This window comes from Lynx rufus, unplaced genomic scaffold (assembly GCF_022079265.1).
Source record: "Lynx rufus isolate CCGP_SWC_20201006 ecotype Redwood Valley unplaced genomic scaffold, mLynRuf1.p SCAF_5, whole genome shotgun sequence".
NCBI lineage: Eukaryota > Metazoa > Chordata > Mammalia > Carnivora > Felidae > Lynx > Lynx rufus.
In genome coordinates, this window is record NW_025814867.1 from 52531437 (window position 1) to 52592384 (window position 60948).

The 60948-nt window shown below is 37.4% G+C and overlaps 3 protein-coding genes across 4 annotated transcripts in view; 2 read left to right on the top strand and 1 right to left on the bottom strand.

Moving 5' to 3' along the window:
- MLF1 (myeloid leukemia factor 1) overlaps window positions 1-7388 on the top strand; it is a 15451-nt gene extending 8063 nt beyond the window's left edge. Inside the window, exons 3-6 of one of the 2 annotated variants that reach the window (XM_047100027.1) lie at window positions 1258-1386; window positions 3089-3248; window positions 4798-4936; window positions 7139-7388. In XM_047100027.1, coding sequence (XP_046955983.1) covers window positions 1258-1386; window positions 3089-3248; window positions 4798-4936; window positions 7139-7244 — 534 coding nt within the window. In that variant the 3' untranslated portion in view covers window positions 7245-7388. The remainder of the gene's footprint in view (window positions 1-1257; window positions 1387-3088; window positions 3249-4797; window positions 4937-7138) is intronic. The other variant, XM_047100028.1, reaches the window with a different exon arrangement.
- A 7535-nt stretch (window positions 7389-14923) lies between these two features.
- Window positions 14924-60562, top strand: GFM1 (G elongation factor mitochondrial 1). Its single transcript, XM_047099355.1, has 18 exons — window positions 14924-15121; window positions 16347-16499; window positions 18055-18187; window positions 18625-18829; window positions 21243-21359; window positions 24612-24762; window positions 28529-28686; window positions 29267-29351; window positions 32444-32581; window positions 34630-34731; window positions 36357-36413; window positions 39328-39465; window positions 40346-40428; window positions 51317-51479; window positions 53123-53267; window positions 58207-58367; window positions 59321-59374; window positions 59530-60562. The coding sequence occupies exons 1-18, from the start codon at window positions 15032-15034 to the stop codon at window positions 59659-59661; spliced, it is 2265 nt and encodes a 754-aa protein (XP_046955311.1). The 5' UTR covers window positions 14924-15031; the 3' UTR covers window positions 59662-60562.
- On the bottom strand, window positions 40460-46429 carry LXN (latexin). Its single transcript, XM_047099356.1, has 6 exons — window positions 46172-46429; window positions 44782-44844; window positions 43538-43715; window positions 43108-43244; window positions 41045-41107; window positions 40460-40783 (listed from the first exon to the last, which is right to left on the bottom strand). Exons 1-6 carry the CDS (start codon window positions 46298-46300, stop codon window positions 40685-40687), a joined length of 669 nt encoding a protein of 222 aa, XP_046955312.1. The 5' UTR covers window positions 46301-46429; the 3' UTR covers window positions 40460-40684.
- Window positions 60563-60948: the final 386 nt, after the last annotated feature.

The following is a 60948-nucleotide window of genomic DNA, read 5'->3' on the forward strand; positions in this document are numbered from 1 at the left end:
GCTTTCAATTTTTTTTTTAATTTTTTAATGTTTATTTATTTTTGAAAGACAGAGAGACAGAGCATGAGTGGGGGATGGACAGAGAGAGAGGGAGACACAGAATCTGAAGCAGGCCCCAGGCTCCGAGCTGTCAGCACAGAGCCCGACATGGGGCTCGAACTCACGAACCATGAGATCATGACCTAAGCCGAAGTTGGACGCTGAACCAACTGAGCCACCCAGGCACTCCTCAACTTTTTTTTAATCATGGTCCACAGTGGTTGAAAAATATATCTTACAGTATGACCCAGTACACAATACTTGTGTACTATAAAAATATACCTGAAATAACAGTTTTGCGAGAAAATGATCATACTATTTACAGAGTGTGCCAATATTTTCTGTTTTAGTTCATATTTTAAAAATCCTGGTCACAACCTACCAAATTGATTTTACAAACTATGAGTTTGAAAAATAGCATTAATTAACTTTCAAAATTAAACAACCTCAAAAACATTTGTTCTGCTGAAGGTCACTATTGTAAATGGACATTTTATATGAATTTAGATTTTTAAATTATTTGTAACTTGTCTACTTGAAAGGATTTGTAGCACCTAGGAAATTTTTAGTGTTTTGTATTGTTTTTTTAAAAAACTGAAAACAGACATTTTAGGAGTGATGTTAATCACTGGATTAGATCCATGCAATCCAAATAGTTACAAGCTAGTACTAATACTCTTACTTTTCTACTTGTACTATTAACATAAAAAAAAAATAATAACTTCATATTGATGAAGAAGACTCATATTATTTTAGTCATCCAGTTTAGAATCTAAGGATCATTTCAGAATGTCCAAATCTAGGGCATTATTAATGACATTAGTAATCTAGCAATCTGGTACCCACAGGAGGTGTAAAACTTCTTGGTATATGGCTAGTTGGTTCACTGTTGGCAAAATTACACACGAGGGTCAACCACTAACTATAATAGTATCATAGGCCTCAGGGCACAGCATTTATATTTAAATCTAAGCTACAAGTCTGTGATCTCAAACTCTTTGGGATCTATGAGTGAATCACTTGTTATTATTCCTCACAAGAAAAGTGAAAATTGGTACCTACAATGGAAGGAGATTAGGACCTTCCTGGAGGTGCTATTTGGATACACCATAGCCTTAGTAGAATGTCTAGCTAGTATTGTTACTTACCTGAATCCTCTGACATAAGTCTTCATATTTGACTAAACTCTCTGGATTTACATTTTATACTTACCTCTAGGGTCACCTTTCAGTGGATCCAAATGGACATTCATTTAGTTCTTCCTCAATTATGACTTATTCCAAAGTAGGAGATGAACCACCAAAGGTTTTCCAGGCCTCAACTCAAACCCGTAGGGCTCCAGGAGGAGTAAGTATTTTCTGAGCATTCTTGGAGCTTTATAAAATTTGGAATGATACATCACCTATATCATATTTTAATTATTAAAGCTTGATACAGTTCTTTGGGAGTAGGGATGAGGGGGAGAAGACACCATATCACTGTGAAAAACAGTAATGCTAGCTGCCTTTCCTTAGTTTAAGGCAATTTTTGTCTCCCCAACCCCACCTCAGGTGCCTTTTTCATGTAAATTTCTATTATTGATGTTTGTTATTACCTTTACATCTTGACCAGGTAAGTAGACCTGAAAAAAGTCTTTGTTTTGTGAAATAAGTGTCAATTTTTAATTTATATCTGAAGTAAATGAATTTTTTAACTCATAAAATACAAGTGTACAGAAAATATATAGAAAATAATATAATAAATACCCATATTCCTTCCATTCAGTTTAGTTAAATCATAAAGTTTTTCTCTATTTGCTTTACGTTGTCTCTTGCTTTGTTTTCTTTTTAAGCAAAAATGTTACAGATGCAGTTTAAGTTTCCATGCACTCATCCCTCCCTGGTTCCTTTTCCCTTTTACTTTCTCCCCCAAAAAGAACCATTTTCCTATATCTGGAACTTTTTCTGATGTATATTTTTACAACTTTATTACTTACATATGCTTCAAAAACAATATAATGAATTATTTTATGGGTCTCTAAACTTTATATAAATGGGTTCATGCTGCGTGTGTCCTCTGCAACTTGACTTTGCTCAGTAATATGCTTCTGAGATTTATTCGAGTTGATACGTGCAGCTGTTTCTTTATTTTGACTTCTATATATTATCTAAAATATGAATATACCACAGTTTTGAATCTATTTTTCTGTTGATAGATATTTCTAATTTCTCACTTACTTATCTTATACATGTCTCCTTGTGCAAAAGGTCTAGGAATGTTATTGTTGGTTTGTAGGAGGTGAGTGCCTTCATCTTTACCTAGAAATTACTAAGTTACTATCACACAGCGATTGAAACAGTTGGCTCCCAGAAAGTCTGATAATGAGTTCCCATTCCTACACTTCCTTGTTAGTACTTACAGTAAAAAAAAAAATTAGGTTTGCCTATTTAATAGGTGTGAGTAGTTCATTTTTTAGTTCTTACATATGAAGACATACCTTTTAATGATGCTTTTGCCATAGGGCAGACATTTTCATTTTAACTTGCTATAAGTGACATGCATCTTAAATGTAAGCAATTTATTTATAGACATCCTACAGCAAACCATGCTACTATTAATAGTCTTTGGCTATCACTAATATTCTAATGACCCATAGAGTTGATATGTAGGAACCATGAGATTTCAAGCCCATCAACATGACTACTGAATAATTAGTTGCCTTTATTTGTAGGAATGCTAGCATGTACTCCTAACTATTACTTTGTTAAGGACAGTGTTGAAGGCACTAAGTTTTATATAATTAAGTTATGTGTTTTAATATTTGATCACAATTTAGAAAAAAAGGTTAGATTATATTGGTTCTATTTGCCCTAGACATTTTAATTTTGAGCAGTCCAGGAAATATCAGAGAACTATTATCACAGTTTCACTGCAACTTAGCAGGGGAACTGAGTACCCAGTATTTTTGCAGCTGTAGATTTATGGTCTTACCTCTATAGGTAAAGAGGTCCTGAGAAATTTAGAATTATAAATATTCTATATATATTTAAATAATAACTCACTTTTATAGATAAAGGAAACTAGGAGAGCATTGAGAGATTCTGACAGTGGACTAGAAAAAATGGCTGTTGGTCATCATCTTCACGACAGAGCTCATGTCATTAAAAAGTCAAAGAACAACAAAACTGGAGACGAAGAGGTCAATCAAGAGTTCATCAATATGAATGAAAGTAAGTTGTCACAGAAAGTAGCATTCTTCCTCTTAAAACAGCAGCTGTACTGGTAGAACTTGAATGTTTTCTGTAGAAACATTTCATAAGATGTCCTTTTGAGGTAGGTTATGAATAGTACGTGTATGGACTACCTTATCAAAGTAATAAAATTGTGTATTCATTGTTTCATAGTAGATCTGTTTTTTACAGTGGTTTTGGTAATGTTACTTATTTTTTGTTTTATACTTGGAAATGGAATCTTTTGAATTGTCATTTGGTAAGACTGTCAGTAGGCAAAATGAGTTTTTTAATATTTCTGGGGTATATTTAAAAAATGAAGAAAGAAGAAAATTAAAATTATCTATAATCACAACCTCAAATAACCATTATTACTGTTTTACTATATTTCTTCTTAATAGTTTTATGTATATATAAACACATAAACTTTTTTTAATTAGTATTTTATTGTCTAGTTTATATTATGCTTATTTTAATTCACCATTATAATTGTGAAAGCAATTACCTATGATGTTGTCTTTCAAAAATATTCTAAATGGTTACCTAAAAGTTTTATCCTGAATAGGCCATATTTTATTTAAACCATTCTTTACTGGCAGACACTTGAAGTTTTGTATAGATAAGATTTTAATTCCTTGTACTGTTAGATAGTATATCATGTATATATCAAATAAGTCTTTACATTTTCTAGATTTTATATTCATTCTTCAATGCATTGAAGTCCTTTCAGTGTCCTAACTCTTGTCATTGTAGTTTTTGGGTTATATTCATCTCTCATTTTCAAAAAGTGTTTTGTCTTAATAAAGGGTTTAAATTACCATTTTAGTAAAAGAAATTCTCTTAAGATTGGGTTGATAAAATTATTCTTCGGCGATGAGATGGAAGTTACATCTTAACCTTTCTTTAATTTTAACCTTTGTAGTTTTGTCATAGTTAAACATATGAAGAGTACTTCACAATAATTAACATGTTGAGGAAAAATTTAGTGAAAGAACACATACATTATAAAGGCCATCTGGAAGAACAGTATTACCATTTAACAGCTGTTATTATCAAAGTCAGATTACCTACTTCATAACAACATAAATTGACAGTCAAGATGTGCAACCTATCAGGAAACTGACAACAGAAGCTTGTGTGTTAGGCAAGTTATGTAGGAAAATGGTGAGGTTAATAGGAAGTGCTTGTTATTGAAGGAGTTTCCAAGTACAGAGGAAAAGCATGTTCACCAGGAGATGACCCCCCAAAAAAGACTGTGAATCAGTATGATTTGGTCAAAGGGTCCATTGGGTGGAATAATATGATATCCAGGCAGATGCATGAAAGACCAGATCGTCAATAACCAAATTGTCAATAGGAATAAAAGAGGGACAAACAAAAAAGGAAGTATTACCCTGAGTCAAAGACCTTTATATTTGGAGCACTTCCCTGCATCTATCTTGAGGTTAGATGATAGAAGCACAAAGCCAGAATCAAGTATGTGGAAACAAAGCATTTACTGACAGTTGATATCTTAATACTTGCCCCTTTATTTTGATATTTAATTCAGGTGATGCTCACGCTTTTGATGATGAATGGCAGAATGAGATTTTGAAGTACAGACCAGCGGGACAGTGGCGCCATGTGGAAAACCCTAAGATGCGAAGTGTTGGTCATGAGAATTCAGGCTCCCGAGAACTTAAAAGAAGGTAAAAGTTATTTCTAAAATAAATTGTGCTTTTTAAAGAAGAATTAGAAGAAAAGTTATGAAATTTTACCTCTGTATCAGGAAGTTTTGATTAACATCTGTTGTTTATATCAACAGTATATTTTGTGAAGAATATAATAATTTTACATTATATCTGAGTATGCCACACAAATTTGAATTTGTATCTAAAAACCAATAATATTTTAAGATTGTATCACTAGTAACTCACTAGCAAATTATGCCTCAGAAGATAGGGGCTAAAATCCTTCTAAGGAAGTGTGATATATTATAGTTATTTTTGTAAAACAGTTTTTAGTCTAGATAGAGTAGGAGTCATATATTTCATGCCAGGTGAACATATTGGTGTCTAGAGATATGATAAGGGGAGAGGGGCTCTATTGGAAAGGCTTAACAAACTTCCCTAACAAGTCAATGGCAAATGCATTTTTAGACACTTGTATAATAAACAATATCTGCACCTATATTAGGTATTAGATATTAGATATTTTGGAAGAATTTTTCAAAAACTTTAGCCTTCTTTGGGATTACCTTTTGGAATAGCTGTGAAATATAAATATGCTGAAGCCATACCTTAAAGATTAGAGATTTTTGTACATTTAATGTGTATGGTAGAGTTAGAATTTAATTTGGTTCTCTGGGGAAAAAATGGAAAACAATACCTAATTCCTATTAAAATTACACTTGAGAGAGAGAGAGAGGCTTCACCAGGCCTTAAAACAGAAATCTATTCTAGGCCATAAGAGAGTGGAGGATTGCTGCAGAAGGTGGAGGGCTTCACAGAACCAGCGATGGACAAGTGGGTACCAAGTAAATCAGAAGCCTTGTGCAGAGTGTCATGTGCCAGCATCTTTTATTTTATTTTTTTTTCAACGTTTATTTATTTTTGGGACAGAGAGAGACAGAGCATGAACGGGGGAGGGGCAGAGAGAGAGGGAGACACAGAATGGGAAACAGGCTCCAGGCTCTGAGCCATCAGCCCAGAGCCTGACGCGGGGCTCGAACTCACGGACAGCGAGATCGTGACCTGGCTGAAGTCGGACGCTTAACCGACTGCGCCACCCAGGCGCCCCAGCATCTTTTATTTTAAATTACTTATTTAGGAACTTAGAGCCCTAATATTTTCTATAGAAAATTTGCTCCCATGTTACTTTTAGACAATATTTGTCTCACTTTGAAAAGTTTGTTGATAAAAACTTCACAGTGCTAATTATGATTATGAAATCCAGGTCCCTGTTAGAGAAAACATGTTCTTTTTTTTTTTTTTAATTTTTTTTTAATGTTTATTTATTTTTGACACAGAGAGAGACAGAGCATGAACGGGGAAGGGTCAGAGAGAGGGAGACACAGAATCTGAAGCAGACTCCAGGCTCCGAGCTATCAGCACAGAGCCCGACGCGGGGCTCAAACTCACAGACTGTGCGATCATGACCTGAGCCGAAGTCGGATGCTTAACCGACTGAGCCACCCAGGCACCCCGAAAACATGTTCTTTATAGATGATCTTACATCTGTGGCCCCATCAGTGGCATTTTTTGTAAACTAGTATTGTCTAATAGAACTTTCTGAAATGATTTCCTGCGATGACAAAAATGTTATGTATCTATATCATCCAATATGGTAGCCTCTAGCCACATGTGGCTATTAAACCACACTTGAAATATGGCTGAGGCAACTGAGGAACTGAATTTTAAACTTTATTTTATTTTAATTAATTTAAATTTAAATAACGTGGCTAGTGGCTAGCATGTCGGATAACATCTCAGGAAAGTAGCTGTTGCTTTCTTAAATGTTAATGAAATAGTCTCCCATGTGTTTTGCTTTTTAAAAAATTTTTTTTTAATATTTATTTATTTTTGACAGAGAGAATGAGAGACAGAGCATGGGTGGGGGAGGGGCAGAGAGAGAGGGAGACCCAGAATTCGAAGCAGGCTCCAGGGTCTGAGCTGTCAGCACAGAGCCTGACGCAGGGCTCGAACTCACAGACTGAGATCATTACCTGAGCTGAAGTCGGACGCTCAACCAACTGAGCCACCCAGGCACCCCTCCCATGTGTTTTTGAAAGCTATTATTGAATTTTTAGATAAAACTCTCTATAAATTACAGTGGTTTTATCATATTTGTATTGAATTGTAAACCATTGGCCATTTAAAAAATGGTATTAATGTTCATATTATATTTTTCAGGGAGAAACCTCATCAAAGTCCAGCCATTGAACATGGAAGAAGATCAAATGTTTTTGTGGACAAACTCAACATCAAAGGATCACCTGTGAAAATCAACAAAAAATAAATAGGCTTGCAGTTGATTTGTTTAGTTTTGATTGTTTTAACAGAGAAAGTAATGGTGCTGGGTAATACACATAAGACCAATCCCTTGTTAAATCAGTACTGTACTTAACAACTTTCTTCTGATATCTGAATGATCTTGGAAGTGCTAGCTTTATATTGTCCCTACTTTAGGAATAAAACTTTGATTTTCAACAATTTAAGTAAGTTGCTAAACTTTTATTAAACTCTTTATTTTAAAACATACTGATTTTTAAAGCTGATTTTGCTTTCTCAGTTATCTTCCTATTGGCTATGTGTTCTTTTATATGTTCAAGATTGAATTTAGAACTAGTTTTGTCATATGTATTAATTATAAGAAAGTAAAATGGTAAAAAAAATAGTCTTGGTTTTCACTAACAATACTACAGTGATGTTAATAAAGATAAAATTATTTAAATCAAATTTTATGTGTTATGTAGCCAGCTAGCTTAAAGATTTAAAAAAAAAATAAAGCAAAGCACCCTACTACTGTTTTATGAGAAATTAGTTATTATTTTGATAAATTACATGAAAAATAATCAATTCTGAATTTCAAGAGATTTAAAATTGCTAATATATATGAGTTTTAGGCTTATAATTTCTTTTATAGTATATTCTTTTTTGTTCTAGATTACATTTTTAACATTCATCAGACTTTATATTGACCTTTCTCTTTAACTTATTAAGGTAGCATATTTCTGCTCTTCTTTCCTACAAACAGCTTAATCTGTCTCCACAGTTAACATTCTAAAGTTGGAGTGTCCTTGGAGAAACTCTACTCAGCCTTCTGTGACATTTAGAAAAATGCATTTGGTATTCTGTAAACTTGAATGATTGATTGTCTCAAAATTTCTTAGACAGGAGATTGTGTGTTTGAGCAAGGTACTTAGTAAATCAGTTGTTTTCTTTTATACCATTTAAAAATTCAGCTTTAGCTCTTTTATTCTAGAATTCAAACATTAATCTGTTTTTATAGAAGTTAGATTTGAAGTTTATGAGAATATAAAATCTTAACTCTTAAGTTCTGTTTCAAGGGGGGAAAAAAGAACAGAAAATCCACTATCACTTCATAATCTTAACATCTTGTTTTTTTTAACTTTGGAAGTAGACCTATGTGATTGTGCTTATGCTCTCCTGATTGTCTGTATTATATCAGTCAGGGTGTTTCATACTTTTAATTAGTTACCAAAATAAGATGCATACATGTCAATTCATTTTTATAACAAAAAGTGAGTGTGTATTAAAGATGTTAACATTCTCTTGTTATGCGTAATTTAGTGTACTAATAATATAACATATTGGGAAGTTGTCATAAGGCATAAATTTGAAATAACACTTTTGCATAAATTCAGTTGATAGAGCAAAATCCCAATAGAATCAACACTGTAATTATTCTCCTTCTGCCTAAATCTTACATTGGTGATAACTTTAATCATTATATTCAAGTATGAAAACACATTTTAATAAATACATTAAAACAGTATAACTTTTATACATCATATAGCAATTAGAGCATCCATAGCTATTTTTTTCCTCCCAATTTGTTTACCATAGAGAGTAAATAAAAATTAAATTATATATTTCTTCTTATGCCACAGCGCTTCATAAGGGGCCACTTGTAAAAATATGTGACATATGGAGATTAAATGTCAATTCTTTATGTTCACATGATGCTGAAATCGCTTCTTTTCAGAATTATTTTTACCATATACTGCTGAGGCCAACCAGTATAGGAAGGAAGGCTCTCTGTAGCTTGTAGTTCATATTATTTTTTCTTTGGGGATGACAATTGATCTTTCTGGAACCCTGGATCTTGTGGGAATGGAAAGATAGTAACTATTCGGTGAATGTGGCCTTGACAATAAGGCCAAGTTGCTTACTTAGGCTCCTTGCCACATTAGAGTTTTTCCTGGTACCTGGCAGTCTCAGTAATAGGTTTTCATTACTCTGCCTTCATGACTCCATTATCCTTTATTGCAGGGCAGGGCAGGAGCACACTGGAATCAGATGGTGCCCTAAATGTGGCAATATGATGGTATTTGGAGATCTTCCTTTGGGGAGGTGACTAAGTCATGAGGGTACAGACTCATGAATAGGATTATTGCTTTTAAAACAGAGACTACAGAGGAGAGCTCCCTTTCCCTTTCTATTAATTTCTGTTTCTATAAGCCAATATATTGTTTATGGTATTCTTTTAATGTTTATTTGTTTTTGAGAGAGAGAGAGACCGAGTGCCATCAGGAGAGGGGCAGAGAGAGGGAGACACAGAATTGGAGGCAGGCTCCGGGCTCTGTCTGTGCTGTCAGCACAGATCCTGACATGGGGCTCGAACTTGTGAACTGCGAGAGATCATGACCTGAGCTGAAGTCAGACACTCAACGAACCGAGCCACCTGGGCACCCCGACTGTTTATGATATTTTTATCGTAGCAGCCTGAATGGACCAAGACAGTGGTCTTAGGCTGATTGGGCTAGGGCAAATTGGAAATTCTACTGAAGTGTGACCAAGACCCTGACTGCAGTGTATTAGGACTTTCAATTTGGTAATAATGTTCATATCTGAGACCTCTTGAGAACCCTCTGTCCCTGATTACGTGGATCTTGCAGTAAATTCGCGTTCTGATGATCTCTTAGTCCCCAGTGTTATGCTTATTGTCTCTTGGGGTTTGGGGATTCTGATCAGACTTTGGTGTCCTCTCGTGAATTTGACTTTAAACACCATCTCCTATCTTCTACTTGCCCACCATCTTATATTATTTGTCTGTGAAAACTTTCCTCAGTCTTGTCAGTTGCATGAGAAGTTTGCTTTGGGAGAGACCTTCTATCTACCCATGTTGCCTTCTAACCATGTTTCTCAGGTCAGTAGTCATGTGGTTTAACATTAGGGTTAAAGCCTGAGACAAACATAGCAGTGTTTTACATTTGATAGAACACCAGGCAGTTTTTCATGGGTTTGTCACCTAATAGACTTGTACTACCTCCTGGCATAATTTAGGAGAGAATTGTAATGGCCATTCTGGGGAACTTGGAAATAAACAAGACTTGCACTTGAGAGGCACCTTGAAGAACAATATCAAAGAAACAACAAAGAAACAAAACCTCAGGAGAGCCTTTGTGTTATTTGTCTAAAGGAGACCACTTTGTTTATGTAGGAGACTGGCCATCTTTTATTTCCATACTTCAGAGCTTTGTATGGCTTATATTTAAACTTTATCCTGTATTGAAGAGGGAAAGTAATTAGCTTTTACAGGAATACTTTCATATTTATATTACTAATTAAACAAGGAAACTATTAGACTGAGGCTTTAATGCTTTAGTAGTACATGTAAGCAAACCAAAACAAACCTATAATGCTTCAAAGTTAAGAAATTGAAACCTAAAGACATCTAATCATAGCCAACTAGGCTTTCCCATATAAGGCAACCAGTTAAACTACAGCCAAACAAATAATTGCTTTATAAATAATAAATATAAATAAATAATAATAAATAATATAAATATGAATAAATAATATATAAATAATATAAATAATTTGCCTCTTCTCTATAAGTCTCCCTTAGCTCTAATTAGTGGAGACCTTCTAACCACTTCCTGTTTGGCCACTGCCTAATACCAATAGATTATTGTTCAACCTTGATGAGGGAGCATAAGGCAAGCGGACAGTCCGCAAACACCCCACCCCCATCCCCAGGTGGGATATGTGTGATACTGCTTTGCTAGAGGGAAAACAACCTTAGCTTGACAATAGCTAGGCCTCCAGTATCCTGTGAGTTTTCTTTAGCAGATGAAAATCTCACTGGAAACTTCCCCTGGACTTTACCTCCCCCCAACTCCATAGTATAAAACCAGTCTCTCTTCATGGTCCCAGGGCAGCTCTTTCTGCCCAAGGGACCTGTCCCCATGCTTTAAATAAAATCATCTTTTTGCACCAAAGATGTCTTCAAGAATTCTTTCTTGGTTGTCAGCTCTGGACCCCACGAATCCATCTGTCACCCCCAAAAAACCTCATCAAACCTCACATTTTTTTAAAGATTTTTAATTTTTTAAAGTAATCTCTACACCCAATGTAGGGCTCAAACCTACAACCCCAAGCTCAAGAGTTGCTTGCTCTACCGCTGAGTCAGCCAGGTGCCCCTCAAACTCAAAATTTTTAATATGCCATCTGGCTCACCATTTTTTCTGCTTCTCTCCCTATTTTTTCCTCCCACTTTTTAAAGATGAATTAAAAAAAAAAGTCATTCTGTCATATGTGCAATCTAGGAATATCTACTCCAAATAAACAATCTAAAATGTCTAAGAGAAAAAAGCTAATAAACTATTTGTGCTGCTTTTGCGTAAAAATATGGACAGTGTAAGTAATAGCTTTTGTCAAATATATTTTGTTAGTATGATTAAAGATAAAAGAGGAGCTTTTAAATATGATTTAATGAGGGGTGCCTTGGTAGCTCAGTTGGTTAAGCCTCCGACGTCAGCTCATGTCATGATCTCACGGTCCGTGAGTTTGATCCCCACGTTGGGCTCTGTGCTGACAGCTTGGAGCCTGGAGCCTGCTTCAGATTCCACCTCTCTCTGACCCTCCCCCATTCATGTTCTATCTCTGTCTCAAAACTAACTAAACATTGAGAAAGATTTAAATATGATTTAATGATTATGAATATAAAGTTTATAAAATGTTTTTTTAAAAAGCTTTATGAAATATTTCTGATAAGTGGATGGATCTGGGTGAATGAATGCCTACTTAAAATCAACTATATGTCTTCTTCCAGTTTTTATTATATAAAATTAATGCTAATAAAATCTCCTAGTTTATATGAAACTAAGGTTGAACTTCTCATTTAAAGTTTACAAATTTCTGGGGCACCTGGGTGGCTCAGTTGGTTAAGGTTCCAACTTCAGCTCAGGTCGTGATCTCACGGTTCCTGAGTTCAAGCCCCAGGTCAGGCTCTTTGCTGACAGCTCAGAGCCTAGAGCCTGTTCCAGATTCTAAGTCTCCCTCTTTCGCTGCCCCCCACCCTGCCCCCCCACTCATACTCTGTGTGTGTCTCTCAAAAAAAAAAAACCAAAACAACTTTACAAATTTCCTGTGTTGGTCTTATGGGTCAAGTATAAGTTACCATTGACTCCATTAAGATTACAAAATATAAAATGATGTTTAAACAAAATTGTAACACAGATGTCTTCTAAGGGGAGGGGGGTTTAATCTTATAAGATTATGATAATACTATCAATTATAAGGACTGAATGTGTTAAAAATGTAATTTTTCAGATCCCCAGTTAACTTTTCCAGACCTAAGAAAAAATTAAATTAATTCTTGGATGAAACTTGGACAATTTCTAAGTAAAAATGGATACAAGGTTTTGGTCACTAGAGATAGTTTCAATTTTATTATACATTATAAAATAACTATGAATTAACAGTGTGGAAATGCTTTGGATGATACTATATATGTGTATTTTGCAACTTTAAAACTTAATCTATAATATGTACTCATAAAAATTTAGCTAGACAGCTCTTGGTTTTCTGCCTTTCAGTTTTCTCTTTGGAGTAGAGAAAAGTTGATTACTTTGGTTAAAAATGCTTAATTAAGTATATTTGGTATAATAATTACAGAAAAATGAATATATATGTATACACACAAGATAATGAGTATGAATTTTTACTTAAAGAAACTATTAAAGTTTAATTTTATTATAATTTTCATAATTATGTATTTAATTTATATATTAAACAAATACATATAAAGGTTTATAAAGACTAAATTTTTGAAAGTCCATAAAAAATGTTTTAAACTTATGTTCAACGTTAATGGATTTATTCCTCAAATCAGCTTACAAATCCTTTATTGCAAATTAATACATGGATGATTTACAAAAAGTAAATTTGAAATTCATCATTGAGATTTTGGTTTTTCTTTTCTTGGCTCTTGTAATTTGATTTCTGTTTATTTGTTCTCATTCACACATTCATTTAACAAATACTTGTGGAGCACCTAACACATGCTAAGGGATACAGCAATTAACAAAACCAAATCACTCTGCTTATGGAACTTATTCCCATTGGGAGAGTCAGACAATAAACAGGTATAGGAAGGAAGGAAAATGAAACAGCATCGGAAGATAGTAAGGGAGGAGCCCTCTGTTTTAGAAGAGTTCCTTACGGAACACCTCATTGATACGGAACACCTCATTGATAAGGCTATTTGTTTTGTTTTGTTTTTTAATTTTTTTTCAACGTTTTTTATTTATTTTTGGGACAGAGAGAGACAGAGCATGAACGGGGGAGGGGCAGAGAGAGAGGGAGACACAGAATCGGAAACAGGCTCCAGGCTCTGAGCCATCAGCCCAGAGCCTGACGCGGGGCTCGAACTCACGGACCGCGAGATCGTGACCTGGCTGAAGTCGGACGCTTAACCGACTGCGCCACCCAGGAGTCCCTGATAAGGCTATTTGAACAGAGAGAAGAAAATAAAAGAAAAAGCTACTACACTATTTAGGGAAGAGCAAAGTCTGGTCACATGAGGACCAGCAAGGAGGCCAATGTGGCTGGAGCAAAACCAGCAAGGGAAATACCGCCATGTTAGCCTGGCTGCTCAAGCAGGGCCCTTGGCAGCACTTTCTCTGAGGGGAAGGGGAAACCATTGCAGATTTTTGTTTTTAATTATGAAAAATTTTGAACCTACAAGTAGAGATAACAGGAACAATGAACTCACTGGAGTATTTTCATCAGAGAAATGACATGGTCTGGCTTAAAAGGAGCCCTCTAGTCAGTGTTGAGAATAGATCGAACTGCCTCGGGGCAGAAGCAGTGAGATCCTTTAGGAAATCTGTTATACAGCAATTCGGTTGAGAGAGGGCAGTGTTGAGAGGTGGGGAGACAAGGTCAGGTTCTAGACCTAGTTTTGAAGGTGGTGCCTATAGAATAAACTGACAGATTACACCAGAGCTGTCAGTGGTGTCGAAGTGACTAACATTTTTGGTCAGGGCAACTCGAATGGAGTTTCCATTCACGAGATAAAGACTGCAGAAGATTTTGGGAGGAAGAGCAGAAGCTCTGTTTTAGACATACAGAGTGCGAGATACTCCTAAGACATCCAAGTGGAATCGTCAAAGATGCGGTCTTCCATAAGTACTGAACATGTAACATTTAACATCAAACAATGAACTTCTTGAAATGAGAAAAAAAAAACAACAACCTGTAATTGATAGTTAATTTTTCCACGTTCTTTTCAGGTCATGTCTTACAGGTCATTTTTTTTTTTTTTTGTATTTGTAATGACATAGATAATAATTTTGCATTTTTTTCCACTTAAAATTGTTACAAACATTTCTCCACATTGCTATCTTGGTGGGGCTGTTCAAGCAGGACCTTCTAGGCACTTTGATGGAGGGGAATCTATTTCAGATTTTTTTGAAGTTATGAAAAATTTCAAACCTACACAAGAGACATGACAGCAACAATGAATACGCAAAACAACCATGTTTAAAAGGTTTCATCCTTCCGGGAGCATGCAAATGTTTGGTTAGCTGGTCAAAGCGACGACACTTTCTCTTCCAAGTCTACAGAGGGCGCCCAGGTGTTGGAAGGCGCTGTTCGGCTCTGAAGTCCGGAAGCCTCTCTTTCCCTTCCTCTCGCCTCCCTAGCGTCCTTCGCCCCGGATGCGCTCTGCCGGCGCTGATTGCCGGCGTGACTTTGAACGCTTCCAGTTGTGGAGCTGGTTGCTGAGCAGACCCAGAGCCACCGGACCTTTACACCAGTTCTGCGCTCGCCTCAATGAGGTTGCTGGGAGCAGCCGTCGCCGCGGCTCTGGGGCGTGGGCCGCTCCCGCGGGTCCCCGCCACCCTGGGATGGCAGGGGAAGCAGGTACTAGAGCCCGGCGAGGCGAGACCGAACCAGGGACTGCGGACGGGACTTTGCTGTTCTCCAGGGCTAGGGAACAGTGATTTCTTCCCTGGGACCTCCTGACAGCTCCGGAAAGGAGCTGTCGTGCCTCAGTGCCGAAAAGCCTTTCGGTACCTGCACATGTTCTCGTTCGTGAGCTGCGTCTCAGTACCTTGGGAGAGTGGACAAGGCCACCGATTATGGTTAAGCCTCTTTTTGGTATACCTTAAAGAGAAGTGACTGGAGTGAAGGTCACACCAGCTGAAAAATTAGTGTGCTCAGGGTTCGAACTCCGGGCTTCTGACTGATCATCTAGTGCTCTTTTCACTGCACAGTGTCCTTGGGCTGGGTTATTTGATTTGGCGTTCAAACTTCCCGGTACTTTTCTTTGCATTTCTGTCTTTTGCGGAGGTTGCAGAATGGAGTAGGATTGGGTAGGACCTGAGCCTTTACTACTATGCAAACATCGTTTGCTTTCCTTGCTGATATTCATGGAATTTTGTCTAAGTGTCCACCAGAAACCATTTAGTATTTGCCCACCTTTTTCTAAGGTCTCCTGTTTTCCTTTCCTCAGAAGTGCTGCAGTACATTTTGGATATGCAGTCCTATAGATAGAGGCTTATATTGTGTCCTGATTCCATAAAATGCAGGATTCTCTCTTACCCTCACCAGAATAAAGTTTTTAAAGAGTGATTGTTTTTGTACAGAAGGAATTGGAAATTTTTTCGTAGGCTACCTTGGAGACTGCAAACATCCTTGCTAGCTGTGGACTACACTACAGTAAGGGAGAAGGAGGAAAAAATGAAAGTAAAATTTAAACTAAAAACTATTTATTAAAGTACTTGTTGGAAATTGTCTTTCTGGTTTTATCAGCCCCAGCGTATAATTTCAAACCTGTAACATTTGGAAAAGTATCTGTCCCCTTTTATTTAATTAATTAGCTTCTTTGATACCTGTATATCTTTTCAGATTTATTTATTGTTAAGAATGTGTGTATTCTTTCTGTCTTCTCTTGTAGTTTCTCCTTTGGTTACAAGAGTCATAGGTTGAGGCATTCATTCCTTCTCTTGCCTTTCCAAGCTATCTCAAATGATGTTTGGTGTCCATTGAGATACATTGGTAGAAAGATACCAACCAACCAAATTCTAATTGCCCATTGTTATCTCTTACAGAAAGTGCGTTGATACAAGCTCTCTTATTTTTTCAGGTTAATTGGAAAGTCTGCCGATGGTGTTCATCAGGGGTGATTCCTAATGAAAAGATACGAAATATTGGAATCTCAGCTCACATTGATTCGGGGAAAACTACATTAACAGAACGAGTGCTTTACTACACTGGCAGAATTGCAAAGATGCATGAGGTATGTGGTTCATGGTTGATTCCAAGTTAGCGAGAGCTTGGTTTTAATTGTTTGGTCGTTACGATTTAATAAACATTACAAAACCTGAAAGATTAAATGAATGGTAACAGTGGACCTTTAGTCAGAGACCTGCCACAAACGGGATAGTTCATACTGGCTTGCAGTGTGGTTGTGCGGAATCCTCCTAGAGACCATCACTGTGTAGATTCTCGGTAAATTGTCTTTTAGGAATGTTAAGTCTACACCTGCAACTAATGTAACATCGTTAATTATACTTCAGTTAAAAAGTCATGTGATGTATTAAGCCGCTGTTAAAGTAGTATTTACATAATTTTTAATGTTATGGAGAGATGTTTATAAAGTGGAAAAACACTTTAAAACTGTATGTAGTATGATGTTTATAGTTACAAAATACACGTGTCAAAAAAAATTTTTTTTGGATTTTGTGGAGCAGTGGTGAGTGCTTTGGGCTCAGATTTAGGGAGTCCAGCGGTGGCAAACTGGACCCGGGGCTCAGCATGGAGCAGGTGAAGGTGCAGGTTGCTGTGGCTGTGGCCCAGGAGCCGCTGTGGAGGATGCAGGACAAGTGCTTCTGGAAGTGCATCTGGAAGCCAGGGGCTCCCTGGACAGTTGGGAGCAGAAGTGCATTGCCACCACATGGACTCCTGGAATACTGTGTCCGAGCCCTGCAACTCACAGCTGCAGCGGGAAGACTCTGCACCAGCCCCCACCCCCCTCGTTTCCATAAATGCCCTTTGTGAGGCAGGGGCCCCCTTGTGCTTTCTGCCTGCCTGCTGTGAGGATGAGGCCTGTGCCCCCACACTTGGGATACAGCTCCCCTCCCACCTGCCAACGAGTGGGGCTTGGGGCTTGGTGGGGGGAGGGTGGCCCTTGGGACTTCTCAAAGTGCTGTCAGCCCAACAGCACTTCCCCTGGTGTGCCCAGGCTCACCTGCTGCCTTGGGCATAGAATCCACATTTGGATCTGGAGGCGTGGTCAGGCCCCACCTCAGCTGTGACCTGATGGTGGGCAGACAGATATATTACTGAGAGAGAGGGGAAAAGAAAAGAAAAGAAAATGATTTTTTGTAACTTTAAAGTCTCTTGAAGAAATGACCGTAACATTGAATAACTTTCCATTTCTTCAGAGGAATCTCATCTTGTTAAATCACAAGTACGTGGAAAGCTCAATCCTTCCCACCTAGGACTCAAAATCCACATGTAGTAGAGCAGGGAAAAATCTGTTCTCTGAACTTCTGCTCATGGACTACCACAAGCCTGGTGGTCAGGAACAGTGTGAAGGAAACAAGGTTGGTTCTAAGACTGAGGTGATTGCTCTACGTTAGTAGTGCTGAGAATAACAATGAAAAGAGAGGCAGTAAATAGAGGGCAAAACCTGGAATCCCTCTTCTATTTCACAAGACATGGTTTGGTGATAGCCTTCTCGGAAAATTGCATCAGTTAACTGTGTGTGTTCTAGTTCCTTCTCAGTAAAGATTTCTCTCCTCCTTGGGATGCAGGGACAGGAAAATCTGAGTTGCTGTGTTTGTGTTTAGGTGAAAGGTAAAGATGGAGTTGGTGCTGTCATGGATTCCATGGAACTAGAGAGACAAAGAGGAATCACTATTCAGTCAGCAGCCACCTATACCATGTGGAAAGATGTCAATATCAACATTATAGATACTCCTGGTGAGTTGAATTCTTGGTTTTATTGCAGCTTGTTTTGACAAAAGCACATTTAGTTCTTTATTATGACCCAGCTCATTTTTGAGTGTCAAATAAGACTCAAAAGTGTGACTGTGAATTCCTGTTAGAGAAATCTGACTTGGGACCTAGAGCACTTCATCCTTATGTGGTTCCCTTGAAAAATAGTACAAATAAACTGTGAACAGGAAGGTTCTTGCTTGTTACAAGCTGTAGCTGATTTAAAGGTGCCCCGTGCCCTAGTAGTTTTTTGAAGAGTTGGGTCCCTGGACCTTATGGTTAGTAAATGGTATGGTGGTTGAAAAAATCCACATTTTAATTAGAAGGCTTATGTCCTGAGCAGAGATATAAAAACGTATAGTTGTGCATGTTATAAAAATTCATACTGCTCTTTAAGACCTCACACACTTTGTCTCATTTAGGACACGTGGACTTCACAATAGAAGTTGAAAGGGCCCTGAGAGTGTTGGATGGTGCAGTCCTTGTTCTCTGTGCTGTTGGAGGGGTGCAGTGCCAGACCATGACTGTTAATCGTCAGATGAAGCGCTATAATGTTCCATTTCTAACTTTCATTAACAAATTGGACCGAACGGGCTCCAACCCAGCCAGGGCCCTGCAGCAAATGAGGTACTGAGCCTTAGAACAGGAGGGGCTGGGATGATCTGGATAAGAAAGTTTACGTCCAGAAGGACAATTAATTCAGTGTCATTAAGCTTTATTCCTAATTTTTTTTCTCTAAAAAATATATTTATGTGAGTCACTTAGTAAAAGAAACACTGAAGTCAGGGGTGCCCGGGTGGCTCAGTCAGTTAAGCATCTGACTTCAGCTCAGGTCATGATCTTCAGCTCAGGTCATGGTTCAGGAGTTCAAGCCCTGTGTTGGGCTCTGTGCTGGCTCAAAGCCTGGAGCCTGCTTCAGATTCTGTGTCTTCCTCTCTGACCCTCCCCCACTTATACTCTGTCTCTGTCTTTCTCAAAAATAAATAAAACATTTTTTAAAAACTTAAAGATTGATGTCAATAGTTTGTTTTGTGGTTGTAATCTCATCAGCTGCCTTCTCTGTAAAATGGGGAAAGTATGACTTAAACTGTAGGGAGGTTTAAGGTGAGTTCAGAAAACAATCTGGCAATTCACTGTTTTGCTGTGATTAGAGAAGTAATCTAGAGTAGATTTTGAAAGTACTTTATATATTGAGACACCCTAGAGAATCATCACCTATTTTAACCTTTACATGAGGAATTTTAATTAACATCCATAAATAGTATGGTATATAGTCCCTTGGGTTCATATGGTAACATATTTGCTAAGACAAGAGTAACACTTCCTTTCTGTAGCAGATGTAACTTAGTAGTAGTTGTAGCATTGTACCTTTTGCCCAATTCTGTATATTTCACATAGCCTTTGAAAAGAGTTGAAGTTTCACTTTGCACTTTTTGTAGACGTGTAAATGTAGCTGCCAAGTTCCTAGCTACAATTCATATGGCAGAGCTGATGAAAATAGACAGTCAAGTTTGTAGTAGTAGAGAGACAAAGAATGATGTGTCTGGTGACAAGATCGGTATTGAGGAACTTCCAAGTGACAGCATTGCTGTGTGTGCCTGATGGAAGTGATTGTATTTGGGAATATGAACATGAAATTCTTCTTTATTGGGTATTTGTAATATTTTCCTGGCAAAACAAAGTGTTTTCAGTTTTGTCCTTATTACTTCTATTTTACTTGTGCTTGGCAAGAGATGGACTGTTTCCACCAAGTCTTTGTCTGAATTCCAGGAAAATTCTCTTTTAGCATTTGACTACTGCAGTTCTTTTTCTGCTCTACTCCCTTTTATCTGCATTCTGTATCTCTCATTAAACAGATGTTAGAAATTCTAACATCTGTTCTTCTGGTTCCAGTGTCCATGTATTAACTTTTCTACCGTACATTCTCCTACATCTTTTTCTCTTCTCCTTTTGGATTGGGTTATGAGAGAATTCTTGAGGTCAGTCTTCCAGATCATAAATCTGATAGTCATGTGTGTCCCTTCTGTTATTTAGCCTGTTGTTTTTCTTTTTCTGCAATTGTGTAATTAATTTCCATAATCCTTCTCTTTTATCGCAACATCTTTATTAATAGGGATGATTACTTCTCAGGTCTTTACATTTTCTTTTCTTTTAGTAACTCTCTCCTTGGAATTTAGTACTGGTTTTTGAGCTCACACCTCTCTTTTAAGTTATTGGTAACCTTCAAATATTTGGTGATTCTTAGTTACCTATCCATAGCTATACATGGGAGCCTAGAGTGTAGACTTAATGGTAGCTAGAGCGTATTTCTTCTTGAGTGAGAATTCCTGCTACTGAATCCCTTCAGTGATCGTGTCTGATAAAGGGTACAACCTAGGGGTGCCTGGGTGGCTCAGTCGGTTAAGCGTTAAGCGTCCGACTTCAGCTCAGGTCACGATCTCGCGGTCTGTGAGTTCAAGCCCCGCGTCGGGCTCTGGGCTGATGGCTCAGAGCCTGGAGCCTGCTTCCGATTCTGTGTCTCCCTCTCTCTCTGCTCCTCCCCCGTTCATGCTGTGTCTCTCTCTGTCTCAAAAATAAATAAACGTTAAAAAAAAAATTTTTTTTTAAATAAAAAAAAAGGGTACAACCTAACGGTGAGTGTCTGATTTTTAACACACACGCTCAGAGGTCTGTAAGAATTTCCTCTTCAGCTAGCTATAGTCTGCTTGCTGAAGTCAGCTGGTCTAAGAATGAGAGTTGGGCAAGGTGATCCCACTTCCCACTGTGCTTTAATTTTCTGACCAACCACCATTGACTTGTTCTTCCCCCTTCTGTTTTTAATCCAGAGTATTCTGGGGGTCTGATGGGAAAACACTTATTTTAGAGTTCTTTTGTTGCCTAAATAGGGTTTTGGCTTTCTGAGCTTGATGAGTTTGGCTGTTCCCAACTGTTTTATATCTTCCCTCCCAGTTCCACAACATCTGCCATTGATGTATTTTTGTTGTTTCAAAGGGATTTAGGGAGAAAAAAATGAAGTAAACTATGTATTTTTATTTTTCAGGTCTAAACTGAGTCATAATGCAGCATTTGTGCAGATACCCATTGGTTTGGAGGGTGATTTTAAAGGTGTAATAGATCTTATTGAGGAACGAGCCATTTACTTTGATGGAGACTTTGGGTAAGTTAGAAATATGTTACTAAAGTCTTACATTTTAAAAAGCATCAAAGAAAAGGAAAAGGATGAGTTCTTTAAACATAGAGAAAACATCTTTTTAAAATGTGGCTGGAGGACTATTCTTCAAAATGACTTTTTTTTAATGCCTTTAATCCTAGTTGCTTCCCATTTTGCTTAGTATTTATTCCAAGGGAGAGTATGTTACTTTTTGGGTAATTTGATCATGTTGTGACATGCATGGTATGATAAAAGGAGGCATTCAGCTCCAGCTAGTAATAGATCTCTTTTTCTACTCGTTCATTTTTGTTCATTCATTCTGCAGAGTTTTATGGAGCAGCTGCTATGTCCTGGGTATTGTGATAAAATCTGGGAAGAATACATGGATCATAAGTGCTCTACCTACTTTATGAGATTATAAAGATAAAAGGATAATATGTAAAAGCAGTTAAAAATAGTACAAATGTGGTTTGGGTAGTATAAGAAGCAAATTGGTAATTTTTTGACCTGGTACTTGGTCCATCAGTCACCTTTTGAGTGGCCTCTGCATACAAAACACTGTAATTTCCCAGTGGCTATCAAACTTTGACATTCAGAAAAATCACCTGAAAGTTGTTAAAGCACATTCCTCCATCCACCTCCAGAAGATTCTTATTCAGTAGATCTAGGGTGGAGCCTGGAATTTGCATTTCTCGAAAGCTCCCAGGTGCTGCTGCCATTGTAGATCTACAGACCACACTTTGAGTGGCACTGTTTTGGACAATGTGGGAAATCATAAACTACCCTTCCTTATGAGGAGTGGCCCCCCGTAGCCTGGCAGTTTCTCCAAACATAATTCCTGAGAGGTTTTCCTTCTCTGCTGTGAAACTGGGATTGCTAGGCTGGCAGGTGGGTGAAGGGTGTTGTGATCAGTTAACTATCATTTGTCCTCATCAGCTGTCTTGTAGGCAGAGAAAGAATATAGGCGGTTCTCTCACTTTTTGTGTGACCATCTATTTCTTAGGATGTGAGGTCAAGAGAACAGAGATATTTTAATAAAGTTTATTCAGTGCTGTGTCCCCAGCCCTAGAACTTCCTAGTACATAAGTATTCAAAAAATATTTGTAAATGAATGAATAAATCCACTTTCCCAGAATTACCAGGGCACACATTTGTCTTCTAAAGTAGAGGCTCTTAAACTTTGTTGTATGCTCCCACCACAGATGAAATTTCTTAACATACCTGAACCCTCTCCCAGCCCTAGACCACTGGGTATGTAAATTTTGAAAACCCTCCACAGATGATTCTGACCTGAAAGAGTAAGAACCAGGGAGCTTGACAGGAAAGATGAAATTACGATCTGAAGGCTGTGAAGACCGTTCTTTAGGATAGTAAGAATTATATTCTGACTATTTGCAGTTGACTTCTTTTATTTTTTTTAGGAACATGTTTTCTGAAAAGCTTACTTTTTTGAAATTAGTTTCCATTTTTAAAAAATACTTTGAAAGTCTTTGAGACTGACGTTTTTAAACATCAAATATATCCATTTCTCAGTTGTGTATATTTTATTTGTGAGTCTTACCTATTCATCCCCTAGAGGAGTGGAGAACCTGGGGTAAAGGTTGAAGAGTTTGTCATATTTACTAACCTTTTTTTTTACTGTAAATTAGTGTATTCTGTGTTAATATTCTGTAATTGGGTTTGTTAATAATAGAAAGAGAGGTCTCTATTCCTGCTTGTCAGTGACTATAATGTTCTGGTTAATTTGGTTAATAGAATTTTCAAGAGTCATATGAGCTTTGGAGTCAGATTGGCTTTGAATCTTGGCTCTTACATTTACTAGTAGTACAGCCTTTGTGTAAATTTTAAAGTTAGTCTTTACATTTCATTTTAATGCAAATATATCAGAGTTCTTTCTCATCTAAAAAAAATTTAGCCATTAGGGTTCATCTTTTTCATTGGTGCTTTTTATTTTTTTAATTTAATTTTATTTTTTTTAATATGAAATTTATTGTCAAATTGGTTTCCATACAACACCCAGTGCTCATCCCAAAAGGTGCCCTTCTCAATACCCACCCACCCCCCCCTCCCTCCCACCCCCCATCAACCCTCAGTTTGTTCTCAGTTTTTAAGAGTCCCTTATGCTTTGGCTCTCTCCCACTCTAACCTCTTTTTTTTTTTTTTTTCCTTCCCCTCCCCCATAGACTTCTGTTAAGTTTCTCAGGATCCACATAAGAGTGAAAACATATGGTATCTGTCTTTCTCTGTATGACTTATTTCACTTAGCATCACACTCTCCAGTTCCATCCACATTGCTACAAAGGGCCATATTTCATTCTTTCTCATTGCCACGTAGTATTCCATTGTGTATATAAACCACAATTTCTTTATCCATTCATCAGTTGATGGACATTTAGGCTCTTTCCATAATTTAGCTATTGTTGAGAGTGCTGCTGTAAACATTGGGGTACAAGTGCCCCTATGCATCAGCACTCCTGTATCTCTTGGGTAAATTCCTAGCAGTGCTATTGCTGGGTCACAGGGTAGATCTATTTTTAATTTTTTGAGGAACCTCCACACTGTTTTCCAGAGTGGCTGCACCAGTTTGCATTCCCACCAACAGTGCAAGAGGGTTCCCATTTCTCCACATGCTCTCCAGCATCTATAGTCTCCTGATTTGTTCATTTTAGTCACTCTGACTGGAGTGAGGTGATATCTGAGTGTGGTTTTGATTTGTATTTCCCTGATGAGGAGCGATGTTGAGCATCTTTTCATGTGCCTGTTGGCCATCTGGATGTCTTCTTTAGAAAAGTGTCTATTCATGTTTTCTGCCCATTTCTTCACTGGGTTATTTGTTTTTCGGGTGTGGAGTTTGGTGAGCTCTTTATAGATTTTGGATACTAGCCCTTTGTCCAATATGTCATTTGCAAATATCTTTTCCCATTCCGTTGGTTGCCTTTTAGTTTTGTTGATTGTTTCCTTTGCTGTGCAGAAGCTTTTTATCTTCATGAGGTCCCAGTAGTTCGTTTTTTGTTTTTAATTCCCTTGCCCTTGGGGATGTGTCAAGTAAGAAATTGCTGCGGCTGAGGTCAGAGAGGTTTTTTCCTCCTTTCTCCTCTAGGGTTTTGATGGTTTCCTGTCTCACATTCAGGTCCTTTATCCATTTTGAGTTTGTTTTTGAGAATGGTGTAAGAAAGTGGTCTAGTTTCATTTTTCTGGTGCTTTTTATTTTTAATTGAATATCCTTAAAATAGCAACACAAAGCATTTCTTTTCTTAGTCAAATTGTTCGATATGAGGAAATTCCAGCAGAATTCAGGGCAGCAGCAGCTGACCACCGGCAAGAGCTGATTGAATGTGTTGCCAACTCAGATGAGCAGCTTGGTGAGATGTTCCTGGAAGAAAAAATCCCCTCAATTTCTGATTTAAAGGCAAGTGCTCTCAAAATAAGTCTTACATTAACCAGAAAAAGCGGTGGGGTTTTTTGTTGTTTGTTTTTTGTGGGAAAAAGACATGATGCTTTTATGCATGGCTTTTATTAATGAAATCTGAGCAAATTTATTTAACATTGTTGATTTTTTTTCAAAAAATACTTGGCTGTGACATATAACTCTTTTTTTTAAAGTAAGTAGTTCTGTAACATCTTAAAATGGGAAACAGTTACAGTTTGTTCTAGGAAAAAAAAAGATATTTAAACATCCAACCTCTTGGGTATACCTTAAGAAAGAGGAAGATAAATATAGAAGCGTTATAGCAATAAAGACAGATTAAGAGACAAGGCTGTTAAATGTTTGCAGACTAAATGTTGATACGTGTAGTATTGTACTATTTAGAAGGGCTGTATAGATTTCTTCGCTTGATCAATTAGTTCTATAAAAATAAGATATCTGTCTGAGACTGGTATTTTTTGAATAGACAGTTTTTCCACAGGAGACGTACACATGGTCAATAAGCAACCAAAAAGATGCTCAGCATCAGTAATCATTAGGGAAAGCAAATCAGAACCATAATGATATTTCACTTTATCTATGAGGATGGCTATTTAAAAAAAAAAAAACCAAAAACCCAGAATCAATTTTTTTCTGTTAATGTTCTTTTCTTTCTTTTTTTTTTTTAATGTTTTTATTTTTGAGAGAAAGAGAGTGCGAGTGGGGGAGGGGCAGAGAGAGAGGGAGACAGAATCCAAAGCAGGCTCCAGGCTTTGGGCTGTCAGCACAGGGTCTGATGCGGGGCTCAAACTCACGAACGGCGAGATCTTGACCTGAGCCAAAGTCGGACACTTAATCCACTGAGCCACCCAGGCATTCCTGTTATTTTCTGGTAAATAAAATATTTTCAGGCATCCCTGTTATTTTCTGGTAAATAAAATATTTTCAGGCATCCCTAGTTATTTTCTGTAAAATGACCAGTATTGGCAGGGATGTGGAGAAATTGAAACTCTTGTGCATTGCTAGTGGGAATGTAAGGTGATGCAGTCACTGTAGAGAAAGTATAGCCATTGTTTAAAAAAAAATTAAACCTAGAACTACCATATGATCCAGGAATTCCACTTCTGGGTAATATCCAAAATAATTGAAAGCAGGGACTCAAACAGGTATTTGTACACCTGTGTTGATAACAGCACTATTCACAATAGCAAAAACCGGGAAACAATCCAAATGCTTAGCAGTGGATGAATGGATAAACAAAATGAGTATGTACATGCAATGGAATATTATTCAGCCTTAAAAAGGAATGAGATTCTGATACACATTATAGCATGGATGAACTATGAAGACATGCCAAATGATACAAACTAGACACAAAAAGACAAATATTGTATGATTCCACTTACATGAGGTACCCAGAATAGTCATAATTCCTAAAGACAGAAGTAGTGGTTACCAGGGGCAGTGGTAGAGGGGTGCATTAAGGAATGGAGAGTTTAATGGGTCAGAGTTTCAATTTGAGATGATGAAAAAGTTCTGGAGATGGATAGAGGTGGAGGTGGCATAGCATAGCAGTGTAAATGTACTTAATGCCACTGAGCTGTATACTGAAAAATGATTAAAATGATAAATTCTATGTTTATTTTACCATTAAAAAAACATTCATGTTACCAAACCACATGGTACACTTAGCAGAGATCAGGTAAATAATTATTGTGTGTAAGACCTTGTACTCATGGGGGTTATAGTAGATCAGATGCACAAGGGAAGAACCCTATTGAAGCTGAGGATGCTTTAATATATCTCATAACTTGAGTCCTTTAGCATTCACAAACTATGTAGGAAGGTATAGGTCAAGCATTGTGTCCTGGGAACCACAGCGCAGAGTTAGGATTTTATCTGTTACTGGGGTTGTGTCAGAGATCCCCAAGACCATTCCCTGGTTCAGTGATTCATGAGGATCACCCAGGGTTCTCAACACATTATCATACTCATGACTATGATTTAATACAGTGAAAGGATACAAGGCAGAATCGGCAAAGGGTAAAGGCACATGAGGTAAAGTCCAGAAGAAACCACGTGTAAGCTTCCAAGAGTCCTTTCCCAGTGGAGTCATGGCGGGGCAGGCCTCACTCCTCCAGCAGTGAGTGGTGACCTCACCTGTGAAATCCCAGCTACTGGAAACTCAGTGCCCTGGGTGTTATGAAGGGCTGGTCACAGACATCCTCTGCCTAGTGTGTACCCATATTCCAGACTCCCAGAAGGAAAGCAGGTGTTCAGCATTACACCACACTGTGCAAACAGTGTAGGCCCAGCAAACCATTCATGGTTCTTGGAATGCTGGGAACCCTCCTAAAATCCAGGTTCCCAGACACCTTCCAGGGGGCCAGCCTTGCAAACAGGCTTTTCTAAGCCTAGTCGTTTCAGGGCTGCTCGGTTTACTATTTTCTGCATAGGATACATGGGTATACTTTACTTTCTGTATTATTGGATATATTATTAGGGACAGTGGAAAGGCAATGACTTTCAACTGTGCACGTGATTCTTATGAAAACAAGGGAAATTTTTGGAAAAATAAACCTCTTGTTAAATCTACCACCCTCAAGTTTTTCTCTATTCAGTTAAACTAAACGTGGTAAGATTCTTTTACGTCCCTACTTGCATATGAGAGAGGGGCAGAAAGTCTGAGTTGTGATCATGTGGCATAGGGATAATCTAAGCCGTTAGTAAGGTAGCCATTTGTGGATCCTAGCAACAGCAAAAAACAAGCTTTTGTGATCATTTCATATAGCAATTTCTTTCTTGTTATGCATATTTTCCCCTATTTTATACTCCCTTTATCGTAATGCAGCTGTTATGCTACTGTTCACTGTGGTGCTGTTTGGAAATTGTGATTGTACATGTTTCTTGGAGTAGCTAGTTTTCTATTTTTTCATGAGGACTGAGAAAGACTTGTACACTGGCTCCGTATTTCTGCTGTGGCGGCTTGTGGCTACAGCACTGCTGTTGACCTCTTCCGGCTGCTAAGACCTACAGCTCCTCAGAGGCCTGCTTAGCTGGGAGGGCCACCTGGGGCATACAGCTGGGACACATTAATAGTGCTTGCAATAGAGTGGGGTATGACCTGGAGGTTGTTATTTTAGAGCCTGTTACAATCATGGTCCTTAGTTTGTGAGTGATTTGTATTCCTTGGCTTCCTGTATGTATGTTATTTTTTAAAAAAGAAAACAAATCTGTTAATTAAATGTTTTTTAATAGATGCTATTTTTCATTGTTTTAAACATTTAAAAACATACAAAAGTATACAGTAAAGAAAAAATCTCGCATGTGATTCCCATTTGCCTAGTTCTCTGCCTTTTCCTGATAACAGGTTACCAGTTAATAGATTGTGGTGTATCTTTCCAGAGATTGTGTGTTTTACTTTTCCTTATGTTTTACATAATTGTTAGCATACTGTTTACACAATTCTGTGTGTGTGTGCCTCTTTTTTTATGTGTATGTATGTATTTTGGGTCATATTGAAAATTAGTGACACTGCAAGAGTGTCAAAAGTGGTTATACAGTGAATCGCTTCCTAGCCCTGAAAAAGGAACTGATTTTTTTTTCTTGTATTTTGGCCTTAAGTTATAGAGGACCTGATTCTAGTCTGCACGATAGCCTGTACTCCAGTGAATACCAGTTCATTTTATTCACTTGTTGGTTTGTAATTAATTTGAAATACAAAACTTTTTTTAAGGTTAATAATTATTAATTTTTTTTTCTTTTGTAGCGTGCAATCCGAAGAACTACTCTAAATAGGTCATTTACTCCTGTCTTTTTGGGAAGCGCTTTGAAGAACAAGGGAGTTCAGCCCCTTCTAGATGCTGTTTTAGAATACCTCCCAAATCCATCTGAAGTCCAAAATTATGCTATTCTCAATCAGGACGAGTAAGTCTTGGAAATTGAATCTTAGTTTATACACAAATATTTTAACATGTACTATGAAAGAATTTAAGAGTGATTCTTTTGATTAAGTTGTGTTTGTGTTTTTTTCCCTGTAATTTACTAAAATCAATCGCCCATTTCTATTTGGATAACACTTTGACATCTAGAAAAATATTATACCACTTTCCATATCATATTCTGTTTGTGAGTTAGAAAGAAGTATGGTTTATTATCTACCAAGGTTTGCATCATTAGTAAATTTTTTCATTTGGGACCAGCTGGTTTTGGTCATACCCCCCAAAAAAAGCTTTGCGAAACAAACTTTTTAAAGGTCTCATTGATTATTTTTCTTTTCTTAAACTGGCACTTCTGTGTTTTTAGTCTACTCTGGTCCTGTCACAATGTAGTAATTAAGCCCTGAGAAGTTATTCTTACTCATCTCTTTCAGTGAAATTTCAGTTATGGGAGGTACAAATGTTTAGCATGCATGTGCTTTTGCCCAGGTAATACTCTGATGAAACAAACAAATTGATATACAAGAAATATCAAATACTGCATCTCACAGATTTACATTTCTTTTAAGTGACTCAAAAGAGAAAAACAAAATCTTAATGAACTCTGAAAGAAACAGTTCCCACCCGTTTGTAGGCCTGGCTTTTAAACTGGAGGTAAGTGGCTTTCTAATGTATTTAATTGCTATATGTAGAAATATTCTTTTAAGGTTTTCTTCCTATTACAAAATGACTATGAAAGATTTGGTTACAGATTGCTCTGCTAAAAGCCCCCCCCCCCCCGCCTTCCATACAGCCTCTTTAAAAGGAAGTTACTGTACACAGCCCATGCTTAAGGGGGGAGGAATTATGCTCTACCCCCTTGAGGGAACAGTATCCACTGTCAGTTATGTGGGTGTTGTCTTCTTTCCCCCATTTATATTTTTATTCAGTCATTCCTTTATATCAGTATGGCCTCATGGATATTTATTGTGAGATACAGTGAATAGTACGTTATTTATTTTGTTGCCCAGGGTTGGCCATTGGAGCTCTTTTGGTTGCTCCTGTGTTCTTTCGAATACTTCCTGACTTTGTGGCACTATAGGATCCTCCATGCTTATCATGTGTACTCCCTGTCCCAGCTCTAGAATCAACCATTTCTCTAGGTGCTTTGGTTCTTTTTAATCAAGAATGATATTAGAAACCAAGATTGGAGTACGGGGGTGTACTTTTTGTTAGGGTGTCATTGCTTCTATTCATATGTTGTAAGTGGAGAAAAAAGGTAGGTAAGTTCGAAGTGTTAAGAGTGGTTATTTCTGTAATGGGATTATATTTTGGAGGCGTTTTCTTAGTTTTCATTTAAAAATTTTTACAATACACTTCTTGTAAAAGAAAAAGATAATTTTAAATTAAAAAGTACAAGTAACATTGCAGTGACAATTTTTATGTGTAAAGCTTTTAAAAATATATATGTAAGAATGTCTTCTTAGGATTCCTAGAATGGTGATTACTGAATTAAAGGAATGAATGCTTTCTTGCCAGATTCCTGTCATACTCTCAGAGTAATGTATTATTTCAGTGCATCTTTATCAGCATTGAGTATTATTTATTTATTTTAAGAATTTTTTTACATGTTTATTTTTGAGAGAGAGAGAGTTTGGCTATTGTAGTTAATGCTGCTGTAAACATTGGGGTGCAGGTACCCCTTTGACTCTGTACTTTTGTATTCTTTGGGTAAATACCAAATAGTGCAATTGCTGGATCGTAGGGTAGTTCTATTTTTAACTTTTTGAGGCACCTCCATACTGTTCTCCAGAGTGGATACACCAGTTTGCATTCCCACCAATAGCACAAAAGGGTTCCACTCTGCATCCTTACCACCACCTGTTGTTTCTTGTCTTATTAATAAATTTCAGCCATTCTGACTGGTATGAGGTGATATCTCACTGTGGTTTTGATTTGTATTTCCTTGATGATGAATGATGTTGAGCATCTTTTCTTGTGTCAGCCATCTGGATGTCTTCTTTCAAAAAGTGTCTTTTCATGTCTTTTGCCCATTTCTTAACTGGGTTGTTTGTTTTTTGGGTGTTGTGTTTGATAAGTTCATTATAGATTTTGGATACTAAGCCTTTATCAGATATGTCATTGCAAATATCTTCTCCCATTCTGTTGGTTGCCTTTTAGTTTTGCTGATTGTTTCCTTGGCTGTGCAGAAGCTTTTTATTTTGATGAGGTCTCAGTAGTTCATGTTTGCTTTTGTTTCCCTTGTCTCCGGAGACATGTCTGGTAAGAAGTTGCTATAGCCAACGTCGAAAAGTTGCTGCCTGTGTTCTTTAGGATTTTGATGGCCTCCTGTCTCACATCTAGGTCTTTCATCCGTTTTGAATTTATTTTTGTGTGTGGTATGAGCAAGTGGTCCAGTTTCATTCTTCTGCATGTTGCTGTCCGGTTTTCCCAACACCATCTGTTGAAGAGACTGTCTTTTCTCCAGTGGTTATTCATTTCTCGCCTTGTCGAAGATTAGTTGACTTTATAGTTGTGGGTCCATTTCTGGGTTCTCTGTTCTGTTCCATTGATCTATGTGTGTGTTTTTTTGCCAGGACCATATCATCTTGATGACATAGCATTTTAATGTAGCTTGAAATCCAGAATCATCATGCCTCCTGTTTTGTTTTTGTTAAAATTTCAGAATTGCCTTGGCTATTCAGGGTCTTTTGTGGTTCCATACAAATTTTAGAATTGTTTGTTCTAGCTGTGCAAAGAATGTTAGTGGCATTTTAATAGTACTTCCGTACTTTTTAAGTTTGGAACATTTAATATATTTTTATATCAGTCAGGGTTAGCTTCTTATTGCCTTAATTCTTCAGAAATTTCTATTTTTATCCATTTATTCTTCTAAATGAATTTTAAAATCATTAATCAAATGTTTGAAAATTCCTCTTGGGAAGTTTTTTGCTATTGTGTTAAACCTGTAAATTAGCATGGGAAGAATTGGCAACTTTTAAAGCATCTCTAATTGGTTAGTGTTAATATTGAGGAGCAATTGATCCTTGATTATTTTATATTCAGTTATTTTAAAGAATGCTTCTTTGTGGGCACCTGGGTGCCTCAGTTGGTTAAGCATCTGACTTTGGCTCAGGTTGTAATCTCACGGTTCGTGAGTTCAAGCCCTGCTTTGGGTGACCCCCACTTCTCTCTCTGCTTTCCTCTCACCCTTTCTCCCTCTCTTTCTGTCCCTTGCTCAATTGTGCCCTCTCTCTCTCTCTTAAAAAAAAAAAAAAAAAAAAAATGCTTATTTGTATAGCTTTCCAGGTGCTTATCAAAGGTTTTCTAGGTGTATAGTACAGCTTTACCATTTCTGATAATATTTTTGTTCTTTCCAATATATATTGTCTTTCCAATAATTATAACTGATTTGTGTTTACATCTTAATTGTATTAAACTGAACTTATGAAATAATATTAGAAGGCAAAAGGATATTTCCTTATTACATATACAATTTAAAATTATTTTCTAATTTTTATTTCAGAAGAATCAGAAGTAATATCTTGGATTGTGATACCAAAAAGACCAGCAACAACCATTTAACTCATGTATATTCAAAGCTGATATTTTTAAGTATTTTATGGCAATAAACCAAAACACATATATAAAGTATACTACTAAAATTGATAGGGAATAATTGGAGGTTGTTGTGAAGTTTTTCTCCTAATTTTGATTCTTACATCTCTTTTTTCTTCTTTCTGCCCTTACCCAATCTTGACTTCTAGGCTGGGCGATTTGGACAGTTAACATATGTCCGCAATTATCAAGGAGAACTGAAGAAGGGTGACACCATCTGTAACACGCGGACGGGAAAGAAAGTGCGGGTGCAACGGCTGGTTCGCATGCATGCCGACATGATGGAGGCAAGTAGAGGTCCTTGTTGGGAGATCAGAATTCCCATGAAATAGAATTCCCATGCAATTCACATGAAATAGATCTTCCTTCTTGGTATGCTGAGCCCCACAAGAAAATCACTTCTACTTGAATGTGTTTTCCTAACTTCTTCCTTTTTACTTAGATATGCTATAATTCTTTTTTTTTTTTTTAATTTTTTTTAACATTTATTTATTTTTGAGAGAGAGAGTGTGAGCAGGGGAAGGGCAGAGATAGAGGGAGACACAGAATCTGAAGCAGGCTCCAGGCTCCGAGCTATCAGCAGAGAGTCCACCCTGGGGCTTGAACTCATGAACTGTGAGATCATGACCTGAGCCGAAGTCAGATGCTTAACCGACTGAGTCACTCAGGTGCCCCTGCTATAATTCTGATGTCGCACTTTGGTATGGGCTAAATTACTAGATGTTAAGGACACATTTTATGCCACTGTTTGTGATTAGCTGTATTTCCTCAATGGCCAAGGTTAAGGAGAAAGGACAGTTAGTTCCCTAAGACTCAGAACACAAGATTCAGCACCTTTCTCAAGAACTGCCATCACAAAGAGTATGTAATAGGTGGTAGGACAATCTAAGTGGTTTTCAGAGGCAATTGAGAGTAATTAGTTCATACACAGTGTCCAACATTGTTCAGGGAATTAACTTTCACAAGTATGGCCTGTGTGAAAGCCCTATTTAACCCTAGAGCTTTTTATTCCTATTATAGAACCAGCCCCCCAGAAGTACCTTATTGGTGCTGAAATCCATCTGAAGATTTAGAGCCTCTCAAGATCTTATCTGGGAAATAAACTTTGGTTTATGGCTTGAATTTTTGAATTGGTTCTGAATCTATCCATGCCTTCTGTGGTCTTTTAGGATTAAGTCTTGGTAGAAATGCTAAGTGTGTGAAGTTGTCTCCTCCTCCCGCTCTTTCCCAAGTCACTTCTATTCCTAGAGAGGTTTATTTGTCAGCAAAAGCTTATGACATTCAGAAATTTGTGGTAACCATAACTTTGTCTCTCCTGGAAGGTGAGTGAGCAGTCTTTCAAAATTGGATGCAATTGCTGTTTTGTGAGATAGGCAGCAGGGGGCATTATAGAGGGATTGGTGATTGTCACAGCCGTTTGTTTTTATGGGCCGGCCAGAGGCTAGGAGATGTGTTTATCTGTGTAAATGTTAGACTCAGGCACGCTTGCTCATTCACAGCCACAGCTGTTATGAATGAACTGTCAATATAAGTGGACAAAAACTAGGAAACTTAAGAGGCACCAGTGCTTTGTTCTTGATTTCCTGTGTTTACTTGACTGCTTGCATCTGTGAGAAATTAAAATTATTTTAAGTACATGAGCTGAATTCCCCTGCCTTTGTTTTCAAAACTTCCTTTGCAGTTTTTCCTCTTACGTCTTTGTCATACATATGTCATTGTTGGACTGTGGCAACACGTATAATATACATCCTTTTTTGTTTGTTTTTTTACTTATCTTGAGAGAGAGAGCGTGCACGCACACAAGTGCAGTGGAGGGGTAGGGAGAGGGGGGGGAGAGAGAGAGAGGAGAGAAGAGAGAGAAGTAGGCTCTATGCTGTCAGCGCAGAGCCTGATGCGAGGCTCGATCTCACGACCATGAGATCATGTCCTGAGCCAAAATCCAGAGTCGGACACTTAACCTACTGAGCCACCCAGGTGCCACCCAAGTGTAATACATCCTTTTTAATCCATAGAAATCACTTTAGAAGTGTGAGGCTCTGTGTACTGTCACTACTACATATCCTCCAAATAATGATGCCATAGCTCTAAATGTCCATTTAAAGTAAAATCTTGTCAATCAAGATACGGTTTAAATAAAGGCCCTATTCAAGCTATATCTTGCTGTGGTTGATTGTTGGTATCGCACTGGTTCTATAATTCATTCTCTGTAGAATCCATGGTGAGATGCTGCCATACTTGTTTCTGTACAATGTGTTTATTGTGTAATTACTTTTTAGTTACTATGTCCTGATTTGTATTACTTGCAAGCATTATTTTGTGTTATTCCTTTATTTAGGATGTTGAGGAAGTGTATGCTGGAGACATCTGTGCATTGTTTGGCATCGACTGTGCTAGCGGAGACACATTCACAAACAAAAATAATAGTGGCCTTTCTATGGTATGTCATTTCATTTCAAAGCTGTTTGTCATTTGAGTTTTAAAAGTCTTTGTTTTTATATAGTACATTTAGTACTTCAGAAAAAACAATCACAGAAGTTTTTATTTATTGCCACAGGCATCAGTAGATTTGTTGTGGGTGGCTCTTTGGATGTCAGACAAATGCTCTATGTAAGTTATCTGGTTTTTCTTAGTAAAATAATTCCACGGTCCTGTTAGGTTTAGCATGGAGGGAGAACTCTTCACTAGATACACCGGGACTGTGTAGTGCTGATTCCTCTACTCTTGAGATCTGCCTCCCCATAGGGGATTCCCTTCTAATTCCTGTTGCCATAATCAGGCTGGTCCCAGTGGAGTGCCCCTTACTTACTAATCTAGCAGCCAGAGTGGACCCTTGCCTCAGTCCCCCAGAGAACTGGAACATGTAGACTAGGGGATAACAGAGTGGAACCCTGCTTGAAGGCGAGGTGCAACTAAACAGTCTTACTGCAGACAGGCTGCCCTGTGGAACTCAATGGCTTTTCGTCGCTGAAGGATCCCAAAGGAAAGAGCATGCTTGAGCAGTTCCTGCCTGTGAATCCCCTTCACTCATTTCCCTTTTTTGCGCCTGTAGGAGAGCAGGCTCTCTGACAGTAAAATCATCTGTTCAAGCTGAATTCAGTAAAGAAAGAATAGGAATACACAGGGGGATAGGAATTGGCAGTGAAGGAATTTATAGTGGGTTCTTTACATAAGAACTAGTCTATCCCTAATAGATGAGCACTATAATAGTTCCTGTATTATGTGATGCAGTCATAATTTTATAATTTAGTTTTTCTGTATAAAATAAATATTCTCTAATATCTATGGTTTTACATTTTGACTTAAGACACTACAAAAAAATCGAAATCTGTACAGGTTTTGGGGGGGATCTAGAGAAGGGGCATGTTTTGTAAACAAATATTATTGATAAGGCCTTCTCTAAATATTTGTCACTAATAATATGAGGGACTGGAGGTTGTGGGAAGTGCTTAGGCTTTGAAGCAAATAGACCTTGATTAGAGTCTCACCTTTGCCCTATACTCCTTACTGACCCTTGGCCAAGTTATTTTGTCTTCTTTCCAAGCCCTTAATAATTTAATTTGTAAAATGGGGATAATAACATCTGCTTGTCAGAGTTGTGATTGATTGAATGAGGTATCATACGTATAAAGAATCTATTGCCCTTTCTCTGTTTTATCAATGGTCATGGTATACTTTGATTAAATAAAGTAACTTATCAAAAGATGGCAACAGTACATGTAGCCACTAGCCAATAAGAAATTCCACATCTTGGCATTGGGTTCATTATGATTATGTTTAAACTGAATGTGTCAGTAAACTTAGAGGTCTTAAACAGTTAATAAATAATTTATTTTTGTTATTTGGGGAGGGAGGAGATAATGTAAATGTGTGCATTTATTAATGTATTATATTGATACATTTAATATGAAACAGACCACACTATATATCACACTATATATCGTCTAGCCTAAACACGTTGACTAGTATTTATACTTTTGTAAGTAGCACATTAAAATTAATTCATTCCTGGACCAAACAGTACTGTATTTGAATTCTTCTCTGTTCTTTTAAAAAATATTTTAGGAGTCAATTCATGTTCCTGATCCTGTCATTTCAATAGCAATGAAGCCTTCTAACAAGGTAGGAGATGGGTGTCAAACTCAGTATATCACAGTAAAAACTTGAGCTCACAATGCATATAGTATCTTATGATAACCAGCAATCTCATGGTCTCTATTTCTTCTTTTGGTATTGAGATTACCTTTTTTTTTTTAATGTTTATTTATTTTGAGAGAGAGCATGCATGCACAAGCAGGGGACGGGCAGAGAGAGAGAACTCCAAGCAGCCTCCACACTTAGCAAAGCCCGACTCAGGGCTTAATCCCAGGAACCCACACGATCATGACCTAAGCTGAAATCAAGAGCTGGACGCTTAACCGACTGAGCCACCCAGGCGCCCCGAGATCACCTTTTAAAACTACCAGTCTGGGGGCATATGGGTGGCTCAGTTGCTTAAGGGTCTGACTGTTGGTTTCGGCTCAGGTCATGCATGATCTTGTGGCTTCGTGGGTTTGAGCCCTGCATCAGGCTCTATACTGGAAGTGTGGAATCTGCTTGAGATTCTTTCCCCCCCTCTTTCTGCCCCTTTCCCACTTGCTCGCTCACTCTCTCTCTCTCTCTCTCTCTCTCTCTCTCTCTGAAAATAAATAAATAAACTTAAAAAAAAAAAACAAAAACCAGTCTGTTGGTAGTAATTACTTTTCACACTATATCTGAAAAAATTGGTGGTATTAAAATTGGTACGAGACTGTGCTTTCCAACTCTTTACAATATCACTAGCTCCAAAGTAATAAGAATATTTTCCTAGATTCACATCATAAGGAATGAAAAGGGGAAACAGGGACATTTGTCTTAAGTTGTAGTAAAACCCCACTGAAGTACATTAGATTACTGTATAGATTAATTGCCTCATGGATTATAATACATCTCTGGATTTGTGGTAGTCAGGAAGTACATGTCTGGTTATAATGTGGAAAGCCTAAAACAAGACTGTTTTTCTTTCTATGATTGGACTTGATGTCATTTGCTTTTTATGAAACCAGAATTGCTTGAATAGGTTTAATTTGCATTGCTGTCATAACTGAGTTCTTAAAGTTGCTTTGACATTCATAATAGTCATGTTAATATCGTAAATTGAAGTGAACTCATTCATGCATTGAGTGAACATTTTATGACCTCTTGTCATCTGGGAGCTATTGTTTACAGAACATACTCTGGTTTATTGTCTTGTGAATACATTAACAGGTACTACTTCCTCATTTTTGAGGAAATGAGATTTTCCAGACCTTCTCGATACAGAAAAGAGGATGTTGAGGGAGTAAGAAACGTTAAATCCTTCCATATCAGAAATTTGAGAAAAGGCAAACCTTGCATCTTACCACACAGTGAAATGCGCTTTGCAAAATTGTTTGCTTTTCCCTTCAGAACGTTCAGGGACAGAAGTTAATGATACTATGCTTCTTCATTCCTAATTTAGAGTCTATGTAAGGTATTTAACTGTTGATAGTTCACAACAGTGGAGGGAAATCAAAGGCATCACTATCTAAAAGGTTTTTTGGTGTCTTAGGGCCATCTGCTTGCTGGAGTAAAGTCAAATTTAATTCAAATAATGAAGTCACTGCATAAAGCTGTGAATCTCGATAGTGGGGCAGGGATGATTTTCTAATAAGTTGAAAATACATAGTGTAGCGAAAAGGCAAGAGACTTCAGAGATCGACTGACCCAGGATTCAGTCCCAGCTTTGCCATGCACTAGCTCTGTGGCCTTGAGCAAGTCACTTCACCTTTCTACACCTAGTTTCCTCACCTGTGAAATGTGGATAATTCTGTCTTGCAGCATTGTAGTCAGAATTTGAGGAGCATACACATATAGAATGATTCCATGCACATGTGATAGTTGTTAAATACTGGTGATCCAGGGTGTGTTAGTTTCGTATTGCTGCCATAAGAAAGTACCACAAACTTGGTGGCTTAAAATAACACAAGTATATTCTTTTACAGTGTTAGAAATCTGAGGTAGTTCTTAATTGGCTAAAATCAAGGCATTGACAGAGCTGTTTTCCTTTCTGGAGGCTCCAGGGGACATTTTATTTTTAGCTAACTCAGATTGTTGGCAAAATCCAGCTCTTTGTGGCTGTTAGAACTGGGGTCCCCATTTCCCAGATGACGGTCACTAGAGGCTGCCCATCTTCCTGGGCTTATGTCTTGTCTTCAAGGCTGTCAACCATGAAATGAGTCCCTTTTGTGCTTCAAATGTCTTCTGCCTCTTCTTCCCTCATTCTATCTCCCTGACTTAACCTTCTGTACTCCTCTTCCTTTTTAAAGATTCTTCAGATTCTTCATGGTAATTTCCCCATCTCAGTGTCTGTAACCTTAATCATATCTGTAAAGTCCCCTTCACCTCATACAGTAAATTCACAGGTTTGGGAGGATTAGGGCATATCCTTAGAGGACCATTATTCTGCTTACCATGTATGGAATTACGTCTAAGAAGAATAAAGGCACATCCAGCCACATCCAAGCAGGTTGTTTTGAAAGGGGGAAGTCCCACTGTGGCATTTGCCTTATTCTTGGTCTTAACTGTTCTGCTTGAAGCTACAGTCAAGTCTTGGTAAATATACTGATTCCTTTGATTGTGTATAGGATTTCTAAAACGTAACAGTAACATAGGTTCTTCTTTCCCCTTCATGGGCAGTTTTCCCCACAAGTGGATAGTTTCTGTATATCTGAGAATAGGAAAGGGCATAGGTAAGTCTTGGACTCTTGTTTCCTATCTTGTTATAGAAAGAATTCTGTCAGCCAGCCATTCACTGCTGTCTTGACTGTGTGGTGTCCAAGCTCAAATAAATATGGGAAGGGTATGGCCTAGGAGCTAGGTGGGGATCATTGTTATTTCCTAGCTGTTAATGTATTTGATTTCGTTCAGTAAAGTTCTTTCAACAGTCCTATTGCTTATCATGCTTAGTAAAATGTGTAATGACTTTCTGTTTTTAAAGAATGATCTGGAAAAATTTTCAAAAGGTATTGGCAGGTTTACAAGAGAAGACCCTACATTTAAAGTCCACTTCGACACTGAGAGCAAAGAGACAATCGTATCTGGAATGGGGGAATTACACCTGGAAATCTATGCTCAGGTAATGAATAACAAGAAAATTAATTTAAATTCATTGTATTTATGTTTCTGTTTTGTTACAAGTCAGTAGTTCTCAGTCTAATGACTGTAAACTAATAGTAGTTCTTCAGACTTCATTCTGGTTTCTATCCAGATGTGGCATACTGTGTTACAAATGTTACTATGTGTTACAAGTTAATTCTTTTTGATTTCTGAATCCTTTTATTTGTAAAATATTGCAGACTGCTAGAATTAAGGCTCAGTATTTGCGATAAGACCATCCATCCATTCCCTACGTCATTGTTAGTTGGGTCAAGTAAATCCTGGACCCAGCCTTAGGGAGACCGCCTGTTGGGACAGACCTGCTGAGGAAGTTGGCCCATCAGTACCCACTCTTCAGGCCATTTCTTGCCTGTTTTCTTTTCAAGTTAGTGCTTGAAGATCATTAGAATATAGATAATAGAGTAGATGGGCCATATTTTCCTAGGAAAGTTCTTCTGTGTCTGTGAATGAAAACAAAAGCTATATGACTTACGATTAAAAATTCTGGTTGTGATCACATTTTAGAAGTTAAGACAGTAGAAAACTGACAACATTCCAGTGAATATGTAATAGTATAGAAAAAAGGTGTGAAGTTTTAGTGGATAGATTAGAGGTAAGTGTAAGTTCATGAGTCTTAAGTAGAATTCATTTACATAAAATCTTTAAAAGCAGTTTGTATTACTTAATATCATGTCTCTAACCTTTCTAAGATACTTACGTGATTTAAAGTTTGTCTTTTTTTTTTTTTATCTGTTATGTTTAGACAAGTGCTTCAGAGGTAGTTAAGATTCTTAAGATTGTTCTTCTTTCAGTTTATTTTTTTAAACATACCAAAATATTATCTCCCCTGTTCTTTTTAGAGGATGGAAAGAGAATATGGCTGTCCTTGTGTCACAGGAAAGCCAAAGGTTGCTTTCAGGGAGACCATTACTGCCCCCGTCCCGTAAGTATGCAACACAAACGTACTAGGAGACTGGGACTGAAGCTTTTTATTATGGGATATACATACCACTATTAGTATTGGGACACTTTTACATCATGACACTGTTACAGAATCTGTATAGTTCTATACTGTAATGAAGACATTTATACAGAGTGACACTTTGCATTTTGGCCCCATAAGCTAGGGATCCATGAAGATCTGGAATACACAGCACTTATAAGCATGTTGACACTTCATCCAGCGTTAGGATCTTCATTTATTCCAGTTGTGCTTCCTTTGGCAGACGGCTGTTATGCTTTACTTTAGTACCATATTGTGGATGCCAGAGAACTTGCATTTGCCAAGGAATAATCTCCTGCAAGCAAAGGAAACTAATGCTGTGATAAAATTCAGAAAACATTTAAGAAAACAGTGTTGGGTTTATAGGACAAAATAGTCCTTACAAAGAGCAGCATAAAAGAAGTTAAATGGCTACCAGTATAATATACTTCAGCCTGGTATCTATTTTAATTTACATGAATTCTTACTTAGAGTCAGAATTATGACTTAGGCATATGCTGTGGCTACAAGTCTCCATTTTCAAAGTCCCATCAGATAAAGGTAATAAGTACTTTACCTGAGATGCAATGTCATGAAGTAGGATGGTGTAGTCGAATTCAATGAAGTCATCATTTCTTTGCTATCATAAAAAATAAAAACCTGGTGTTTGAAACTTCATATCTTTGGCAGAAATGATATGTTCATTTTAAAATTGAGCTTTCATTACTAGATGATTATAATACTTGCATTTAATAAGTAAAAATTAAAAAATTGAATGTTATTTACTTAGCCTGATCAGATAAACTGTGTTCTTATAAAGTAAGTTTTCTTTCAACCTACATTTTAAAATCATGATTTTCCACCTGGTACTCTAAAAGGTGTGTACCCTTGGGGTGCCTGGGTGGCTCAGTCTTTTCAGCAGACGATGCTTGATGGTTCGGTTCATGATCTCATGGTTCGTGAGTTCAAGCCCCATGTCGGGCTCCGCCCTGGCAGTGTGAAGCCTGCTTGGGATTCTTTTGCTCCCTGTCTCTCTGCTCCTCCCTCACTCACACACACTCTCTCACAGAATAAATAAATGAATTTCGTGTACCCTTTTTAGGTTCTGGGCTGCGATAGCTGCTTTAGAGTATTATGATTAAAGAGTGTCATTTAAGATTCCTTAATGTTTCCATTATGCAGAAAAGCATTATTTAAGGGATAAACTACTGGAATGAGTGTTTACATTAAAGGAAACCAATTTTATAATAGGAAATTTTCTTTTTAAAAATTGAGAATAGTGAAACTTAATGAATGTAGTTATCTGGTTTTATAATTAAAGCTTTGTGCTGCTTATTGCTTTGGACATACAAAGTATTTATACCATCTACACCATATACACAGAAATACTGCATCCACAGACTTTAAACTACATTCACCAGAGATTTGCTGTACAAGGTTCTTGGCTTATAATCAATGTATTGAAACAAACCCTAGCCTCCGAGGGACAGCACGAGCTGCTGTGGCTCAGTTGGTTAACAGGGATTATAAATGTGCAGTAAACCTTTCTGCTGAAATTTTAATTAATGCTTTAAAACTCTGATGAACAGTTACAGGAGTTTTCTTTCATAAAACTACTAGTACTGTCTTGTGTATATTTTGCTACAAAAACATGCCTTGAAAACCATGATTATGACTGTATAATTTCTGTAACCTGGACCTGTTACTCAATTATTTGAGGCCTCAGTACCCCTACAGGAGTGTTGTAACCAAAGTTGATATCTACAGAAATGCATTAGAAAAAGGCTGTTTCTGAAAATGTTGTTGTAGATTTGTTAGGGATTTGGCATCGTGTTGTGACAACTGTGATAGGGTGTCCTGCCCCCCAGTGCCCGTAGGTATCATGTTACAAAAGCCTGTGGAGCAAAGGTGCTCCAGTTGCCTTGCAGTTTGTTACCAGCAAGCCAAAACAAGTCATGTGGAAAGTCCTTTTCACTTACAAAGCTCAGACTGTTTGTTGTGGTTTCTCTGTACTGTTTTTCTTTATATCTTTTACATACCAACAGTTGACTTTTTAACTTCTTCATAAGGCTAAAATGTAAAGCTGACTTTATCTCCTTAAAGTCTAGAAAGAGGCAGTTCTAAATAGTCCTATCAGACTTGAAACACCAGGCTATCAACAAGAAACGGAGGTTGTAGATTATGGCTAAAGGGGTTATAGGAGAAACTTATATACAGCAAGCTTCACAAAGATTAAGATTGTAATATTTTTGTTCCGGCTGATCCCTGGGGCAAAAAAATGCCAGCATGTCTCTGAGTAACACTGGCACCACCATTTCAATAGAGGAGGAAAACAGAGGTAGTTTCAGTATTGCATACCTATAGAAATTTGAACACAAAATTTAGATTGCCAAAGGATATAATGTTTTAAGCTGAGCACAAGAACTGAATGCTGTACTGCCTATAACTCAATATTTCACTCTCTTGGAAACTGCAGCTTCACTGTTTTTAGCCTTGGTTGTAAGTCTCACTCCTTCAAAATAACAGGCTCACTATTTTTAATATAAAATGACTAAAGGAACACTGTTTATCCAATTATAAATCATCACACTTTCTGTAAAATGAACTTTGTTAATAGTATATGTTATACAAATCACTTACCACTTGCTTGACGGTTTGTATTTTTACCATTTTATACCATGTGTTTTCAGTAGAATTCTGCCATATTATATAACCACAGGCAACCCAGGCTAAATGTCGAACTGGCTTCATTTCTGGAGATACATTTCCAAAACTGTCTGGGGAGGGAAACATTTATATGATAAATGGAGTTACTTTATATATGCAGTATTAACCTTTAAGAAAATCTAAATCTAAGTCATGTCTTTGTTTCCTTCAAATGTGTACAGAATATAATTTAAGACCTGGATGTACAAAGTTGCAAGGCCCTTTTTTGTTGAATTAGATTGGTAATGAATATTTTTGCAAAAGCCAGTCTATTTCCAACATAATGTTAACATCTAACAGTTTTGAGGATAATTAATACTGATCTTAAAGTTGAAAGGAAATTTTCCATGCCATATTTATATACCTGGAATATTTTGTGCTGCAAGTGGTTCCTTCATAGACTTGAGTCTTTGATAAAATGTGTTATCTTCTTTATCTGGGTTCTTTCCAATTTCTCCTTCAAATGTGAAGTTGACTTCTGGTGCAGTATCTTGTCCCGTTAGAGGGTAAAGTACTTCAGCTGTACAGTTCAGTGTAACTTGCTGTTTGAAACATTTTGCAAAATATCTTTACATGTAGAAGGCCATCCATCACTAGCTGTCATTCTTGAGGTACAACATTAAAAGTGTTGGCCTTCTAATGGTGTTTGAAACTTCAGAGTGTCTATTACAGAGGTATCTGATTGGGTGTGGCCTACAGTTTTCTTAAAGATAATCTAAAATAGATAACTTATTTTGTAACTTACAGGGTTTCATAATCTTACAAGTTCTTCTTAAAACTTTAACTATTTCAGTATTAATGGGGTGTCCACTTGTAAGGCTAGATTTTAGTCTGATTTTATATACTACCTCTAGCCTTTGGTTACTTTTTAAGTCTTTCTGTTACTCCACTCTCTGCTTCTGAAATAACAGAAATATTCTCAAACCCAGATATAGTAATCTTATCTACATATAAAATTAGAAAATGTAGCATTGGTTCTGCTTTGAAAGATGGCTGTCTAGCAGCTTAGATGTCTTTTAATAAATCTCATGGTAGCCTGTATCTCTTCTGAATTATGTTCAATAAGAGGGCAAGCTTTTTATAAAATTTCAAGATGGTTGTGTTACAAATTGCAGTTCCTTTCTTTTAAGTTTGTCTCACTAATTATTTGGCAGGAATGTATTTTTTAAAAATTTCCTTGCCCCATTACTGAAAGATTCTTATCTGACATGGTGGTATCATTTGGTCATTTTATTGCTCATAAATATCTTTCAAATAAATCAAAAACAGAATGAGAAGGGCAGACATTTAAGAAAGTGATGATGACTGGAGAGTAAATTACTTCACTTGTTCATATTAGGCATAAGTTCAGACTGTCCTATGAGTATATAACATTTTTTAAGGGAATTTATTTGAACTGAAATGTGTAGAGTCTTTGCTAACTAGCTCAATAGAATTACCTCATGTATCTCAATATATTTTAAAAAGCATAAAATCTGACCTATGCATAGTCATTATTTTTTTCAAGGCAGGGATTTCACAACAACTTAATACGATTTTATCAGCAAAGGTGATCTAAAATATTTCTAGAATCAAATTTTATTTAATAATAAAGGACATTTCACTTACTTTTTGGATAATTTCTTCCACAGAAAATTTAAGGCAATACTTATGTCCTCTTCCTGGAATATCCTATTAAGAAAACGTGATGAGTTATTACAACAGTAACTCAGTTCTTTGTATTGTTGGAAGAATACACTCTCATTTGGTTGGGGGCAGAGGGCTGACTGGCGGGGGTAAATGATCAAAGCCTTAGACCTTGAAAAAGGCATGTCACCATGTATAGAACTTCAGATTCAGGAAGTCCTCTATCAGGTTTATTTTGGATGAGAACAGAGAGGGGATTAAAAACATATATATATATATATATATATATATATATATATATATATATATATATATATGACAGGTTATAATTCACTTTCAATCATCAGAGGACTTCAGCCTCTGGATCTGTGATCCTAAATTCTCTACAAAAGAAATTGTGAAACATCTTTTGATTCTAAGACGAAAAACAGGATATACCAAAGAAAAGGTTTTCAGAAAGCCCTGTGTACCTTCCAAATCGTGTTCAGTGTAGGTGAATTCCATTTTGGGGCAGATTACTGCACAGTGGCTAGAGATGTTAAGTGTTATTTTTACTTACACATTAGTGGATCTACAAAATGAAACTTTAGCAAGTAAGACAAATGTTTAGGTATTTCACTTTTGAATCAAAGATACAATTAAGAGTTTATACCTCATTATCTGGTGCAGTTTTGAAGTAACATCTACTCCCTGTCAGCTCTTACAGCCTATTAGTTGTATTTTATATCAGATAACTAAGCTTTTAGTAAAATGGAAACAAGGCTGGTTAGTGGTAACTTTGGCCGTAAGCATTTAATTTAACCCTTTGCCAGAGGGAGCACATTTTTTACAGCAGTCAGTGGCAGTGGTGTTTGGGTAGTTAAAGAAACGCTTCAGCCCAGAATGCTTTTCTCTGACTTTGGTTGTTGGTTTCTCTTGCTTTTGCTTCCCCTTCATTTCGGTCAAAGGGTCTGGTAAGGATTGTTCTTAAATTTTAGGCAAAGAAGAATCGTTTGGAAGACGGGGAGTTTTTGTTCAGATTAGCGTAGTAGATGAGAAACACAGTAGCGGTTTTAAGGTTCTTTTGAATGGTTCCTACAGGTTTCACTCTGTAAAGGGTAAAATGCCGCCCCACATTTAGAACATTTTCCCATTTCTTTGTAATAGTGCCCACTAAAAAACGGCCTCTGCCTTTCCAAGAAAAAAACCGCCCTCACTGCCCTGGAGTGGCAACTATCTCCAGAACTGTTAACTTCCCTAGACTTGCCTAGTCCCCAAACGGGCAAGGGTGGAGTGGAAGGGAAGTCGCACGAAGAACGAGGCTGAGACCCTCCGGAGTGGAGGGAAAGCGAGTAGGTGCGGGCCCCCGCCCGCTGCCGTCTGCTGGACTCACCTCCATGCTGGCTTGTTTGATAGTCTGCACCATAAACACCTTGTGGGGGGTCCCCTGCTGGTAGTTGATGCAATTCTCTGCCACCGAGGCCGCCCTGGAGGCCGGGAAGTGGGTCGGGGGGATTTCCATTCTTGGTGAGCGGCGGGTGGGTGAATGCACCGAGGCTCTGAGGCTCTAGTTTAAGGGACGGGACCCAACCCGTGCACAGAACCGGTGCTTCGCTGGTCCAGGCTCCTGCTGGGTAGCTGAGGCGGAAGAGTCGGCACGCCTGGTTCGGGCTGGGCGTGGGCAGGCTCGCCAGCTCCTACCGCCCCCCCCCAAGCCCCCCCCTTCCCTCCTTCCCTCCTTCCGATTCGGGAAGCTGCCGCGGGGCGCTGGCTCCTGCGGCACCGCCCTTTTGCTGCCTACGTTTACTCGCTGGTTCCTGCCAGGGCGAGGGTCCTGGCCTTCTTTCCGGCTGGAGGGGGTGGAGGTGTGGGGAGGTGGGTTAGGTTGGCAGGGACCGTCTTCCTTTCATTGACCTTTACTGAAGTTCCGGGAGGGCTTTTCTATCCTTTTCCTTTATGGAGCGCCTCTGGGGATTCCGTTTTCCTCTCCATGGAAGAAGTATGGTTGCTTCACAGCCTGGAGCACACCTTCCTTGTGTGCAAAGGGACAAAGTGCAAAGGAGCTCTAGGTAGTGAGTTCATTACTTTCTCCTTACCATTCTGAGAGTCCAGGAGCCGGCTCTGTTTAATCCCCCCTTTCTGTGGGGTTTGCACCAATGCTGCCCAATCAGGGTATGAGAAACTGCAAACCATAGTATTAATGGGGATCAGGAGAAATAAAAAATACACCCGCACCCCTCTCTCCCTTACTAATCTTAGAAAAATGAGGTTTTGCTATAAATCATGCTTCTTACTTTATGAATCACTTTGAAAATTTTACTTTAAGAATTAAAACATAGGGGCGTCTGGGTGGCTCAGTCGGTTAAGTCAGACTCCTGGTTTCTGGTCAGGTCATGATCTCACCTCACCATTTGTGAGTTTGAGTCCTCATAGGGCTCTGTGCTAACAGTGCAGAGCCTGCTTTGGATTCTTTCTCTCCCTCTCTGCCCCTCCCCTGTTCGCTTGCTTGCTCTCTCAAAAAAAAATTTTTTTTTAAGAATTAAAACATACTTAAAGCACTGCACTGAAGTAATTTCTAACAAAGGCAAGAGTTTTTAAAGCTGCTTAAGCAAGCACAAACTTTCAGTAGACAGTGCATTTTCATTCTCCAGTTTTCTTAATTACCTTCTTGTTTTAGTTTTCAAGAGCCTGGCTGTTGTTTGGATTTGCTCTAGATCAAGAAGTTAAGGTTCCTTTTTATCTGTATGGCCAAACCTTCACTTTAGCTTGTTGGCTTGGAAATAAAGATTCTTTGCTTTTTTCCTCAAAATAGATTTTTGAAGATTCTTTGGGTAATCATATGTGTTGTGGCACTTTTAAAAATAAGTTTAAAAATGTATTTGTAATGTATTGTCTTCCTCAAATACCCTCTTTAATTTACTAATAAAGTCCTTATTTGGAGTAAGTATATATTTTTAAAAACGTAAGGAGTGAGGCATTTCTGTCTTTTCTAGTTATATTAGCCAATAGCTGTCAAGTAAGTAGGGGATGAAGGGTTAGTTTCTCCTCGTAAGGCTTTTTCTCAAAAAAATTGAAGGTTGTTTTACTTTTTGGGGGGTGAGGAGGTGAGTCATTCATCTATCAGTCACCGTCTTAGGTTTTCATTATGTGTGTGGGGGTGGGGTGTGTGTGTGTGTGAATTGTTTGAATCATGTGTTTCTATGATAATGTCCAGGAAAGAAAGGCTGAGTACATTCTGATGATACTGAAAGAGCTTGTTGCTGATAACATTTTTAGTTTCACAATTGCTAGTTAACATCTCCTGGCTATTACCTGTTAGAGTTGTGAGAAATACAATATGTGAGTTTCCTAGATAAAGTCACCATTTGAAGCTTCATGAGTATGGTTACCATCTCTGCAGGTCAAAGCTAATTATGTAAGTTGTGACATATTAGACATTTACTAACAGCACACATGCTAATTTATGTTCTTTTGTAAGTATAATTATTACTTTAAAACTTAACTTTAAACTATCACTTTAAAATGTTTTAACATTACTAAAATCATTTAAATAAAACATTTATTTACCTGGATGTTAAATAAACTGCATTAAGAGACTCTCATTCCTATATTTGAGTCCTTCAAATCTTATTTACTAAAGCTTTATGAATGGTTAGTCAAAAGTCTGTTATGCTCAGATTTGAATAATGTATGGGCTACCTTTAAAGTAACAATCATTGTGGCCCTCCGGGATCAGGTAAATTATTATAATTTTATATAACTACATGAACATAAAACTAAGTAAAAATGTCTATGGCTTGCAACCTTAGTACAACAATAAAATCAAAATAAATCTACAAAACAGAGATAAAACCAACACAGTTCTAATTAACATTAATTTTATTGTGAGAGATGACGTTTTGCCAAAACTAAATTGCCTTTCACAGCATGCTAGTGGTCTGATGGCAGGTATGGGTTCTTTTACCTTCAGCAGGCCTATTAGCTGCCTACCAAGTGATGTCTTAGTTCTCTCACTTCTTTTTTGAGCTATTATAAAGTCTGTCTTAGTGTACCAGCCTCTAATACCTTTTGAAGTGAATGCATCATTTGCAGGTTACATAAGTTTATATTCTTGTTAGCCTTCTAGGAAAATGTTTGATTAAGAGTATTGGTTTTGGTGCAAATCCTGGCTCTGCTGCTTAATAGCCGTATCCTGTTGGGCAAGTTGTTTAGCTTCTCTGACCACAGGCTTTTCATCTGTAAAATGGTGATAGAAATTGTACACACGTCATAGTTTGTGGTGAAGAGTCAATTAAACAGTCCATAAAAACTGCTTAGCACAGCCTGGTACCTACATGTTCCATTATTTGGTATCTGCTTAGTTACGATTCAGACACAGTCCCTGCAACTGCATAGATTACTTGTTTGTGAACTGGTCCCTCAGAGCAGTGCCGTCCAATAGAACTTCATGCAGTGATGGAAATGTTCTGTCTGTGCAGCCCTGGACAGTAGCCACTTCCCACATTTGACTGTTGACCACTTAAAATGTGACTAGTACAACTGAGGAACTGGATTTTTAATTTTTAAAAAATTTTAATGTAAATGTAAGCATCCCTGGTTAGTGATTAACCTATAGATAGCACAGGTCAAGAATATATTTGTACAGATGTTATATTATTATGTCAAGTTGAAAACAAAATTTTAAATGTCTGAGAGAACTTGTGCATACCCAAGAATTTGTCAGTGGACCATGGTTTTGGAATCCCTTCAGTAATTCTGTGGTGCTTTGAAGCTGTTTCTCTTCTGCTTCTGTTCTCTTAGTTCTGAAAAATGGTTTTTTCCCTCCCAGGAAAATTAACCTTTCAGCATTTTGTTTTTCACAGCCCATCCTGAAGCTCTTGGCAGCTGGAATATTATATAAAGGCAGTTTATCAGGCACATTCACACTTAGGCTTTTAATGAAATCTGCGTATTCCAAGCTGGCATCTCCTACCAAAATTAACATTTACTTCTCCCAAACCACTCACAGATCTGTATGTAATACACTCATTAATGTCCATTTACCTGCAGTTATCTGAGATAATTTTGATAGCGGCTGGCCTCCTCCATCTTAGGGTCTTGAGGAAGGTTTCATTTAAAAAAAAATTTTTTTTTTAACGTTTATTCATTTTTTTGAGAGAGAGCAAGCAGGGGAGGGGCAGAGAGAGAGACACACACGAGAATCCGAAGCAGGCTCCAGGCTCCCAGCCAGCAGCACAGAGCCTGATGGGGGCTCAAACCCATGAACCGTGAGATCATGACCTGAGCCCAAGTCGACCGCCCAGCCGACTGAGCCACCCGGGTGCCCCTAGGAAGGTTTCATTTTAAATTTTTTTTTTTTCAACGTTTTTATTTATTTTTGGGACAGAGAGAGACAGAGCATGAACGGGGGAGGATCAGAGAGAGAGGGAGACACAGAATCGGAAACAGGCTCCAGGCTCTGAGCCATCAGCCCAGAGCCTGACGCGGGGCTCGAACTCACAGACCGCGAGATCGTCACCTGGCTGAAGTCGGACGCTTAACCGACTGCGCCACCCAGGCGCCCCAGGAAGGTTTCATTTTAAAGGAAGAAATGCCCTGCAGACAGTAGATACTCATGACATTTTTTTTTCCAGTGAAATAGTGTATGTTTACAAATGTTTAATATGCATATAAAGTGCATATTCTTTTTACGTCATCATTAGTGGTTTGAAGTAAACACTGAGCTGTCTATGTATGTGTCTCTTTAAATGACTTACTTAATGTTGGTCATTATTTTGCCATTATTCTTTTTGGGTGTTAAATCCATCTGCAACTCTCTTCTCTGGTGTTCTGTCACTCCATAACTTCCAAGTAGTAAACACAAATAGAAACCATCTGATTAAATTAACTGCAGAGCTCCTATTTTCAAGTGACTGTTTTCAGTTGTGGAGATTTAAGAAGAAAACACTGTGTCCCAGGGAAGGGAGGCATTCCAAAAGAAGAGGGTGAGTTCTTTGGAATGTAGGTTACAAGAACAAGAACCTTAGATGGACTTTTAATACTTTTACTTTCCTACTTATGAAGTAAAGAATTGGCATAATTAAACCCATGAATTACTTTGGTGTTGTATGCCACCATACTTACTCCAAGTAAAAACAGGAAAGAGAGAACTTTTCTTCCAATTTATTTTATTTTTGAGAGAGACAGAGAGACACAGTGTGAGTGGAGGAGGGGCAGAGAGAAAGTGAGACACAGAATCCAAAGCAGGCTTCAGGCTCTGAGCTGTCAGCACAGAGCCCAACGAGGGGCTCAAACTCATAAACCGTGAGATCATGACCTGAGGTGAAGTCGGACACCCAACCGACTGAGCCGCCCAGGCACCCCAGGAAAGAATGACTTTTTAAATTTTGTAATGAAGTTTTATGGCAAGGTCATTATGTTCAAAGGAAGAAGTAAAAATGGTGAAATGCGGTTTTTCATTTAAACCAGTAGGAGTTATTTCGTTTTGGCAATTACATAATGCTGTCTTAAATTTTTTTTCCTCCTAAATCACTCTCAGGTTTGAATTTACACATAAAAAACAATCTGGTGGTGCAGGCCAGTTTGGAAAAGTGATAGGTGTACTGGAGCCTCTGGACCCAGAGAACTACACTAAGTTGGAATTTTCAGATGAAACATTTGGGGCAAACATTCCAAAGCAGTTTGTGCCTGCAGTAGAAAAGGTAAAAACAAAAACAACTTTCTTACATTTTTTTCAACAAGCTTATTAATAAAGGTATGAAATCATATATTTTTTAAAAGTTTTATTTATGTAATCTCTGCACCCACCGTGGGGCTTGAACTCACAACCCTGAGATCAAGAGTTGCATTCTCTTCAGACTGAGCCAGCCAGGCACCCCTCAAATCATATTTCTATCACATTATCTCCCATAGTTCATTTTAGTTACAGTCCTGCTTCTTTATCTGATTGTTAAGCTTTCCATCTGATTTAGAATCTTCAATTCATTAAGTTCAGGAGCTATAAATATATGCTATGACAATGTGGGGGAAGTCATTGTTTCTTAATCATAGTTATTTCTTTTGATAAATTGAACCTACCTCATTAATTGTAATCAATAATTAAGATTCCCAACATCTCAGTTCTCCTGTCATCTCTGCTACTTATTAATGTCATCTTTGGTAAATCATGGTGTTCAGAGGCAGTTTCTTCAACTGAGAGTAAATAAAATACTTAAACCTCAATCCCTCACAAACTTAAGGACCAGATAATACTCTATGACATCTCTTTGTAAATTGCCAAGTGCTTTGCACATACAAGGGGTTAGTGCTTTGTTGGCTTACCAGGTCACAGGCTTTAAGACTGTTGTAAACCTTCAGCAACTGTCTGTTCTCATAGATTGAGATTTTTAGGTTTTCATTTACCCTTTTAACTTAGAAATATTTACTAATAGATTTTAATTTTGGCTTTAGTGGAGGAAGCATTTTTTGGGGGGATTAGTGTATTTCATTCATTATACTTAATTTCAAGACAATATTTCGTCATTCTCATACTTTTAAGTTGTCTTCTATTCTCCAAGATAAATGTAGGTGAAGGAGAGCTTATATTTTTTCAACATACAGAGTGTACAGTCTTGCAGTGTCGTAAATACATTGTATTGCATGTGCAGCCATGTGATTGTTTGCCAAGAAAAACTAACTTGAATTGGGGGAGCTCTACAAATATTTAAGTGAAATGACTGAAAAAGAATTGCAAGCTTATCAAATTATACCTTTAAAATATGTTTAGTTTATTATTTATCAGTCATACCTCAATGAGGCTGTTTATTTTAAAAAAAAGAACTGCATTAGGAAAAATAAAATTACTTTTGAATTCTGCTTCTTACTGACGTATATAATGCTAAAGCTATAATGTATGATCTGCCAATGAGGCGCAACAGGGATGGGTGTATGGTCGGAGCTCAGGTCATAGCTGTTGAGCCAATGCCAGTTTTGATGGAGGTACTCTGACTTGCCTTTCCTCTGTTTCCTCCTTTTAAGATTAAGAGCAGGCTGTCTGTATAATGGGTTATGACAGGTATGCAATTCCTGAGGATGGTAAGGGTTAGCACTCAGCATCATTTTTAAAACAGCTCACACCTTTAAATGATCTGCTTTTCCAAGGTATTGTTCATCTAGATGCCACAGTGATAAAACTTAAATAGTTAAGGTGTTGAACTTTTTAAAACTTTTCTTTTTTTCTTGAGGGATGAAATGTAGTATTCATAAAAATGCTTAACTTCTAAACAATAAAATGTTTGGGTATTCTTGGTAATTCATCTGCAAGTGAAATCCATTCACTCCAGAGGTTGTGTTCATTCATTAACAGGGGTTTTTGGATGCCTGTGAGAAAGGCCCCCTTTCTGGTCACAAGCTCTCTGGGCTCCGGTTTGTTCTGCAAGATGGGGCACATCACATGGTTGATTCCAATGAAATCTCTTTCATCCGCGCAGGAGAAGGTGCTCTCAAACAAGGTATTCTGAGTCCTGGCACTTGTTCCAACACTGTGTCTGTTTTCCCTGATAGACCATCAGAGCCTCAGAGGGCAGCCCTGCCTTCTGTTTCAGTCTTGTCCCCCCAGAGCACTAGGCAACCCACCAGGGAACATGGCAGGTTCTGGGCATATATTTATAGACTCGAAGTGAGGGCAGGTTGCTGTGTTCTCTTTCTTACAAAATTAAAAGCCTACCTTGTTCTCATAAATTATCTAGTAATTTTTGTCTGCTTAAAATGTATAGATAATCTGTAAGTTCTGTTTTTAATAGGGAAAATAGAAATGATCAGAATTCTAAGAAATATTTTATAGAAACATTACAGTCATGCTATTTTTAGTGACTTATTTAAATGTCAGGAATTCCATAATTTATAAGTAATTTTCTTATGTATGATATTGTAAGCTTTTAGGTATTTTGAGGATGGCAAAGTATTTTGAAAGAACTCGGTAAACTTTATTTACAGTGCAGACCTTGTGCAAAACTGTTAACATTGTGACCCTTTCTCGCACAGAATAAAGGTGTATTAAAACCCTGATGAACCAGAAACCTAAACAATGGCAAATATATCTGATCCATTGCTTTTTTTTTTTTTCATGTTTGTTTATTTTTGAGAGAGAGAGAGTGCAAGCGGGTAAGGGGTAGAGAGAGAGGGAGATTCAGAATTGGAAGCAGGCTCCAGGCTCTGAGCACTCAGCATAGAGCCTGACACGGGGCTCGAACTCACAAACCATGAGATCATGACCTAAACCAAAGTCGGACACTCAACTGACTGAGCCACCCAGGCGCCCCTGATCCATTGCTTTTAAAAGAGAAAAGCAAGTAACACAGCAATTTCACATCAGGGTTATTCAACAAAGGAACTTGAAACTTGTATCTTGAACCCAGAAAGTTTATTCTCTTTGTCATCTCTTCTGTATTCATTATTAATAATGTCCATAAGTGTCTTAACACAGGGCAATTATATTATGATTCACAAAACATCTCAGAAATATTTTTATCAAAGAGTATCAAAATGGACAGTGGAAAATCAGATAAATCATAGCACATTTTTTAAGCATTCTATAAATCACAGTTTTATTGATTCTGTATGAATTTTGGAGTTCGATTTCATGTTGTTCTTCCGTTTGCATCTATGATCAGGTGTGGAGCATTGGTTGGAGAAGGTCGCTCATTTCTTGACCAGGCTCTAATTCCTTATATTACTTAAACCAGTGGAAGCCATTCATAATTTGTGTTTTAGTTTTTCACTTGTGAATAGGAGAGAAAATCCTTCATTTTCTTTATTAAAAAATGCAGTCAAAATCTGTGGTTTGGAAATCTTGTCATAATCTAAAGATTGTGTTGATAGGAAAATGGGAAATTAAGTCACAAAGAAAATAAGATTTTGTTAGGCATGATTCACATTAAAACACCTATCTCTTCCCCTCTAGGATGTTTATCACTTTAATATATATTAAGATAGACAAATTAGTTATAATCACTTTATGTACTTTTTTCAGCTTTGTTGCAGTATAACTGACAAAATTGTAAGATATTTTAAGTGTACACATGATGATTTGATATACATATATATTGTGATACATTCTACAACTACAGTTAAGTTAGAAATCACCAATTGTTCTATGCTGGTTCTTGACTGGAAATTGGTAGCTTTCCTGAAGATAGAATTTACCCAAAGCCAGATAATTGGTATGGTTGTCAGTTAACAACTAGCCTTATCATCTTTTTTAATTGCTCCTGTATGAAATATAATTAAATGTAGATATATATGCCTATTATATACACATACATATCCATGAAAACAGTCTGTATGTGAATATTAACTAAACAGTTGAATATGTGCCATTTGCTTTTTTAATTATTTAAGTGTGATTAACTGCTGGTGGGTGTGCACTAGATGGTAATTGGGAATTTTGTTTTTTGCCAGGTAAACGTGTAAATAAGCAGGATACTGGCATGAAAATTAATTACTTTGCTGTTTCCCCATCTGTTACTTAATCACCCATGACTAAAATACAAAAGTGTATGAGGGTAAAAGGAAGTTCTTAGTTCAGTAAGAAAATCAACTTTTCATTCATATTCCTCTGTTGAATGCCATATGAGAGTTTGGGGGTGAAAACGTTAATAAATGAGCCCCGTATCAGGGTAGCTGAGGCTTATGAGCTATTCTCTATTATCAAAATTGGAAGAAAAATAATTCAAATTCTCAGGTATGTTTTCATTAAAAAAAATGAAAATTGGAACTGTGTTGAGTCACAGTTTAAACTTTGTCCCGGAGATTAATCAGTGATGTAACTAAAACTGAAATATAAAATTGGAGGTTCTGCTTGGCCACAGGTGTGACCATTGCCATCATTTTCTGTGGCCAGGTTTTAGAAAAAGAACTATGCTTGGTCTCCCCAGAAACATCACACTTGTGGCAATCTACAAGAGAAATAAAAGCCTGGAAATAAGGGTTAGCTCATTTAACTTGACAGTCCCCTTTCTTTGATCTCCTGCCCCATTATTTGATGGGCTTTGAGTTTAAATCCCAGCTCTGCTCCACATTTACTGTGTGGAGATGTGCAAGTCATTGGAACTTCCCCCAGGCTGCTTGGAGATAGTAATTCCACAGTATTAAACGAAAGAATGTAAAATTAAATATAAGAATGTATTTGAAAACACTTGAGCATGCAGACTTGGGCAGTGAATGCTAATCACTCTTTCCTTCATGTTACCTTTGACTTAGTACTGTGACATGCCACCCATTCCCCAGCTTCTTGCCTCAAGTGGTCATAATAACATGTATCGATCACTTATGTGCTATGTATTATGCTGAGCATATCTTAATGTTCACAATGACCTTACAGTTGAGAAAACCTGGGACTCAGAGCAGTTAATTGAATGGCTCAAGGTTACATGATAGTGGCGGAGCTGAGAGTTAAATCCCAGGCAAATGTCCTAGCCTTTGACTACCGCCTCATATGGCTTCTTCAGAATCTGGCCTGGTGTTATCAGTGTTATTCCTGGTGGGCTGAAATAAAAATAATATCCTGGTGTTATTCCTGGTGGGCTGAAATAAAAATAATATCCCCCCTGCCCACCACTTCAGGCTTAAAAGTTCCCATGCTGATACTGGTGTCTTTACTTATTATTGTAAAAAGCCGTAGACCACATACATGGATCTGCTTGAAGAAAAAAATGCTTTTAGGAGTTGGATGCCATGTGGCTATTGAATATAGCAGGGTGAATTAGCTCCGGAGTGTTGTCACAGGGGGTTAGAAGAAGGCGTGAGTAAGGACAAGATTCTTTGGAAGTGAGTCAGCCGGTGAATTGAGGGAGGAAGAAGGGTGTAAAAGGAGAAAAGCAGGATGTGAGAATATGAAACTGAGAACTGGACAGGACATCCTCAACAATTAAGTATGGGCACTGTGTACTTAGCCCTTCCTTCCCTTTAAAACTGACCCTTTCACAATCTAGCTCTTATGTTACTCACCTATGGAAAATACTAGATAGTGTGTACTAAATCTTGTCTGCACACATCTTCCTGGGTGCCTTTTTCTGCATTAATTGCATTTATTTAGAGCCAAGGAACCTCTGCTGTTGTGAGAACCCAAGACGTCATGAGAAATAGAGCTGTTTCTACTGCATAGAATTGTTAGTCTGCTGTTTTAGATCTCTGTATAGGGTTCTCCGGGGCTTAGATGATGGAGCTTAGGAGTCTGCAAAGTTCAGTTATTTCTCTTTTTTAGAACAAAATTCACTAATTAGGACTAATTAGTCAAAGGTAGGTCTGAGCTTTGATTTGAATTAGAAAATATTTCAAAGAGATCCAAGTATATTAAATTGCCTTCCTTATAGTTATTGCACTTAAGCTAAGAGTGTCTTTAGGAGAAGTGCTTTAATTAATATACAAGAATGATTGCTAATTAATTATAAACAAATTAATGCTGGGAAAACTATGATTATCTTAAAATATTTTGACATCTTTTCTGTGTTTTGCTTAAAGTTTTTATTTAGAGATAATTCATCCAGTCTAAGGCTGAAGTAATACTCCATACTATCATAACATTAAATTTAAATATGAATGTTTGAAATTTTATTCTATTCTCTTCACATTGTTACAGTTAAACCTCAGTCAGCATTTGTCACAGTAAGAGGTATTCTGGTTACATATTAAGGGGGATAAAAAAGCAGCCTGGACACACACATTGGACATACACATTTTAATGCTTCAATGTCTCTTAGCATCTAGGGTCTTTATTTTGCAGGTGAAGAAACTTGAGGCCTGGTTTCTTATTAGGGGCAGGGCAGAAACTTATGAGGGGCATATAACTTATTAGGGGCATATAACTTATTAGGGGCAGGGCAGAAACTAGAACCCTGGTCTTCTGATTCTCAATAACATGTTGAAATTGTTTAGAAAAGGAAAGACAGATCTCAGGTGTGACTTGATAATTTTCTCCAAATATATGATAAAAGTTATTTGATGATAAAAATAATCATCTTCTAGGGACCAACCATAAAGAATCAGTTTATCTGGTCAAAGACTTAACAGTTAGTTGTCTTTATTCCTGAAAGTATTCAGAGGGAGAAAATAAGTAACCCTCAACTGGATAGTTTAGATGGTAAAGGACTTGATTGAATGTGTGTGAAGGCCTCTTTTATATTATTCTCTGCAGCTTAGTAATGTTTAAGGATTAAAATAAAGTAATAGAAATATTAGTACTATAATTATGTATTATCTTATTGGAATTTCTGTTTAGGAGAGGGACTATTACTGCTACTAGAAAAAAGTCCAGGTCAAATATTTTAACCTCGTCACTCATGTGTATACCTTTGGGGGACACCCTCTATTTCCTTTTTGTATATCTAGTGGAAAAGAGTTACCATTTGTCTAAAGATTAATAAACTAATTTGTAAATTTTTTTTAATCCAGCTTTGGCAAATGCAACATTATGTATTCTTGAACCTATTATGTCTGTGGAAGTCATAGCCCCAAATGAATTTCAGGGACCAGTGATTGCAGGAATTAACAAGCGCCATGGGGTAATCACAGGACAAGATGGGATTGAGGACTATTTCACGCTGTATGCAGAGGTAAGTACTATTAGTCACTGACAATCTTGCTTTTAGTAACCACAGAAGGAAATTAAAGTTTGTTTTTGGACAGTGTAGAGCAACTTGACACATTATCCTGGTTACTTGAGTGTTGTACTTGTGGCTTAGATATGTGTGGCAATTTTTATAATTTGCTATTAGAGCAACTCTTAAGTTGCTAAGCTAAAAATAAGATTTATGTGTGCCTTTATGAATATGTCATTTTCTTACATAGTTATCTGTCTTTCTCATTATAAGCTTTATTTGTATAGCTGTTTTATCATTTTCTCCCTGATTTGCTGGGATCATATTGAAGTCCATTGCCTGCATATCACATTACATAAGGCCGCCTAGAAGACACTACTATCAGCATATTGAGGTGTCTAGAGGGAAGCTGTATTGACGTTTTCATGGGAGAAACACTTCTCACTGCTTGAGCTGCAGCAAGAGTGTGGAGGTTCTGAGGAGGGAAGGCCGTCAGTAGTGTCCACCCTGTGAAACAGAAAGATTTGGTTTCTAGTTGTGACTGTCAAATGAGTGTGTGTGTGTGTGTGTGTGATTTATTTTGAGACAGGGCGGGAGGGAGAAAGAGGAAGAGAGGGAGTACGCCTGAGCTGGGGAGGGGCAGGGAGAGAAGGAGAGAGAGAATCCCAAGCAGGCTCCATGCTGTCAGTGCAAAGCCCTACATGGGACTCTGACCCATAAACCATGAGATCATGACCTGAGCCAAAATCAAGAGTTATTTGCTTAACTGACTGAGCCACCCAGGCACCCCTCAAATGAAATTATTTTTAAATAAGGCTTTTACTTGCAGTAAAACAAAAATAGATTTCTCTTTTAATTCTTTTAAATCAAGAGTGGTTAGTAGAAACCCAAGTCTAAAGGAATTACAAGTCTTTTCTAAAATATTTTTCAATAAACAATACTAAAATATCTACTGTGTTTGTTTTCAGGTCCCTCTAAATGATATGTTTGGTTATTCCACTGAACTGAGGTCATGCACAGAGGTAAGCAGGTGTTTAAACTTTACTTTAGTGTTCTTTAAGAAACCACCCTACACAGCACTCAAATATGTGAAATCTTGTCTTTGCATGACTTTTCCTTGGTAGTTGTACCACAACAAACAAACAAAATCTCTTTTGTTGTTGTTTTAATTTCTTAGGGAAAGGGAGAATACACAATGGAGTACTGCAGATATCAGCCATGTTCACCGGCCACACAAGAAGACCTCATCAATAAGTATTTAGAAGCTACAGGTCAACTTCCTGTAAAAAAAGGAAAAGCCAAGAACTAACTTCCCTCACTTTAAGCTTACTAGCTGTAACTGAATCTGCAAGATTTAGATACTTTAATGGATTCCAGTGGAAAGAACTCACGCTGAAACAAATTTTAGAAGCCCTTCCTATTATATTCAGGAACTTCTATTATATTCAAAGACAATTCTATGTATATCTCAACTCTGTTGATTGGTTTTATAGTTCATTGAAACACCTCAAATAAAATATGATTATTACTGAAATATATTTAATATTTAAGGGAAGAGACTGATTTCAGTTATACTTCTAAACTTAGAACGGTATGTCAACTTCCTTTCTGGATTTTTTGTCCTAAGAATTTTCAGCATCTAGAAGAGCTAAAACAGACAGTACAAAGAACAGGCCTGTACAATCCATCTAGACCTTATAATAATGAACAACCTTGTTAACAGTTTGTTCATCAAGTAATTATTTTGTCATATTTGCTTTATCTGTTTATATCTCATACCTTTATATTTAAAATTTTTTAAATTGTTGTTTTGCTCTGAACAATAATTTGAAAGTGAATTGCATGTATCATGACACTTCTTGGGGTGTCCTCTTTTAATGAGCAGGCTTTTTTGTGGAAGGCAGCTGTGCTCACCACTGTACCACCAACGCACACTTGAACAAACTTTTTTTGTTTAAGAGTAGATTTCATATGTTCTTAATAGAGAACATTTCTCAGATTCTTCATGGGGATATTAAAATGGCTAGTAAATTTCTAGCTGTTTTATATATAGGTGATTGCTTCAACTTGTGGCTTCTGCAAATTTGTAACTGCCTGTTTTTATGTTAGTTTCTTATAGACCTTTGAAATGAAAAGCAGGTGCTTGCATATTTTATTCTTACCTATTTTAATCTCTCCCAAGCTCTGAATAATAAAATATAATTTACATAGTTGCTGCCTTGTCAGTTTCATTCACTTGGTAAATGGTAGTTGAATTGGGGGTCTGATGGAATTTATCATATATTGTATTCACTGACATGGTGAAAGAACAAATGTTAAGTTTTTGTTTCTAGAATAGGTGGGACTTTCCCAGACAGTTCTACCATGTTGTTTAGAATTACTTCATCCCCAAATCATCTGATGTGACAGACATATCCTGGTCCTTTCCCTTAGTGGATAATAGAGATAAAATAATTATTTTAAATTCCTTTTTATTCTTGACTTATAGGTTTGGCTTTATAACTTAATGTTTCTAGAAAAAGATTTTTTCAAGTATTGAGCATGTTTTCAAGGCATCTGCTAAATGCTTTAAATGCACTATCTAATTTAGTTTTCA

Bases quoted from the DNA above. Each gene is read 5' to 3' on its own strand.
- GFM1 (XM_047099355.1), top strand. From the start codon at position 15,032: ATGAGGTTGCTGGGAGCAGCCGTCGCCGCGGCTCTGGGGCGTGGGCCG. The intron at 15,122-16,346 runs GTACTAGAGCCC...TTATTTTTTCAG, and splicing joins TGGGATGGCAGGGGAAGCAG to GTTAATTGGAAAGTCTGCCG. The intron at 28,687-29,266 runs GTAAGTCTTGGA...ATTTCTTTTAAG, and splicing joins GCTATTCTCAATCAGGACGA to TGACTCAAAAGAGAAAAACA.
- LXN (XM_047099356.1), bottom strand. From the start codon at position 46,300: ATGGAAATCCCCCCGACCCACTTCCCGGCCTCCAGGGCGGCCTCGGTG. The intron at 44,845-46,171 runs GTGAGTCCAGCA...TTTTCTTAATAG, and splicing joins TCAAACAAGCCAGCATGGAG to GATATTCCAGGAAGAGGACA. The intron at 40,784-41,044 runs GTAAAGTACTTA...CTTTGCTTGCAG, and splicing joins TTCATGACATTGCATCTCAG to GAGATTATTCCTTGGCAAAT.